The following is a 55,710-nucleotide window of genomic DNA, read 5'->3' as shown; positions in this document are numbered from 1 at the left end:
GCCTGATACGGTCTGAGTTGTTAGAGTGTGTGGCCTGGCTGGTGAGGTTTGAGTTGTAAGAGTGTGTGGCCTGACTGGTGAGGTTTGAGTTGTAAGAGTGTGTGGCCTGACTGGTGAGGTCTGAGTTGTTAGAGTGTGTGGTGTGACTGGTGAGGTTTGAGTTGTTAGAGTGTGTGGCCTGGCTGGTGAGGTGTGAGTTGTTAGAGTGTGTGGCCTGGCTGGTGAGGTCTGAGTTGTTAGAGTGTGTGGCGTGACTGGTGAGGTCTGAGTTGTTAGAGTGTGTGGCCTGGCTGGTGAGGTCTGAGTTGTTAGAGTGTGTGGCCTGACTGGTGAGGTCTGAGTTGTTAGAGTGTGTGGCCTGACTGATGAGGTCTGAGTTGTTAGAGTGTGTGGCCTGACTGGTGAAGTCTGAGTTGTTAGAGTGTGGGGCCTGACTGGTGAGGTCTGAGTTGTTAGAGTGTGTGGCCTGACTGGTGAGGTCTGAGTTGTTAGAGTGTGTGGCCTGACTGGTGAGGTTTGAGTTGTTAGAGTGTGTGGCCTGGCTGGTGAAGTCTGAGTTGTTAGAGTGTGTGGTGTGACTGGTGAGGTCTGAGTTGTTAGAGTGTGGCCTGACTGGTGAGGTCTGAGTTGTTAGAGTGTGTGGCCTGGCTGGTGAGGTCTGAGTTGTTAGAGTGTGTGGCCTGACTGGTGAAGTCTGAGTTGTTAGAGAGTGTGGCGTGACTGGTGAAGTCTGAGTTGTTAGAGTGTGTGGCCTGACTGGTGAGGTCTGAGTTGTTAGAGTGTGTGGCGTGACTGGTGAGGTCTGAGTTGTTAGAGTGTGTGGCCTGACTGGTGAGGTCTGAGTTGTTAGAGTGTGTGGCCTGACTGGTGAGGTCTGAGTTGTTAGAGTGTGTCGCTTTACCTGTGAGGTCTGAGTTGTTAGAGTGTGTGGCCTGGCTGGTGAGGTCTGAGTTGTTAGAGTGTGTGGCTTTACCTGTGAGGTCTGAGTTGTTAGAGTGTGTGGCCTGTCTGGTGAGGTCTGAGTTGTTAGAGTGTGTGGCCTGACTGGTGATGTCTGAGTTGTAAGAGTGTGTGGTCTGACTGGTGAGGTCTGAGTTGTAAGAGTGTGTGGCCTGACTGGTGAGGTCTGAGTTGTTAGAGTGTGTGGCCTGACTGGTGAGGTCTGAGTTGTTAGAGTGTGTGGCCTGGCTGGTGAGGTCTGAGTTGTGAGAGTGTGTGGCCTGACTGGTGATGTCTGAGTTGTAAGAGTGTGTGGTCTGACTGGTGAGGTCTGAGTTGTAAGAGTGTGTGGCCTGACTGGTGAGGTCTGAGTTGTTAGAGTGTGTGACCTGGCTGGTGATGTCTGAGTTGTTAGAGTGTGTGGCTTGGCTGGTGAGGTCTGAGTTGTTAGAGTGTGTGGCCTGACTGGTGAGGTTTGAGTTGTTAGAGTGTGTGGCCTGGCTGGTGAGGTCTGAGTTGTTAGAGTGTGTGGCCTGACTGGTGAGGTCTGAGTTGTTAGTGTGTGTGGCCTGACTGGTGAGGTCTGAGTTGTTAGAGTGTGTGGCCTGACTGATGAGGTGTGAGTTGTTAGAGTGTGTGGCCTGGCTGGTGAGGTCTGAGTTATTAGAGTGTGTGCCCTGACTGGTGAGGTCTGAGTTGTTAGAGTGTGTGGCCTGACTGATGAGGTGTGAGTTGTTAGAGTGTGTGGCCTGACTGGTGAGGTCTGAGTTCTTAGAGTGTGTGGCCTGGCTGGTGAGGTCTGAGTTGTTAGAGTGTGTGGCCTGGCTGGTGAGGTCTGAGTTGTTAGAGTGTGTGGCCTGACTGGTGAGGTCTGAGTTGTTAGAGTGTGTGGCCTGACTGGTGAGGTCTGAGTTGTTAGAGTGTGTGGCCTGACTGGTGAGGTCTGAGTTGTTAGTGTGTGTGGCTTGGCTGGTGAGGTCTGAGTTGTTAGAGTGTGTGGCCTGACTGGTGAGGTCTGAGTTGTTAGAGTGTGTGGCCTGGCTGGTGAGGTCTGAGTTGTTAGAGTGTGTGGCCTGACTGGTGAGGTCTGAGTTGTTAGAGAGTGTGGCGTGACTGGTGAAGTCTGAGTTGTTAGAGTGTGTGGCCTGACTGGTGAGGTCTGAGTTGTTAGAGTGTGTGGCGTGACTGGTGAGGTCTGAGTTGTTAGAGTGTGTGGCCTGACTGGTGAGGTCTGAGTTGTTAGAGTGTGTGGCGTGACTGGTGAGGTCTGAGTTGTTAGAGTGTGTTGTCTGACTGGTGAGGTCTGAGTTGTTAGAGTGTGTGGCCTGACTGGTGAGGTTTGAGTTGTTAGAGTGTGTGGTGTGACTGGTGAGGTCTGAGTTGTTAGAGTGTGTGGCCTGACTGGTGAGGTCTGAATTGTTAGAGTGTGTGGCCTGGCTGGAGAGGTCTGAGTTGTTAGAGTGTGTGGCCTGACTGGTGAGGTCTGAGTTGTTAGAGTGTGTGGCCTGACTGGTGAGGTTTGAGTTCTTAGAGTGTGTGGTGTGACTGGTGAGGTCTGAGTTGTTAGAGTGTGTGGCCTGACTGGTGAGGTTTGAGTTGTTAGAGTGTGTGGCCTGACTGGTGAGGTCTGAGTTGTTAGAGTGTGTGGTCTGGCTGGTGAGGTGTGAGTTGTTAGAGTGTGTGGCCTGACTGGTGAGGTGTGAGTTGTTAGAGTGTGTGGCCTGGCTGGTGAGGTTTGAGTTGTTAGAGTGTGTGGTGTGACTGGTGAGGTCTGAGTTGTTAGAGTGTGTGGCCTGCCTGGTGAGGTCTGAGTTGTTAGAGTGTGTGGCCTGCCTGGTGAGGTCTGAGTTGTTAGAGTGTGTGGCCTGACCTGTGAAGTGTGAGTTGTTAGAGTGTGTGGCCTGACTGGTGAGGTCTGAGTTGTTAGAGTGTGTGGCCTGACTGGTGAGGTCTGAGTTGTTAGATTGTGTGGCCTGGCTGGTGAAGTCTGAGTTGTTAGAATGTGTGGCTTTACCTGTGAGGTCTGAGTTGTTAGAGTGTGTCGCTTTACCTGTGAGGTCTGAGTTGTTAGAGTGTGTGGCCTGGCTGGTGAGGTTTGAGTTGTTAGAGTGTGTGGCCTGGCTGGTGAGGTCTGAGTTGTTAGAATGTGTGGCTTTACCTGTGAGGTCTGAGTTGTTAGAGTGTGTCGCTTTACCTGTGAGGTCTGAGTTGTTAGAGTGTGTGGCCTGGCTGGTGAGGTCTGAGTTGTTAGAGTGTGTGGCTTTACCTGTGAGGTCTGAGTTGTTAGAGTGTGTGGCCTGTCTGGTGAGGTCTGAGTTGTTAGAGTGTGTGGCCTGACTGGTGAGGTCTGAGTTGTTAGAGTGTGTGGCCTGACTGGTGAGGTCTGAGTTGTTAGAGTGTGTGGCCTGACTGGTGAGGTCTGAGTTGTTAGAGTGTGTGGCCTGACTGGTGATGTCTGAGTTGTAAGAGTGTGTGGTCTGACTGGTGAGGTCTGAGTTGTAAGAGTGTGTGGCCTGACTGGTGAGGTCTGAGTTGTTAGAGTGTGTGGCCTGACTGGTGAGGTATGAGTTGTTAGAGTGTGTGGCCTGGCTGGTGAGGTCTGAGTTGTTAGAGTGTGTGGCCTGACTGGTGATGTCTGAGTTGTAAGAGTGTGTGGTCTGACTGGTGAGGTCTGAGTTGTAAGAGTGTGTGGCCTGACTGGTGAGGTCTGAGTTGTTAGAGTGTGTGGCCTGACTGGTGAGGTCTGAGTTGTTAGAGTGTGTGGCCTGGCTGGTGAGGTCTGAGTTGTTAGAGTGTGTGGCGTGACTGGTGAGGTCTGAGTTGTTAGAGTGTGTGACCTGGCTGGTGAGGTCTGAGTTGTTAGAGTGTGTGGCCTGGCTGGTGAGGTCTGAGTTGTTAAAGTGAGTGGCCTGACTGGTAAAGTCTGAGTTGTTAGAGTGTGGGGCCTGACTGGTGAGGTCTGAGTTGTTAGTGTGTGTGGCCTGACTGACGAGGTATGAGTTATTAGAGTGTGTGGCCTGGCTGGTGAGGTCTGAGTTGTTAGAGTGTGTGGCCTGACTGGTGAAGTCTGAGTTGTTAGTGTGTGTGGCCTGACTGGTGAGGTCTGAGTTGTTAGAGTGTGTGGCCTGACTGGTGAGGTCTGAGTTGTTAGAGTGTGTGTCCTGGCTGGTGAGGTCTGAGTTATTAGAGTGTGTGCCCTGACTGGTGAGGTCTGAGTTGTTAGAGTGTGTGGCCTGACTGGTGAGGTCTGAGTTGTTAGAGTGTGTGGCCTGGCTGGTGAGGTCTGAGTTATTAGAGTGTGTGCCCTGACTGGTGAGGTCTGAGTTGTTAGAGTGTGTGGCCTGACTGATGAGGTGTGAGTTGTTAGAGTGTGTGGCCTGACTGGTGAGGTCTGAGTTGTTAGAGTGTGTGGCCTGGCTGGTGAGGTCTGAGTTGTTAGAGTGTGTGGCCTGGCTGGTGAGGTCTGAGTTGTTAGAGTGTGTGGCCTGACTGGTGAGGTCTGAGTTGTTAGAGTGTGTGGCCTGACTGGTGAGGTCTGAGTTGTTAGAGTGTGTGGCCTGGCTGGTGAGGTCTGAGTTGTTAGAGTGTGTGGCCTGGCTGGTGAGGTCTGAGTTGTTAGTGTGTGTGGCCTGACTGACGAGGTGTGAGTTGTTAGTGTGTGTGGCTTGGCTGGTGAGGTCTGAGTTGTTAGTGTGTGTGGCCTGACTGACGAGGTGTGAGTTGTTAGAGTGTGTGGCCTGACTGGTGAGGTCTGAGTTGTAAGAGTGTGTGGCGTGACTGGTGAAGTCTGAGTTGTTAGAGTGTGTGGCCTGACTGGTGAGGTCTGAGTTGTTAGAGTGTGTGGCCTGACTGGTGAGGTCTGAGTTGTTAGAGTGTGTGGCCTGTCTGGTGAGGTCTGAGTTGTTAGAGTGTGTGGCCTGACTAGTGAGGTCTGAGTTGTTAGAGTGTGTGGCCTGGCTGGTGAGGTCTGAGTTCTTAGCGTGTGTGGCCTGACTGGTGAGGTCTGAGTTGTTAGAGAGTGTGGCCTGACTGGTGAGGTCTGAGTTGTTAGAGAGTGTGGCCTGACTGATGAGGTGTGAGTTGTTAGAGTGTGTGGCCTGACTGGTGAGGTCTGAGTTCTTAGAGTGTGTGGCCTGGCTGGTGAGGTCTGAGTTGTTAGAGTGTGTGGCCTGGCTGGTGAGGTCTTAGTTGTTAGAGTGTGTGGCCTGACTGGTGAAGTCTGAGTTGTTAGTGTGTGTGGCCTGACTGGTGAGGTCTGAGTTGTTAGAGTGTGTGGCCTGACTGGTGAGGTCTGAGTTGTTAGAGTGTGTGGCCTGGCTGGTGAGGTCTGAGTTATTAGAGTGTGTGCCCTGACTGGTGAGGTCTGAGTTGTTAGAGTGTGTGGCCTGACTGATGAGGTGTGAGTTGTTAGAGTGTGTGGCCTGACTGGTGAGGTCTGAGTTGTTAGAGTGTGTGGCCTGGCTGGTGAGGTCTGAGTTGTTAGAGTGTGTGGCCTGACTGGTGAGGTCTGAGTTGTTAGAGTGTGTGGCGTGACTGGTGAGGTCTGAGTTGTTAGAGTGTGTTGTCTGACTGGTGAGGTCTGAGTTGTTAGAGTGTGTGGCCTGACTGGTGAGGTTTGAGTTGTTAGAGTGTGTGGTGTGACTGGTGAGGTCTGAGTTGTTAGAGTGTGTGGCCTGACTGGTGAGGTCTGAATTGTTAGAGTGTGTGGCCTGGCTGGAGAGGTCTGAGTTGTTAGAGTGTGTGGCCTGACTGGTGAGGTCTGAGTTGTTAGAGTGTGTGGCCTGACTGGTGAGGTTTGAGTTCTTAGAGTGTGTGGTGTGACTGGTGAGGTCTGAGTTGTTAGGGTGTGTGGCCTGACTGGTGAGGTTTGAGTTGTTAGAGTGTGTGGCCTGACTGGTGAGGTCTGAGTTGTTAGAGTGTGTGGTCTGGCTGGTGAGGTGTGAGTTGTTAGAGTGTGTGGCCTGACTGGTGAGGTGTGAGTTGTTAGAGTGTGTGGCCTGGCTGGTGAGGTTTGAGTTGTTAGAGTGTGTGGTGTGACTGGTGAGGTCTGAGTTGTTAGAGTGTGTGGCCTGCCTGGTGAGGTCTGAGTTGTTAGAGTGTGTGGCCTGCCTGGTGAGGTCTGAGTTGTTAGAGTGTGTGGCCTGACCTGTGAAGTGTGAGTTGTTAGAGTGTGTGGCCTGACTGGTGAGGTCTGAGTTGTTAGAGTGTGTGGCCTGACTGGTGAGGTCTGAGTTGTTAGATTGTGTGGCCTGGCTGGTGAAGTCTGAGTTGTTAGAATGTGTGGCTTTACCTGTGAGGTCTGAGTTGTTAGAGTGTGTCGCTTTACCTGTGAGGTCTGAGTTGTTAGAGTGTGTGGCCTGGCTGGTGAGGTTTGAGTTGTTAGAGTGTGTGGCCTGGCTGGTGAGGTCTGAGTTGTTAGAATGTGTGGCTTTACCTGTGAGGTCTGAGTTGTTAGAGTGTGTCGCTTTACCTGTGAGGTCTGAGTTGTTAGAGTGTGTGGCCTGGCTGGTGAGGTCTGAGTTGTTAGAGTGTGTGGCTTTACCTGTGAGGTCTGAGTTGTTAGAGTGTGTGGCCTGTCTGGTGAGGTCTGAGTTGTTAGAGTGTGTGGCCTGACTGGTGAGGTCTGAGTTGTTAGAGTGTGTGGCCTGACTGGTGAGGTCTGAGTTGTTAGAGTGTGTGGCCTGACTGGTGAGGTCTGAGTTGTTAGAGTGTGTGGCCTGACTGGTGATGTCTGAGTTGTAAGAGTGTGTGGTCTGACTGGTGAGGTCTGAGTTGTAAGAGTGTGTGGCCTGACTGGTGAGGTCTGAGTTGTTAGAGTGTGTGGCCTGACTGGTGAGGTATGAGTTGTTAGAGTGTGTGGCCTGGCTGGTGAGGTCTGAGTTGTTAGAGTGTGTGGCCTGACTGGTGATGTCTGAGTTGTAAGAGTGTGTGGTCTGACTGGTGAGGTCTGAGTTGTAAGAGTGTGTGGCCTGACTGGTGAGGTCTGAGTTGTTAGAGTGTGTGGCCTGACTGGTGAGGTCTGAGTTGTTAGAGTGTGTGGCCTGGCTGGTGAGGTCTGAGTTGTTAGAGTGTGTGGCGTGACTGGTGAGGTCTGAGTTGTTAGAGTGTGTGACCTGGCTGGTGAGGTCTGAGTTGTTAGAGTGTGTGGCCTGGCTGGTGAGGTCTGAGTTGTTAAAGTGAGTGGCCTGACTGGTAAAGTCTGAGTTGTTAGAGTGTGGGGCCTGACTGGTGAGGTCTGAGTTGTTAGTGTGTGTGGCCTGACTGACGAGGTATGAGTTATTAGAGTGTGTGGCCTGGCTGGTGAGGTCTGAGTTGTTAGAGTGTGTGGCCTGACTGGTGAAGTCTGAGTTGTTAGTGTGTGTGGCCTGACTGGTGAGGTCTGAGTTGTTAGAGTGTGTGGCCTGACTGGTGAGGTCTGAGTTGTTAGAGTGTGTGTCCTGGCTGGTGAGGTCTGAGTTATTAGAGTGTGTGCCCTGACTGGTGAGGTCTGAGTTGTTAGAGTGTGTGGCCTGACTGGTGAGGTCTGAGTTGTTAGAGTGTGTGGCCTGGCTGGTGAGGTCTGAGTTATTAGAGTGTGTGCCCTGACTGGTGAGGTCTGAGTTGTTAGAGTGTGTGGCCTGACTGATGAGGTGTGAGTTGTTAGAGTGTGTGGCCTGACTGGTGAGGTCTGAGTTGTTAGAGTGTGTGGCCTGGCTGGTGAGGTCTGAGTTGTTAGAGTGTGTGGCCTGGCTGGTGAGGTCTGAGTTGTTAGAGTGTGTGGCCTGACTGGTGAGGTCTGAGTTGTTAGAGTGTGTGGCCTGACTGGTGAGGTCTGAGTTGTTAGAGTGTGTGGCCTGGCTGGTGAGGTCTGAGTTGTTAGAGTGTGTGGCCTGGCTGGTGAGGTCTGAGTTGTTAGTGTGTGTGGCCTGACTGACGAGGTGTGAGTTGTTAGTGTGTGTGGCTTGGCTGGTGAGGTCTGTGTTGTTAGTGTGTGTGGCCTGACTGACGAGGTGTGAGTTGTTAGAGTGTGTGGCCTGACTGGTGAGGTCTGAGTTGTAAGAGTGTGTGGCGTGACTGGTGAAGTCTGAGTTGTTAGAGTGTGTGGCCTGACTGGTGAGGTCTGAGTTGTTAGAGTGTGTGGCCTGACTGGTGAGGTCTGAGTTGTTAGAGTGTGTGGCCTGTCTGGTGAGGTCTGAGTTGTTAGAGTGTGTGGCCTGACTAGTGAGGTCTGAGTTGTTAGAGTGTGTGGCCTGGCTGGTGAGGTCTGAGTTCTTAGCGTGTGTGGCCTGACTGGTGAGGTCTGAGTTGTTAGAGAGTGTGGCCTGACTGGTGAGGTCTGAGTTGTTAGAGAGTGTGGCCTGACTGATGAGGTGTGAGTTGTTAGAGTGTGTGGCCTGACTGGTGAGGTCTGAGTTCTTAGAGTGTGTGGCCTGGCTGGTGAGGTCTGAGTTGTTAGAGTGTGTGGCCTGGCTGGTGAGGTCTTAGTTGTTAGAGTGTGTGGCCTGACTGGTGAAGTCTGAGTTGTTAGTGTGTGTGGCCTGACTGGTGAGGTCTGAGTTGTTAGAGTGTGTGGCCTGACTGGTGAGGTCTGAGTTGTTAGAGTGTGTGGCCTGGCTGGTGAGGTCTGAGTTATTAGAGTGTGTGCCCTGACTGGTGAGGTCTGAGTTGTTAGAGTGTGTGGCCTGACTGATGAGGTGTGAGTTGTTAGAGTGTGTGGCCTGACTGGTGAGGTCTGAGTTGTTAGAGTGTGTGGCCTGGCTGGTGAGGTCTGAGTTGTTAGAGTGTGTGGCCTGGCTGGTGAGGTCTGAGTTGTTAGAGTGTGTGGCCTGACTGGTGAGGTCTGAGTTGTTAGAGTGTGTGGCCTGGCTGGTGAGGTCTGAGTTGTTAGAGTGTGTGGCCTGGCTGGTGAGGTCTGAGTTGTTAGTGTGTGTGGCCTGACTGACGAGGTGTGAGTTGTTAGTGTGTGTGGCTTGGCTGGTGAGGTCTGAGTTGTTAGTGTGTGTGGCCTGACTGACGAGGTGTGAGTTGTTAGAGTGTGTGGCCTGACTGGTGAGGTCTGAGTTGTAAGAGTGTGTGGCGTGACTGGTGAAGTCTGAGTTGTTAGAGTGTGTGGCCTGACTGGTGAGGTCTGAGTTGTTAGAGTGTGTGGCCTGACTGGTGAGGTCTGAGTTGTTAGAGTGTGTGGCCTGTCTGGTGAGGTCTGAGTTGTTAGAGTGTGTGGCCTGACTAGTGAGGTCTGAGTTGTAAGAGTGTGTGGCCTGGCTGGTGAGGTCTGAGTTGTTAGCGTGTGTGGCCTGACTGGTGAGGTCTGAGTTGTTAGAGTGTGTGGCCTGACTGGTGAGGTCTGAGTTGTTAGAGAGTGTGGCCTGACTGGTGAGGTCTGAGTTGTTAGAGAGTGTGGCCTGACTGGTGAGGTCTGAGTTGTTAGAGTGTGTGGCCTGACTGGTGAGGTCTGAGTTCTTAGAGTGTGTGACCTGGCTGGTGAGGTCTGAGTTGTTAGAGTGTGTGGCCTGACTGGTGAGGTCTGAGTTGTTAGAGTGTGTGGCCTGACTGGTGAAGTATGAGTTGTTAGAGTGTGTGGCCTGACTGACGAGGTATGAGTTGTTAGAGTGTGTGGCCTGGCTGGTGAGGTCTGAGTTGTTAGAGTGTGTGGCCTGACTGGTGAAGTCTGAGTTGTTAGTGTGTGTGGCCTGACTGGTGAGGTCTGAGTTGTTAGAGTGTGTGGCCTGACTGGTGAGGTCTGAGTTGTTAGTGTGTGTGGCTTGGCTGGTGAGGTCTGAGTTGTTAGAGAGTGTGGCCTGACTGGTGAGGTCTGAGTTGTTAGTGTGTGTGGCCTGACTGGTGAGGTCTGAGTTGTTAGAGTGTGTGGCCTGACTGGTGAGGTCTGAGTTGTTAGAGTGTGTGGCCTGACTGGTGAGGTCTGAGTTGTTAGAGTGTGTGTCCTGGCTGGTGAGGTCTGAGTTCTTAGAGTGTGTGGCCTGGCTGGTGAGGTCTGAGTTGTTAGAGTGTGTGGCCTGGCTGGTGAGGTCTGAGTTGTTAGAGTGTGTGGCCTGACTGGTGAAGTCTGAGTTGTTAGTGTGTGTGGCCTGACTGGTGAGGTCTGAGTTGTTAGAGTGTGTGGCCTGACTGGTGAGGTCTGAGTTGTTAGAGTGTGTGGCCTGGCTGGTGAGGTCTGAGTTATTAGAGTGTGTGCCCTGACTGGTGAGGTCTGAGTTGTTAGAGTGTGTGGCCTGACTGATGAGGTGTGAGTTGTTAGAGTGTGTGGCCTGACTGGTGAGGTCTGAGTTCTTAGAGTGTGTGGCCTGGCTGGTGAGGTCTGAGTTGTTAGAGTGTGTGGCCTGGCTGGTGAGGTCTGAGTTGTTAGAGTGTGTGGCCTGACTGGTGAGGTCTGAGTTGTTAGAGTGTGTGGCCTGACTGGTGAGGTCTGAGTTGTTAGAGTGTGTGGCCTGGCTGGTGAGGTCTGAGTTGTTAGAGTGTGTGGCCTGGCTGGTGAGGTCTGAGTTGTTAGTGTGTGTGGCCTGACTGACGAGGTGTGAGTTGTTAGTGTGTGTGGCTTGGCTGGTGAGGTCTGAGTTGTTAGTGTGTGTGGCCTGACTGACGAGGTGTGAGTTGTTAGAGTGTGTGGCCTGACTGGTGAGGTCTGAGTTGTAAGAGTGTGTGGCGTGACTGGTGAAGTCTGAGTTGTTAGAGTGTGTGGCCTGACTGGTGAGGTCTGAGTTGTTAGAGTGTGTGGCCTGACTGGTGAGGTCTGAGTTGTTAGAGTGTGTTGCCTGTCTGGTGAGGTCTGAGTTGTTAGAGTGTGTGGCCTGACTAGTGAGGTCTGAGTTGTTAGAGTGTGTGGCCTGGCTGGTGAGGTCTGAGTTGTTAGCGTGTGTGGCCTGACTGGTGAGGTCTGAGTTGTTAGAGAGTGTGGCCTGACTGGTGAGGTCTGAGTTGTTAGAGAGTGTGGCCTGACTGATGAGGTGTGAGTTGTTAGAGTGTGTGGCCTGACTGGTGAGGTCTGAGTTCTTAGAGTGTGTGGCCTGGCTGGTGAGGTCTGAGTTGTTAGAGTGTGTGGCCTGGCTGGTGAGGTCTGAGTTGTTAGAGTGTGTGGCCTGACTGGTGAGGTCTGAGTTGTTAGAGTGTGTGGCCTGACTGGTGAGGTCTGAGTTGTTAGAGTGTGTGGCCTGGCTGGTGAGGTCTGAGTTGTTAGAGTGTGTGGCCTGGCTGGTGAGGTCTGAGTTGTTAGTGTGTGTGGCCTGACTGACGAGGTGTGAGTTGTTAGTGTGTGTGGCTTGGCTGGTGAGGTCTGAGTTGTTAGTGTGTGTGGCCTGACTGACGAGGTGTGAGTTGTTAGAGTGTGTGGCCTGACTGGTGAGGTCTGAGTTGTAAGAGTGTGTGGCGTGACTGGTGAAGTCTGAGTTGTTAGAGTGTGTGGCCTGACTGGTGAGGTCTGAGTTGTTAGAGTGTGTGGCCTGACTGGTGAGGTCTGAGTTGTTAGAGTGTGTGGCCTGTCTGGTGAGGTCTGAGTTGTTAGAGTGTGTGGCCTGACTAGTGAGGTCTGAGTTGTTAGAGTGTGTGGCCTGGCTGGTGAGGTCTGAGTTGTTAGCGTGTGTGGCATGACTGGTGAGGTCTGAGTTGTTAGAGAGTGTGGCCTGACTGGTGAGGTCTGAGTTGTTAGAGAGTGTGGCCTGACTGGTGAGGTGTGAGTTGTTAGAGTGTGTGGCCTGACTGGTGAGGTCTGAGTTCTTAGAGTGTGTGGCCTGGCTGGTGAGGTCTGAGTTGTTAGAGTGTGTGGCCTGGCTGGTGAAGTCTGAGTTGTTAGAGTGTGTGGCCTGACTGGTGAAGTCTGAGTTGTTAGAGTGTGTGGCCTGACTGGCGAGGTCTGAGTTGTTAGAGTGTGTGGCCTGACTGGTGAGGTCTGAGTTGTTAGAGTGTGTGGCCTGGCTGGTGAGGTCTGAGTTATTAGAGTGTGTGCCCTGACTGGTGAGGTCTGAGTTGTTAGAGTGTGTGGCCTGACTGATGAGGTGTGAGTTGTTAGAGTGTGTGGCCTGACTGGTGAGGTCTGAGTTCTTAGAGTGTGTGGCCTGGCTGGTGAGGTCTGAGTTGTTAGAGTGTGTGGCCTGGCTGGTGAGGTCTGAGTTGTTAGAGTGTGTGGCCTGACTGGTGAGGTCTGAGTTGTTAGAGTGTGTGGCCTGACTGGTGAGGCCTGAGTTGTTAGAGTGTGTGGCCTGGCTGGTGAGGTCTGAGTTGTTAGAGTGTGTGGCCTGGCTGGTGAGGTCTGAGTTGTTAGTGTGTGTGGCCTGACTGACGAGGTGTGAGTTGTTAGTGTGTGTGGCTTGGCTGGTGAGGTCTGAGTTGTTAGTGTGTGTGGCCTGACTGACGAGGTGTGAGTTGTTAGAGTGTGTGGCCTGACTGGTGAGGTCTGAGTTGTAAGAGTGTGTGGCGTGACTGGTGAAGTCTGAGTTGTTAGAGTGTGTGGCCTGACTGGTGAGGTCTGAGTTGTTAGAGTGTGTGGCCTGACTGGTGAGGTCTGAGTTGTTAGAGTGTGTGGCCTGTCTGGTGAGGTCTGAGTTGTTAGAGTGTGTGGCCTGGCTGGTGAGGTCTGAGTTGTTAGAGTGTGTGGCCTGACTGGTGAGGTCTGAGTTGTTAGAGTGTGTGGCCTGGCTGGTGAGGTCTGAGTTGTTAGAGTGTGTGGCGTGACTGGTGAGGTCTGAGTTGTTAGAGTGTGTGACCTGGCTGGTGAGGTCTGAGTTCTTAGAGTGTGTGGCCTGGCTGGTGAGGTCTGAGTTGTTAAAGTGAGTGGCCTGACTGGTAAAGTCTGAGTTGTTAGAGTGTGGGGCCTGACTGGTGAGGTCTGAGTTGTTAGTGTGTGTGGCCTGACTGACGAGGTATGAGTTATTAGAGTGTGTGGCCTGGCTGGTGAGGTCTGAGTTGTTAGAGTGTGTGGCCTGACTGGTGAAGTCTGAGTTGTTAGTGTGTGTGGCCTGACTGGTGAGGTCTGAGTTGTTAGAGTGTGTGTCCTGGCTGGTGAGGTCTGAGTTCTTAGAGTGTGTGGCCTGACTGGTGAGGTCTGAGTTGTTAGAGTGTGTGTCCTGGCTGGTGAGGTCTGAGTTCTTAGAGTGTGTGGCCTGGCTGGTGAGGTCTGAGTTGTTAGAGTGTGTGGCCTGGCTGGTGAGGTCTGAGTTGTTAGAGTGTGTGGCCTGACTGGTGAAGTCTGAGTTGTTAGTGTGTGTGGCCTGACTGGTGAGGTCTGAGTTGTTAGAGTGTGTGGCCTGACTGGTGAGGTCTGAGTTGTTAGAGTGTGTGGCCTGGCTGGTGAGGTCTGAGTTATTAGAGTGTGTGCCCTGACTGGTGAGGTCTGAGTTGTTAGAGTGTGTGGCCTGACTGATGAGGTGTGAGTTGTTAGAGTGTGTGGCCTGACTGGTGAGGTCTGAGTTCTTAGAGTGTGTGGCCTGGCTGGTGAGGTCTGAGTTGTTAGACTGTGTGGCCTGGCTGGTGAGGTCTGAGTTGTTAGAGTGTGTGGCCTGACTGGTGAGGTCTGAGTTGTTAGAGTGTGTGGCCTGACTGGTGAGGTCTGAGTTGTTAGAGTGTGTGGCCTGGCTGGTGAGGTCTGAGTTGTTAGAGTGTGTGGCCTGGCTGGTGAGGTCTGAGTTGTTAGTGTGTGTGGCCTGACTGACGAGGTGTGAGTTGTTAGTGTGTGTGGCTTGGCTGGTGAGGTCTGAGTTGTTAGTGTGTGTGGCCTGACTGACGAGGTGTGAGTTGTTAGAGTGTGTGGCCTGACTGGTGAGGTCTGAGTTGTAAGAGTGTGTGGCGTGACTGGTGAAGTCTGAGTTGTTAGAGTGTGTGGCCTGACTGGTGAGGTCTGAGTTGTTAGAGTGTGTGGCCTGACTGGTGAGGTCTGAGTTGTTAGAGTGTGTTGCCTGTCTGGTGAGGTCTGAGTTGTTAGAGTGTGTGGCCTGACTAGTGAGGTCTGAGTTGTTAGAGTGTGTGGCCTGGCTGGTGAGGTCTGAGTTGTTAGCGTGTGTGGCCTGACTGGTGAGGTCTGAGTTGTTAGAGAGTGTGGCCTGACTGGTGAGGTCTGAGTTGTTAGAGAGTGTGGCCTGACTGATGAGGTGTGAGTTGTTAGAGTGTGTGGCCTGACTGGTGAGGTCTGAGTTCTTAGAGTGTGTGGCCTGGCTGGTGAGGTCTGAGTTGTTAGAGTGTGTGGCCTGGCTGGTGAGGTCTGAGTTGTTAGAGTGTGTGGCCTGACTGGTGAGGTCTGAGTTGTTAGTGTGTGTGGCCTGACTGACGAGGTGTGAGTTGTTAGTGTGTGTGGCTTGGCTGGTGAGGTCTGAGTTGTTAGTGTGTGTGGCCTGACTGACGAGGTGTGAGTTGTTAGAGTGTGTGGCCTGACTGGTGAGGTCTGAGTTGTAAGAGTGTGTGGCGTGACTGGTGAAGTCTGAGTTGTTAGAGTGTGTGGCCTGACTGGTGAGGTCTGAGTTGTTAGAGTGTGTGGCCTGACTGGTGAGGTCTGAGTTGTTAGAGTGTGTGGCCTGTCTGGTGAGGTCTGAGTTGTTAGAGTGTGTGGCCTGACTAGTGAGGTCTGAGTTGTTAGAGTGTGTGGCCTGACTGGTGAGGTCTGAGTTGTTAGAGTGTGTGGCCTGACTGGTGAGGTCTGAGTTGTTAGAGTGTGTGGCCTGGCTGGTGAGGTCTGAGTTGTTAGAGTGTGTGGCCTGGCTGGTGAGGTCTGAGTTGTTAGTGTGTGTGGCCTGACTGACGAGGTGTGAGTTGTTAGTGTGTGTGGCTTGGCTGGTGAGGTCTGAGTTGTTAGTGTGTGTGGCCTGACTGACGAGGTGTGAGTTGTTAGAGTGTGTGGCCTGACTGGTGAGGTCTGAGTTGTAAGAGTGTGTGGCGTGACTGGTGAAGTCTGAGTTGTTAGAGTGTGTGGCCTGACTGGTGAGGTCTGAGTTGTTAGAGTGTGTGGCCTGACTGGTGAGGTCTGAGTTGTTAGAGTGTGTGGCCTGTCTGGTGAGGTCTGAGTTGTTAGAGTGTGTGGCCTGGCTGGTGAGGTCTGAGTTGTTAGAGTGTGTGGCCTGACTGGTGAGGTCTGAGTTGTTAGAGTGTGTGGCCTGACTGGTGAGGTCTGAGTTGTTAGAGTGTGTGGCCTGGCTGGTGAGGTCTGAGTTGTTAGAGAGTGTGGCCTGACTGGTGAGGTCTGAGTTGTTAGAGTGTGTGGCCTGACTGGTGAGGTCTGAGTTGTTAGAGTGTGTGGCCTGGCTGGTGAGGTCTGAGTTGTTAGAGTGTGTGGCCTGGCTGGTGAAGTCTGAGTTGTTAGAGTGTGTGGCCTGACTGATCATCACCATAACCATGTTGCCTTGCCTGGCTGATGTGACACTGCGAGAATATTGCTGCCTGCAGCATTATTCAGTTCTCACTATGGCATGTTCAGTGCACACCCTTGGGCTGATATCGCCATGTCAACAGAATCGACTGAATAGATAGGAGGATGTTTGTTTGTTTATAGTTTAACAATATTGCATTTAGCAAAATTCCAGCTATTAGACGGCAGTCAGTAAATAATTGAGTTTGGACCAGACAATCCAGTGATTGACATACGATACAAAGACATACATCAACCAAGATCCGGGTTAGAATAGGTCTTCAGTAACCTATGCTTATCGTAGAAGGTGATTATGCTTGTGGTAAGAGGAGACTAACGGGATCGGGTGGTCTGGCTCGCTGACTTGGTTGATGCATGTCATCATATCCCAATTGCGTGGATCGATGCTCATGATGTGAATCACTGGATTGTCTGGTCCAATCTCGATTATTTACAGACCATATAGCTGGAGTATTGCACATGTGCACAGTTTTAATTCAGTGCTGAAATGTTATCAAAATGCCCCTCGTTCCAAACATTCAAGGCTGCAGGGTTATAAAATAATCACTCGTTCTACTTCAAGGCTGAGAGTTTATACAGTTGCTCTTCGCCTAAAGGAGGCACTTAGATGGACCGGGCGTCAGTTGACTTGGTTGAACATTTCTTTTCTATTTTTTGCAACTTTTTTGTTCCGGCATCCGGCGTGTCGACTGAACAATTTTCTTTTGATAAAAATATTTTATACATATTTTTGTTAAGTCCAAGTCAAACTGAGGACTTTTTAACTTACACTCACACTTCTAATTTCTCCCGTGTGTTTTAAGCCAGGGAGGATTTCATATATGCGTTGTTGACACATAAGTGTGTTGTTGGGACAATCATGTGACAGATGCACGAGCTACACGAACTATCACGTGCCACGTGTCCTACCCGGCCACCTTAACCCGGCGTCGATCTTCCTGTTGGTAGAGATGTGTAAAATATGGCAGTTCTTTGAACTAAACATGTACCCAATTTAAATCTTATCACATTTTCCTTGTCCGTTTTCCGTTCTTATCAGTTGAGCGTGGCACGCGTTGAGCCAGACATTAAACACGGTTGAGATGACACGGGCAGTAGGTGTTTTGTGGGTCCTCTTGATTGCAGGTAGGTTATATGGAAACTTAGGGAAAATTTGAGCATGTTGTATTTTTTTTGCATCAGCTAAACACCTCTACAAGTAGCTCAGTTTCAGTAATGTTGCGAAATAGTGCAGATGTCTGTGCGTTCTGTTTGACAAGATGTCAAGGATTAAAAGTCAGGCATGGATTGCTTTGTGCATTAATGTCGTTTTAAGCCGCAATCAGCAAATCCAGGTTAAACAGCTGGAACAGCGGTTAGTACTGCGTAAAACAATATAAGTTCTCGCGGTATGAGTCAGCCACAGGTGATGTCACGATCGCTCCAAGGAACACAGAACTCTTGAACTGCTTACGTCATACGTAATACAGTCGCTCTTTGTGCACGCAACACAGGCCTTCTATGGTTGAAGTCAGGTGAAATTGGGTTTAACGTCGCGTCCAAGATTGTTGCACTTATATAGCTACCTGCATGCACGTGTGTGTGTGTGTGGCTGCTTGTACTAGACCGGACTGATGCCGATTTATAGTGCTAGCCCACTTAGATACCATGCCGCAGTTTAACATGAATACCCCACTCAGACGCAGTATACTGACTCCGAGCCGACCAGTCCTTGCTTAAACCCCTAAATGCCGAGCGCCAGACAGGGTAACAACAAGTACCATCTTTTAACGTCTTTTGGTATGACGCGGCCGGGTTCGAACCCCGGACCTTCCGCTCTCCGGGCGGACGCTCTACCACTAGACCATGGAGGCGGTCCTGCTATGGTTGAAGTGGGAATGAAACTATATTCGTGAAGACGGGCCAGGTGACATGTTACTCGTTGCTTGTTGTAGGAAAAGGGCTGCACGGGGCCATCACACGTGAGTTCCTGGTCATCGCGTGTGTGGCCTTCATGTGTGTGTTCTCCCCGTGTGCGTTCTACGTGTGTGGCCTTCATGTGTGTGTTCTCCCTGTGTGCGTTCTACGTGTGTGGCCTTCATGTGTGTGTTCTCCCTGTGTGCGTTCTACGTGTCTGGCCTTCATGTGTGTGTTCTCCCTGTGTGCGTTCTACGTGTGTGGCCTTCATGTGTGTGTCCTCCCTGTGTGCATTCACGTGTGTGTCCTCCCTGTGTGCATTCTACGTGTTTGCCCTTCATGTGTGTGTTCTCCCTGTGTGCATTCTACGTGTGTGGCCTTCATGTGTGTGTTCTCCCTGAGTGCATTCTACGTGTGTGGCCTTCGTGTGTGTGTCCTCCCTGTGTGCGTTCTACGTGTGTGGCCTTCATGTGTGTGTTCTCCCTGTGTGCGTTCTACGTGTGTGGCCTTCATGTGTGTGTTCTCCCTGTGTGCATTCTACGTCTGTGGCCTTCATGTGTGTGTCCTCCCTGTGTGCATTCTACGTGTGTGACCTTCATGTGTGTGTTCCCCCTGTGTGCATTCTACGTGTGTGGCCTTCATGTGTGTGTTCTCTCTGTGTGCATTCTACGTGTGTGGCCTTCGTGTGTGTTCTCCTTGTGTGCGTTCTACGTGTGTGGCCTTCATGTGTGTGTTCTCCCTGTGTGCGTTCTACGTGTGTGTCCTCCATGTGTGCGTTCTACGTGTGTGGCCTTCATGTGTGTGTTCACCTTGTGTGCGTTCTACGTGTGTGTCCTCCCTGTGTGCGTTCTACGTGTCTGGCCTTCATGTGTGTGTTCTCCCTGTGTGCGTTCTACGTGTGTGGCCTTCATGTGTGTGTTCTCCCTGTGTGCGTTCTACGTGTGTGGCCTTCATGTGTGTGTTCTCCCTGTGTAGCCTTCATGTGTGTGTTCTCCCTGTGTGCGTTCTACGTGTGTGGCCTTCATGTGTGTGTTCTCTCTGTGTGCGTTCTTCTTGTGTGGCCTTCATGTGTGTGTTCTCCTTGTGTGCGTTCTACGTGTGTGGCCTTCATGTGTGTGTTCTCCCTGTGTGCGTTCTACGTGTGTGGCCTTCATGTGTGTGTTCTCCCTGTGTGCGTTCTACGTGTGTGGCCTTCATGTGTGTGTCCTCCCTGTGTGCATTCACGTGTGTGTCCTCCCTGTGTGCATTCTACGTGTTTGCCCTTCATGTGTGTGTTCTCCCTGTGTGCATTCTACGTGTGTGGCCTTCATGTGTGTGTTCTCCCTGAGTGCATTCTACGTGTGTGGCCTTCGTGTGTGTGTCCTCCCTGTGTGCGTTCTACGTGTGTGGCCTTCATGTGTGTGTTCTCCCTGTGTGCGTTCTACGTGTGTGGCCTTCATGTGTGTGTTCTCCCTGTGTGCATTCTACGTGTGTGGCCTTCATGTGTGTGTCCTCCCTGTGTGCGTTCTACGTGTGTGACCTTCATGTGTGTGTTCCCCCTGTGTGCGTTCTACGTGTGTGGCCTTCATGTGTGTGTTCTCTCTGTGTGCATTCTACGTGTGTGGCCTTCGTGTGTGTTCTCCTTGTGTGCGTTCTACGTGTGTGGCCTTCATGTTTGTGTTCTCCCTGTGTGCGTTCTACGTGTGTGTCCTCCATGTGTGCGTTCTACGTGTGTGGCCTTCATGTGTGTGTTCTCCTTGTGTGCATTCTACGTGTGTGTCCTCCCTGTGTGCGTTCTACGTGTGTGGCATTCATGTGTGTGTTCTCCCTGTGTGCGTTCTACGTGTGTGTCCTCCCTGTGTGCGTTCTACGTGTGTGGCCTTCATGTGTGTGTTCTCCCTGTGTGCGTTCTACGTGTGTGTCCTCCCTGTGTGCGTTCTACGTGTGTGGCCTTCATGTGTGTGTTCTCCCTGTGTGCATTCTACGTGTGTGTCCTCCCTGTGTGCGTTCTACGTGTGTGGCCTTCATGTGTGTGTTCTCCCTGTGTGCGTTCTACGTGTGTGTCCTCCCTGTGTGCGTTCTACGTGTGTGGCCTTCATGTGTGTGTTCTCCTTGTATGCGTTCTACGTGTGTGGCCTTCATGTGTGTGTTCTCCCTGTGTGCATTCTACGTGTGTGTCCTCCCTGTGTGCGTTCTACGTGTGTGGCCTTCATGTGTGTGCTCTCCCTCTGTGCATTCTACGTGTGTGTCCTCCCTGTGTGCGTTCTACGTGTGTGGCCTTCATGTGTGTGTCCTCCCTGTGTGCGTTCTACGTGTGTGGCCTTCATGTGTGTGTCCTCCCTGTGTGCGTTCTACATGTGTGGCCTTCATATGTGTGTTCTCCCTGTGTGCGTTCTACGTGTGTGGCCTTCATGTGTGTGTTCTCCCTGTGTGCGTTCTACGTGTGTGGCCTTCATGTGTGTGTCCTCCCTGGGTGCGTTCTACGTGTGTGGCCTTCATGTGTGTGTTCTCCCTGTGTGCGTTCTACGTGTGTGGCCTTCATGTGTGTGTTCTCCCTGTGTGCGTTCTACGTGTGTGGCCTTCATGTGTGTGTCCTCCCTGTGTGCGTTCTACGTGTGTGGCCTTCATGTGTGTGTTCTACGTGTGTGGCCTTCATGTGTGTTTCCTCCCTGTGTGCGTTCTATGTGTGTGACCTTATATGTGTGTTCTCCCAGTGTGCGTTCTACGTGTGTGTCCTCCCTGTGTGCGTTCTACGTGTGTGGCCTTCATGTGTGTGTTCTCCTTGTGTGCATTCTACGTGTGTGTCCTCCCTGTGTGCGTTCTACGTGTGTGGCCTTCATGTGTGTGTTCTCCCTGTGTGCGTTCTACGTGTGTGTCCTCCCTGTGTGCGTTCTACGTGTGTGGCCTTCATGTGTGTGTTCTCCCTGTGTGCATTCTACGTGTGTGTCCTCCCTGTGTGCGTTCTTTGTGTGTGGCCTTCATGTGTGTGTTCTCCCTGTGTGCATTCTACGTGTGTGTCCTCCCTGTGTGCGATCTACGTGTGTGTCCTCCCTGTGTGCGTTCTACGTGTGTGGCCTTCATGTGTGTGTTCTCCCTGTGTGCGTTCTACGTGTGTGGCCTTCATGTGTGTGTCCTCTCCCTGTGTGCGTTCTACATGTGTGGCCTTCATGTGTGTGTTCTCCCTGTGTGCGTTCTACGTGTGTGGCCTTCATGTGTGTGTTCTCCCTGTGTGCGTTCTACGTGTGTGGCCTTCATGTGTGTGTTCTCTCTGTGTGCGTTCTACGTGTGTGGCCTTCATGTGTGTGTCCTCCCTGTGTGCATTCTACGTGTGTGGCCTTCATGTGTGTGTTCTACGTGTGTGGCCTTCATGTGTGTGTCCTCCCTGTGTGCGTTCTATGTGTGTGACCTTATATGTGTGTTCTCCCTGCGTGCGTTCTACGTGTGTGGCCTTCATGTGTGTGTTCTCCCAGTGTGCGTTCTACGTGTGTGGCCTTCATGTGTGTGTCCTCCCTGTGTGCGTTGTACGTGTGTGACCTTATATGTGTGTTCTCCCTGTGTGCGTTCTACGTGTGTGTCCTTCATGTGTGTGTCCTCCCTGTGTGCGTTCTACGTGTGTGGCCTTCATGTGTGTGTTCTCCCTGTGTGCGTTCTACGTGTGTGGCCTTCATGTGTGCATTCTCCCTGTGTGCGTTCTACGTGTGTGGCCTTCATGTGTGTGTTCTCCTTGTATGCGTTCTACGTGTGTGGCCTTCATGTGTGTGTTCTACGTGTGTGGCCTTCATGTGTGTGTCCTCCCTGTGTGCGTTCTTTGTGTGTGACCTTATATGTGTGTTCTCCCTGTGTGCGTTCTATGTGTGTGGCCTTCATGTGTGTGTTCTCCCAGTGTGCGTTCTACGTGTGTGTCCTCCCTTTGTGCGTTCTACGTGTGTGGCCTTCATGTGTGTGTTCTCCTTGTGTGCATTCTACGTGTGTGTCCTCCCTGTGTGCGTTCTACGTGTGTGGCCTTCATGTGTGTGTTCTCCCTGTGTGCGTTCTACGTGTGTGTCCTCCCTGTGTGCGTTCTACGTGTGTGGCCCTCATGTGTGTGTTCTCCCTGTGTGCATTCTACGTGTGTGGCCTCCCTGTGTGCATTCTACGTGTGTGGCCTTCATGTGTGTGTTCTCCCTGTGTGCATTCTACGTGTGTGTCCTCCCTGTGTGCGTTCTACGTGTGTGGCCTTCATGTGTGTGTTCTCCCAGTGTGCGTTCTACGTGTGTGGCCTTCATGTGTGTGTCCTCCCTGTGTGCGTTCTACGTGTGTGACCTTATATGTGTGTTCTCCCTGTGTGCGTTCTACGTGTGTGTCCTTCATGTGTGTGTCCTCCCTGTGTGCGTTCTACGTGTGTCGCCTTCATGTGTGTGTTCTCCCTGTGTGCGTTCTACGTGTGTGGCCTTCATGTGTGCATTCTCCCTGTGTGCGTTCTACGTGTGTGGCCTTCATGTGTGTGTTCTCCTTGTATGCGTTCTACGTGTGTGGCCTTCATGTGTGTGTTCTACGTGTGTGGCCTTCATGTGTGTGTCCTCCCTGTGTGCGTTCTTTGTGTGTGACCTTATATGTGTGTTCTCCCTGTGTGCGTTCTACGTGTGTGGCCTTCATGTGTGTGTTCTCCCAGTGTGCGTTCTACGTGTGTGTCCTCCCTTTGTGCGTTCTACGTGTGTGGCCTTCATGTGTGTGTTCTCCTTGTGTGCATTCTACGTGTGTGTCCTCCCTGTGTGCGTTCTACGTGTGTGGCCTTCATGTGTGTGTTCTCCCTGTGTGCGTTCTACGTGTGTGTCCTCCCTGTGTGCGTTCTACGTGTGTGGCCCTCATGTGTGTGTTCTCCCTGTGTGCATTCTATGTGTGTGTCCTCCCTGTGTGCATTCTACGTGTGTGGCCTTCATGTGTGTGTTCTCCCTGTGTGCATTCTACGTGTGTGTCCTCCCTGTGTGCGTTCTACGTGTGTGGCCTTCATGTGTGTTTTCTCCCAGTGTGCGTTCTACGTGTGTGGCCTTCATGTGTGTGTCCTCCCTGTGTGCGTTCTACGTGTGTGACCTTATATGTGTGTTCTCCCTGTGTGCGTTCTACGTGTGTGTCCTTCATGTGTGTGTCCTCCCTGTGTGCGTTCTACGTGTGTGGCCTTCATGTGTGTGTTCTCCCTGTGTGCGTTCTACGTGTGTGTCCTCCCTGTGTGCGTTCTACGTGTGTGGCCTTCAGGTGTGTGTTCTCCCTGTGTGCATTCTACGTGTGTGTCCTCCCTGTGTGCATTCTACGTGTGTGGCCTTCATGTGTGTGTTCTCCTTGTGTGCATTCTACGTGTGTGTCCTCCCTGTGTGCGTTCTACGTGTGTGGCCTTCATGTGTGTGTTCTCCCAGTGTGCGTTCTACGTGTGTGGCCTTCATGTGTGTGTCCTCCCTGTGTGCGTTCTACGTGTGTGACCTTATATGTGTGTTCTCCCTGTGTGCGTTCTACGTGTGTTTCCTTCATGTGTGTGTCCTCCCTGTGTGCGTTCTACGTGTGTGGCCTTCATGTGTGTGTTCTCCCTGTGTGCGTTCTACGTGTGTGTCCTCCCTGTGTGCGTTCTACGTGTGTGGCCTTCATGTGTGCATTCTCCCTGTGTGCGTTCTACGTGTGTGTTCTCCCTGTGTGCGTTCTACGTGTGTGACCTTATATGTGTGTTCTCCCTGTGTGCGTTCTACGTGTGTGTCCTTCATGTGTGTGTCCTCCCTGTGTGCGTTCTACGTGTGTGGCCTTCATGTGTGTGTTCTCCCTGTGTGCGTTCTACGTGTGTGGCCTTCATGTGTGCATTCTCCCTGTGTGCGTTCTACGTAAGTGGCCTTCATGTGTGTGTCCTCCCTGTGTGCGTTCTACGTGTGTGGCCTTCATGTGTGTGTTCTCCCTGTGTGCGTTCTACGTGTGTGGCCTTCATGTGTGCATTCTCCCTGTGTGCGTTCTACGTGTGTGGCCTTCATGTGTGTGTTCTCCCTGTGTGCGTTCTACGTGTTTGGCCTTCATGTGTGTGTTCTCCCTGTGTGCGTTCTACGTGTGTGGCCTTCATGTGTGTGTTCTACCTATGTGCGTTCTACGTGTGTGGCCCTCATGTGTGTGTTCTCCCTGTGTGCGTTCTACGTGTGTGGCCTTCATGTGTGTGTTCTCCCTGTGTGCGTTCTACGTGTGTGAGTCGTGCGTGTGTGTGTTCTACATATATGATCCACAACCCGGTCGTGTGAGTCCAATGTCTTGTCAGTTTATGTTTCATCTGGACCTTTTGAAACTCTTATTATTCTTACACCAGACACTCTGCGTTCACCTTAAGGTTCACTTTAGCGGCCTGGTGTTTGAGAAAAGAGAACAAATATAACAGATTTAAGATATTTTAAGACACATCTAATCTGGGACATCGCGGTTATATCGTGTCATCGTGCCCCGGGGGCATCAAGTTGCCGGAATCAAGCAGGACTATAGCCGACTGCGGCGTAAAACAACATCTACTCGAAGGACGGAAGAAACAGGATTCACTCACTCACTTCACTCTCAGTATTGCCACGTTTTCAGCAACAATACGTTCTTACCAACCTTACCGATTTACAGTCATGTGTGTGAAGGTCGAATGTGGTTGTGTGTGTGTGTGTGTGTGTGTGCGCGCGTGCGCGCGCGTGTGTATGTGCGTGTGCGTGTGGTGTTAAATAATAGACAAACATTGCTTGGACACTTCCTTTCTAGATGACACTCTATATCTCAGCAAAGTAATTTAAGTTATTAATACTAATTTTCCTAATTCAATTCCAATGGTAAAACATATTTACAACTAACAAATAATAATTCTTGCCCCATATCGTTTTCCTGGATTAAACTATAACCACTCATTCACCTTTCCTGGATATGGAATTTAATCAATGCAACAAGGGGTCTTAGGAACAAGATTGCCAATTTGAAAAAGGTATATAATTTTAGAAAATAACAGAACAAACATGTATGTGCTTCTTCCAGGGTCAAGCGCAAACGACGCCCCCGACCCTTGCCTTTCCTACATGTCGTTGGATGGAAGTAGCAGGGAGAAGGGTGTGGTCACCAACCCGTCCCAGTCATCACTGTGTGACAAGTCGCTGATCCCAGGCTGGTACAGGTTCACCGGTGCCGAGATCGCCATGGCCAAGGTCGACAAGTTCCACTGCGGGGCCGAGTCAACAGTCTGGATGGATGACAAAATCCCGCCAGTCGGGCCTTCCGTCGACCGGAAGTTCTGCTTCAACCATCTTGGTCTCTCGCCAACAGGATGCCTGTGGTCGGAACAAGTCCCTGTGAAGAACTGCGGAACTTACCTGGTGTATCAGTTCCCCCTCAAGACCATCATGTGCCCCATGGTTGTCTGTAGCGGTAATTTACGAACCTCCCTTGAGGAATCTGGGTTAGAATAGTTCCGTGAAGATCTTGGGTAGAATAGGTCTTCAGCAACCGATGCCTGCCGTAAAAGGCGACTATGCTTGTCGTAAGAGGCGACTAACGGGATCGACTGGTCAGGCTCGCTGAATCGATGCTCATGATGTCAATCACTGGATTGTCTGGGCCAGGCTCGATTATTTACAGACCGCCGTCATATAGCTGGAATATTGCTGAGTGCGGCGTTTAACAACAAATAAACAAACAAACAAACGTAAGAGGCGACCTAATGAATCGGGTGGTTAGGCTCAATGGCTTGGTCGATTGCTTGTCATCATACTCGACGGCGAGGATCGATGCTCACAATATCGACCATTGGATTGTCTGATCGAGACTCGATTATTTACGGGCCGCCGTCATACAGCGTTAAACATCAAACATTTATTTTTTTCAAAACTACACCGTCTACGTTTCCCGTGGTATCATGATTTTCGTAATAAAATAGCTGATCAAAGTTGTAAAACACATAAAAAGAAAGGAAAAGTTAAATGCATTGCATGTTCCGTTACTCTGGAAATATAATTGTAGATAATAGTGTGTCATTAATATATAAAAAGCCTCGAATTTGAATTCTGACATGGCTGTGCACAATGTAAATTAATAATTCTGGCATGATCCTAATCACACCATTATGTCAGGTGGGCTGAAGCATCAGCTATTTCAATGTAGTTGGTTTGTCCCATGCATACACTATCAATATACAGTACAACCTTGTTATAATGCCACCTCTTGTACATTAGAAGATATGGCATTGAAACCAGGTTGGCATTAAAACCAGGTAGGTGAAACATACATTCAATTGACACATTATAGAAAAGTTATGAGAGCAAAAACACATCCATCTTGTATGTAGGGTTATAGCTGGTATTCAGCAACCCATGCCTGTCGTAAGAGACGACTAACGGGATCGGGTGGTCAGGCTGGCTGACCTGGTTGGTGCATGTCATCGTCTCCCAGTTGCGCTGTTCGATGCTCATGATGTCAGTCACTGGATTGTGTGGTCCAGACTCGATTATTCAAAAGCCTCGAATATAGCCGAGTGCGGGGTTAAACAACAAACAAACAAACAACCAACCCTGTTTTTACTAAGGGATACAACTCTGTCTTACATAGACCACTGGACAACCCATGCTCCCTGTGTCCTTGAGGGTTAGAGTGCGAATCTGGGATTCGAACTCATGATTAGTTGATGCTGGCTCGGCTAAGGGACGCAACTCTGTATGACAGAAGACTGGGCCAACTGTGCTTCCCGTATCCTACAACGTTTAGGTGTTGTGTGTTCCAGATTCTTCCATCAAACCATGTCCAACATGGCAGGTGTCCCCGACTGGATTCACGCCATGCACAAGCAAGTATTCATTTAAGTTCTCATAAAATCTCGAGCGTTTGTTTCACGTAAATCAATCAAGTTTATTTCGTAATTCAGGCCACATATACAACCTTACAGATCTAACTTGTAGCTAACCAGATCTAACTTGTAGCTAACCAGATCTAACTTGTAGCTTACCAGATCTTACTTGTAGCTAACCAGATCTAACTTGTAGCTAACCAGATCTAATTTGTAGCTAACCAGATCTAACTTGTAGCTAACCAGATCTAATTTGTAGCTTACCAGATCTAACTTGTAGCTAACCAGATCTAACTTGTAGCTAACCAGATCTAACTTGTAGCTAACTTGTAGCTAACCAGATTTAACTTGTAGCTAACCATAACTAATTTGTAGCTTACCAGACCTAATTTGTAGCTAACCAGATCTAACTTGTAGCTAACCAGATCTAACTTGTAGCTTACCAGACCTAAAGTGAATTGAGGTCGTGTCATTTAGTGGTTTAGATCGTCTCTTTACATGCGAATGCACATCAGAAAGCACTGGACCACTGAAGCTGGATCTCTACAGTCATGCTTGTCCAACCAACGATGACAAATTTCAAACAATGATCACCGAATAATTGTCTTATCACATTAAATAAGAAAAACGTACAACTTTATGGATATCAACTTCTGTTTTCTTTGGATGTAGCGACGTTTCAATGAAGATTCTTACACCGTTATCAAGCTGGAGTGAGACCAACCAAGTGATGAGGGGGATACATGCATGATATGTTGTGAAGCCACCATATATATACCTTCTGTGGGCTACCACTAGGCTACCCCCTACCCCCTACCCCCCCCCCCCCCCCCCCCCCCCAACCCCCGCGCGGGATGAAGGTGGCAACATGGATACTCGGAGGCCCCAGTGTGTGCGTTGATGCCACTTGTCCAAGCTCAGATGTTGTCTGTTTTGTGCCAGTGTCTCAAAATACGCTGACGGCAAAAAGCGACGTCGCGCTATCTGCAAGTGGTCTCACCTTGACCTCGTTGTGACAGGCGTGAACCTTCATTTATTAGTTTCATCTATTAGAATTCTGGAAATGCTCAACCAATCTTGTATTTCCTGAATCTGATTACAGAAATACCCTGTCCGGCTGGCCAAGTGTCTCCGTCTGGGTTCGAACCCTGCAGAGGTAATGTATGGTCGTGCTGAAGACGGGGATAACACAGGGACAAATGTCTACATAATTAAGAAGTCCCGCGAATGTTTTTGAAATTCAATGAAGAAAATGTATTGCGTTTATAGCGGTGTATACGTTTAAAAACGGGTGCACACTGTGTAAATCCGCGTTTACGCCTGAGTCAATGTCTCCATCAGCTTTAAACGTAAATCACTGCTGGGGAATCTCACTAATTTCGATTAGCTCCAATCTGAATCTGATTATCCTACCTAGTAACATATATGTTCTGTTGTGACCTCCATATTTACTTCAGCCCCTTACCCGAAAGTCGCGGACAACGTGACCTTGTCCGGCCCTGAACTCTCCCAGGGCAGCGGGTACAGACAAGCGTGCAGCTTCACGTCACCTGACGTGTCCCCGGACGCTCTGTTCCACGTCACGTGGTCTATGGACGGACTCCCCGTGGGTAGCACGACGTTGACTGGGGATGAGAGAACGGCGTACTTTACCCTGAGTCAGTGGAAGGGACATATTAATCACAAGGTCAGCATGGAGACTGTTACGAAGAATGTCTTCCTTTCCGATCTTGTGATCTCTGTTAATGAACTATTTTAACATCCGGCCACCATCTACGACTTGGTCAAACTGACTCCGCTAATAAGTCGTATCCGCCGTAGCAGTTATAGGGTGACGGGTGTAATGTCACCGCGGACAACTGGTCAATAAAGACACACAAGCTCACGTCACAATATGGAAATGATTTGAACCATTTAACGTAGCACCACGTCATCCAGTCTACACATATCGGGACCGCCCCCGGAGAGCGTCTTCCCGGAGAGCGGTAGGTCGTGGGTTCGACCCCGGACGCGTCATACCAAAATACGTTAAACATGGTACTTGTTGTTACCCTGCCTGGCGCTCGGCATAAGGAGCTAAACAAGGACTGGTCGGCTTGGAGTCAGTATACTGTGTCTGAATGGGGTATTCATTTTAAACTGCGACATGGTATCTCAGTGGGCTAGCATTATAAAATCGGCATTAGTCCTGACTAGTACAAGCACGCACGTCGCTTTATAAGTGCGACCATGAACGCGACGTTGAACCCCATTTCACCTCACCTCACCTCACCTCACATATATCGGTCTGGGTATCTCGAAGCGAAGGTCTTACAACGTATCTCGTTACATATGCTACTCCGGCTATCGGTTTATCTTTTCAGGAGCTCATGCATGGCCGCTGTGCAGAGTTGCGTCCCTTAGTCGTGTCAGAAACCTACAATCTTGGATTCGAATCACAGACTAGAATATGATTCTAGGTTTGTCAGCACCGAATCAATACTCGTGGGTTTCACCGAAGTGGTAAACGTCTGAGACCTGCATCACTTCTGGCTTTCTTCCCACATTAAGCTGCCGCGCCGTGATTTGACAGATATAACAGTACACAGAGGTGGTAAAACCAAGACACTCACTCAACGTGTAACGTACATAATTCATGGCGTCCGCTTTCAGCTGACCTGTAGCGTACAGACCTCCTACACCAACTCTCAGAACAACACCAGCCCCGTCTACACCAGCAACAGCTACTACGGCGGCATCAAGGTATTTCTATACGTGCTCATTAGGGACCGAACATTTGCTGGGATTTTATCGAAAAAGATAATTTGTCCAATACAATTAAAAAATACGCACACAGACACAGCGAGATTATCAAATGGTTGGCCCCTTGACGCCTCGAGCTCCAACCGTCCATCATATCCTCAATCTTCGGGTTTATTTTGTGTGTTCTGAATGCAGTGGTATCTCGCCAACCCGAACATCTCATTCACGACAATATATCTTTGTTGACTCGATATCATGATCTACAAGTATAGACTTTATCTGGGGTCAACCTGTGGGTTATTTTGGACCAGAACATAAGCAGTATCGTGCGAGAGCGTTATTACATTTTGAGTACATAGAAACAGGCATTAACCACATTAAGTCTAGCATGTAGATTATTATATAATGTAAAGACTTCCACCATATACATTGTCCGAGAAGCCACACTCAGGCCTGAAAATGTACTAGAATATTGGTGAGAGCGGCGTTAATCAACATTTTCTCATCCTCATTTAGCCATTCAGACAACTTGCTTCTTATTCTAGGTCGAGCCTCAACCTTTGCACATTGTAGAAGGAACTGACACGAAGGTCGAGGTCATCTCCACCCTGCCCATTGAGTGTCACGTGTCGGGAACACAGACCCCCTGCGGCCTGAAGGTCCACGTCATCTCACCAAGTACGTCAGCTAAAGACGGGCTAGACTCACTTTCATTTAGGTCATTCAAGACCCCCATACTTTGTCTGCGAATGTAACCTTTACTGTTCAATCCAGTATTTACGACCACCTTAATTACACGGAATTAATGTCTGAATTAACACTGGTCACCGGTTTGTTTGTGGTTGTTTGTTTGTTGTTTTACGCCGCACAGCAATATTTCAGCTATATGACGGTGGTCTGTAAATAACCGAGTCTGGACCAGATAATCCAATGATCCACATCATGAGCATCGATCCACGCAATTGGGATACGATGACCACCTGATCCCGTTGGTCGCCTCTTACGGCAAGCCTAGTCACATGGGTTGTTGAAGGCCTATTCTGACCCTGATACTCCCGGGTCGGTCACTGGCTAGACTCAGTTGTACAACAGGTGTCGGGAGGTAATGTTATCGTTCATCGGGGTTAAGAGCATGTCAGAGAGAGAGACAGGTGCTGATAAGGACAGCTAATCTGGACTGAGCGATCATATCTGGAACTGTATAATATGCAAATGTGCTAAAAGTGCAGCCGTACGGTTCAAGACATTAGGTCAATTGTGAACTTTGTGCTGAGCATGAAACTTGGCACAGTTGTAGGTAATGACATTCCAAATAGTTTCCGATATGGGGCCACACAAAACAAAAATTAATATGGCAGCCATGGAGGAATGAAATTTAGTATTGGTTGGCAAGGGACAATTAAATGTGATAGCAGTCGCCACCACATTTGCAAATCTCATTGATGATGTTGCAACCGAACAGGATGAGAAGAACCTGATGCCAGTCATTCAGCGGTTTGGGGTCTTAATGAATAGTCGGGACAGAATATTACGGGCGCCAAGAAGGCACGCAAAGACTTTTTTCACAAAGAAAGGTAGAACAATTGATTCCATTCCTCCCACATCAGCTGCTTTGTACCAACATGTCAAAAGACCTGGCCACTGTCGGGGACGAGGCCTGGAGGCCGGACCAACACTTCCCACACCAACTGAGGGAGGATGGGTAATATCAGTAGCACATGGCTATGAGCCTGTGTGGACTACACTGCCACAAGGTTCTAAGTCATGGCACGAGCTTCTGGGATGTAGTTGTTAGAGTAGGCGGAGAGGAGTCGGGTGTAACTGTGTTGTGGCACATTTATTCAGGTCACCACTTTGCAAACGTGATCAAATTATATTGTCACTAGCCAAACAAACATTAGCAACGTACAAGCATATTTCAATAAATACACATTTTGTTAATAAATGTTCTGTTAGTGACCATATGAGAAATGCTCATTTTTTTCACAATTTAGATTACCTAAATCAAAACAAATAGTCTACTAAACTATAGTTATTTACTGACCAAATGTAGTGTTTGATAAATACATTCCAAAATGTTCATTTTTCCTAATATGTTTAGGTTGCGGGCCCTGTTTATACTTCATGTACTAGAATGTCATTCCTGGATGGCGGCCATATTGGATTTGGCTAAAACTATTTTTCCCAATATGCCTGCCTACTTAGTTATAAACGCTAGATAAATCCCTGTTAATCAAACACAGGTGGATGTTACTTCGTGAAAATGATGAACACTTTCTTGGCTTGTTGCCATGTATCCCCAAAGCATTACTGAACTTTGACACGATATAGTTGAACATACATCATAAATGATCATGACAATTTTGTGTTTCAGAAAATCCGTAAACCAAATTGAAAATAGAGGAAATCTTGTCTTAGTACACGTGCTCTAATTATACTACTCGTGAAGATCCGGGTAGCAAACCATGCTTGTCGTGAGGGGCGACTAACGGGATAATGCATGTCATCATATCCCAATTGCGTGGACCTCTTCTCATAATGTCAGTCACTGGATTGTCTGGTACAGATTGGATTATTTACAGACCGCCGTCATATAGTTGGAATATTGCTGTGCGGCGTTAAACAACAAACAAACAACCAAAAAACAAACCAGTGACCAGTGTCAATTCAGACATTAATTCCGTGTGATTAAGGTGGTCGAGTACGGCGTTAAATAACAAGCAAACAAATCTTGTTATTCGCAAATGCCCGCGTTCAAGGGCTACACAAATACGCGTATACGCCCTTTTCATACTTTGGTTTATATGTACTGTTTTTTATTTCAAAAATACATTTCATATCCGAGCTTATACTATGAAATGCAGTACTGTATGCCTCCTCCGTACAGATCTGTTTACGGTGGGTGGATGTGACCTGACCTTCACCCCCACCGATTGGAACCCTAGCACCCACGAGGCGAGGCTGCCACTAGAATTAGCTGCAAAGCTCGACCCCGCCATTAAGGCGAATTCACAGACAACCTTGTCATTTGTGACAATAACGGATTTACTCTCAGGCCTTGACTTGTGGACGAACGTGACAGTGCCACCAATACAGGTTTGTTGTATACCGTTTGTAGTCATCTCCCGATATATGACGAACTGTCAACTACTGATGTGACGAACTGTCAACTCCTGAGATGACGAACTATCAACTACTGATGTAACGAACTGTGCACTGCTGATATGACGAACCATCGACTACTGATGTGAAGAACTGTAAACTCATGAGATTACGAACTATCAACTACTGAGATGACCAACTATCAACTACTGATGTGATGAACTGTGAACTGCTGATATGACGAACCATCAACTTCCGAAATCACGAACTATCAACTCATTGTATGACGAACTGTCAGCTAAGTGTATGACTAACTATCAACTCATTGTATGACGAACTGTCAGCTAAGTGTATGACTAACTATCAACTCATTGTATGACAAACTGTCAGCTAATTGTATGACCAACTGTCAACTGCAGATATGATGAACTATCAACTCCCGAAATCACTATCAACTCCTTGTGTTACAAAATGGGTGCTCCTCATATGCATGACGAACTGTCAACTACTAATATGACGAAATGTCAACTCCTGATATAACAAACTGCCAACCAACGACAAGATGAACTGTCAACTCCCGATGTGACGAATTGTTCCAGACTCGATTATTTACAGACCACCGTCATATAGCTGGAATATTGTTGAGTGCGGTGCTAGCAACAAACAAACAAACAAACAAACACAACGATTACTACACCGGGTTAGAAGAAGTCCCCAGGAAGCTTTGGTTTGTCTGGCCCTGCCTCGATTATATGCATGCCGCCGCCATATTGATGGACTATTACTGAATGTTGAGTTCACAAACCGTTATTACCACGACATAATGACCCGGAGTGTTTGTCAGTATGATAGCCATGCTCGTGTTTGCAATTACCTCCTCATACAGATAGACTCCAATATACTGACTAGCATTTTCACATGCACCTGCTAATGTGTCTGTCTCAAAACAAGTTAAAGATCTCCAAAAGTGGAAGTCTTTGTGTTGCCATACGCACCAGCACTGGCAGGGCAGCTGTCGCCATAGGAACAATTCCGGCGTCCTTGATCTTCTCTTGAGTCGTACATATATATATCCAGGACGGTTTCAGGAAGATGTTCTCATACCACACAGTTTTACTTATACACTTATAATATGACACCGTGCACGGCAACTCAGGACACCATAACGAATGTATTATGCCGAACAGGTTACACGATCTGGTATCTTTACCGCGCATGTCATGTCAACATGAAGACTTGACACTTACAACCGGTAGAAATGACAGGACCAGTACATATGTTTCCGATACAACGCTTAAATGTAAACACAGACGTTGACAATGGAACATAGAATGCACTAAATGTGAACGTATATACGCCTCGCCCAATATCTTTCTGATAACCTAATATGACACTGTGTACGGCAACTAAAGACGCCATAACTAATAATACAACTTCCGCCAGGTTTCTGTCACCGATACGGCGTTTAAGATTTGCTACTCTTGTGGCGACCCCCACTTCGTTCAGTCGCTCAACCCTGCAATGCACTGGTATGTATTCTATTGCCACAAACTCTGCAAATTTATTAGTTACACAGAATGTACACAAAATTATATAAACCTACATTTCAAAGTAACATACAATGCGTTCTTCGCCTCGTCACACAATCGTAATGACATGAAGTGACGTCACTTCTATATCTGAAGTGACGTCACTTCTATATCCATCTATTCAATTATACATACTATGAGTTTATTATGTAGCAGATCATATACTACTCAAGCGAACTTAAGGAGCACCCCCTTCTACCATACTACTGTAATTGGTCTGTCATGCCATATAACAATATAAAAGGATCAGTGGTTCTTAACTTCTTTTGAGTAGTATCAATGGAAACTATAATGTGTTTTAGGAAGTACAACCTTTACCATCTTGGGCATTTCAACTTGGCCGGCGACCGCAGAGCACCGATAGCGGTAAACATTCCAAGCATTTTAACTTTAAACCATGGGACGTTTTTGAAAAGTTATCTTAAATAGATAGATTATTTTGTCCTCAGCCCTCAGTTCCCCGTCCCCTTTCCCCTTTGGACTTGTTCGATGAACACGCTGGATGGTCTGAAAAAAATTGTTGTGAATTATTTTTTCAGCACCTCCTTTCAGAGAAAAAAAGTTGCGTGTTTGCAAGCAGAGACCAAAAACATGTCCTGTCTCGAGAAATACTTGGGTCTTTCTCCCGATGTCTGACACGCCGTGACTGAATTAATATATTGTTACACTGACTCAATCCTGAACAGTTTGTGTGTGAGCAAGTTAATGTTCAATCTCCGAAAATATGGACAAGTTGTTGTTATAGGTTCAGATTGAGACAAACGTCTGGCACCCGTCTCACCTCCCCGTCATCACAGCCCTGGCCGTGCAGATAGGCCCTGAAACCGTCATCATCGACACCAGCGGCGGCAGCAGTAATCCCACCGTCGTGGCCAACACGCGCCCAACGTCATACACAGTCCAGCTTTGTGGGACCAATGAGTACCAGGTACTCGCCATCCTATACCCCATCCTCGGCAGTCAGGGGAATTATGTCTTCACATTGCCCACAGCTCATAATCCAATTTCCGTTGGATGATCGCGAGAACTATCGCTCGTGTTCCTCTCTGCTAAGACAGATATACACTTCTGACATGTAATTGGGAAAATATATTAGCTGAGGGTGAGTGATCAATGCGTATGCGATATTGCAGAAAACACTTAGAATGAAAAATAGTTTCGGAAACGAACTTCTATCGTCACTCTGACGAGCGAATGCTTTAACCACAGGCCTACCCTGCTGTCTCTTGTTTTACTGTATCCGACATACTGTCCCTAGTGGCGTGGGGCGGTAGGGTAGCCTAGAGGTCAAAGCGTTCGCCCGTCACGTCGAAAGTCTGGGTTCGAGTCCCCACATGGGTACAATATGTGAAACCCGACGTCATATTGCTAAAAGCGGCGTAGAACCATACTCACTCGTAAATCAACGATTCAGTCATGGCCGTAATTGTGTTCCACCAACACAATTGTAGATCTACACCTCCATGGGACATAGGATCAACATCCATCACCAGAGCTACGGCCACTATCTGGACGTGAAGCTCACCTTCCCCTCCGGCATTGTCTCCCTCACTGACATCGTCAACGGCACCGACCTCTACCATGAAACATGTTACATAGACACGACTACCAACCGCCTGAAGACTCTAGGGAGCAGAGGAGAAATTAGCGGCCAGGTTATTGATCTATTTAGGTGAATGGGTATTTTTTTCGACTGCATAAACACCGATTACGGAGTGTATTCGAAGCTGGACCAGACAAAACAGGGATTGCCAGTGAGCATAGGTGGCCCAGCCATCTAGGACGCCACTATTAGCTGTGCAGAGTTGCGTCCCTTACACTTAACAGAAGCCTGTGATCATAGGTTCGAATCCCTGATTCTCCCGGATTATGTTACCATGTTTGTCAGCACCATACCCGTGTTCGGTGGTTTCACCAAAGTGGTAAACGTCTGAGACCTGCATCACTTCGGGCTTTCCTCCCACATTAAGCTGACACGCCGTGATATAACTGAAGAACTGTTCAAAGCGGCGTTAGACCAAACTCACTCACTAATACATCACGTATGTTGATCACCAAGAGCATGTAAATCCCATATTCTGAATATGTTCTAGGGTGAACCCCAGGAGCAACTTGTTCCATGGCAAGGATGTACACACGACGAAGGTTCCGCCCAAAGTCTACTGCTCTTGTCCACCCCGTAAGCCGGGTCACGTGATGGAGGTCACGTGTAAACGAGGCTTAAAAGTCAGCGACCCTTTCATTAATGTAAGTCGTCATATATTTCCGTATGAAAAGGATTGGTTCCGCTGTGTGATTTAATCAATTTGTTTAGCTGCATACAGGCATGTTTCATGAAGTTTTCAGTGTGAGCGATTCATATATATATAGTCCAGTTATATGACGGCGGTTTGTAAATAATTGAGTAGGAGCCAGACAATGCAGTGATTGACATCATCGATATGTGCAATCGGAATACGATGGCATACATCAACCAAGACAGCGAGCCTGACCACCGGATCCCGTTAGTCGCCTCTTTGGGGCTAGTTTGTAACTTGCATTCTAACTGATAAATTAGACTCGATAGTGTAGCCAGATGTAGGGAATGGGGATACACCGGTATCACCCAAGTGCCACGTACATAGCAGTAGACGTGACCGTCGGCGGTATTGTTTCAGAGACCAACGTGCAAGGAGTTCCAGCCAAAGATAATAATGGCTCCTCCGGCAAAGAATCCTCCAGCTGAAACCATTTTTAAAGGTAATTGGTAATGAAGTAAAAAAGTGAAAAAGCATTCTGGAATCCGGTAACACGAAACACTCAGCAGATTCTGCCTTTGTCCTCATCTGTCCATTGCCGTCTAGGATTCGGACTGACGAGGTTTCACTATATCGGAGGTAGTCAGCGAGCGCTCACACCAAGCGCTGCTTAATCCTAAAGCGAGGCTTACATGACAGTTATATTTTAGCGTATATTTTCACGGGTTCTTTCTAAACGTCAACTATTAAAAAAAACGAGTCACTGCAATATCATTAAAAATAGATCTTGCACTTCTACACTGCGTGAAGGTCTGAGGACAGCTCTGTGGGAGGTGGCATGAGTGGAACCCTGAGCGACCTGTGACAGCCCACTCTCATGAAGGATGCGTGGCTTCTTGAGCTTTCAGAAGTCAGCTTTCGAAAACGAAGCTTTCTTTACCGCTTCCATCTAAGCAGAACAAAACCGCAACAGAACACAAATGATCGCTCAGAGTGAGTGAGTTGGGTTTAACGCCACTTTTAACATTATTCCAGTTATATCGTGGAGTGTCAGCTTAATGTGGGAGGAAAGCCCGAAGTGATGCAGGTCTCAGACGTTTACCACTTTGGTGAAATCCACGAGCACGGATATGGTGCTGACAAACCTAGATACATAATTGGGGCGAACCGGGATTCGGGATTCGAACCCACAATCATAAGTTTCTGGTGTGTCCATGGGACGCAACTCTGCACAGCGAATCGCGGCGCCTTAGATGACTGGGCCACCCATGCCCCCTGATCGCTCAGGGTTGCTGACCCGACCAAGTGTCCAAAATGGCTGCTAGTCTGGAAGTTAAATGCAAGTGACTTTTAAATTGGAAAGCTGTCAAGATTGTCTAGTTGAAAACTGTAGTCAATGCTATATTTATAATATTTAGTTGTACGAATCATCAAGTCAGCTAAGGTGTCATGAATGTCAAAGCTTGTTGGCATTTTGTTTTCATTTCGTAGTTTATCGCAAGGGTTTTGGCAAATGAAACTATTAAACTATAATGAGAACTTGGAACATTTTTGGGGCAACAAGGCAACAAGCCTTTGCCAGTGAACTTTGGCAACTAATTCCTACACTGACCCGATCTTCTATGGAAGTGGCCTGAGACCTAGAGCAGAGAGATATCGGATTGATTGAAAACATCTGATTTAAGAAGAAATATCTCACATTCACAGTCCTGCAGGGATGGAAACATATTTTCCCCTGTGTGCTACAAGGTACTCATAAAGATATCATGACGCTCCAACTTATGTTGCAGAAATCTTTGCTCGTGCTATACAGAGTCGTGCTGCTCTACCTCTGTTACAGAATACCAGCCTTTGCCTCATCCCTGGCCCACCATGAATGGAATCACAGAGGTCATGGCCAGGGCAACGTGCCGTGAGGCCATCCTCAACTTCACCTCATCACAGTGCGGCTCCCGCACAGAAATCAACATCAACGACTTCATCGGCAACTGTGTGGACGACGTGCAGGTATGGCGGTACTGCTACTTACAGCCAGTGGGGAACAGGGTTACAATGCGTCCCAGTGGGCCTTGCTTCTGTGACGACCTGGCTGGTTTGTGCCGTCGTACCTCAGAGACGTGAACCCCAGAGGCGTGGACGTAAGAGGTGACTAACGGGGGCGGGGGGTCATACTCGCTGACCTTCATGTCATCGTATCCAAATTGTGTAGATCGATGCTCATGATGTCAATCTCTAGATTGTCTGATCCAGACTCGATTATATACAGACCATCGTCATATACCGTATTCGACGTAATAAGCGCCCAGGGCGCTCTCAAAATTAGAAATAGGGGGATTCTATTAGAATACTATTTTGGTGAAAAAAAACAGTCGAAAGATAAATTTCGTGGTTTATACTGACAGCCTGAAATGTTTATATACGAGAGAGTCATTTTTTCGGAATTTAATTGCCCATAATTAAGGGTGCATATAACAAACGAGTGCGTATTATATGCGAATAAATAAGTGTTGTGTACATTGATCAATCAGAAGGGGTGCTAATTGGGATTGTTCACTAGCCAATATATTAGCAAATATCGCTGTGGGCGCTTATTAGAGCGGGGCGCTTATTACGTCGTTAAACAACGCAGACACAAAAAAACCTCCGTGGTCTTGTGCTAGAGCGTCTACTCGGAAAGCGGAACGTCGGTGTTTGATCCCCTGATCATGAAGACTTCAAAAGATTATACTTCCTGTTACCGTGCCTGCAGGTGATGAAACAAGAATTGGTCGGCTCTGAGTCAGTATACTGTGTCGGAATGGGGTATATCAATTGTCTCATGAGTTGAACTGTGTTTGAAAGTTGAATAAACCTGATCCAGAGAACCACATCGTTTCCAGGCTTCCGCTGGGCTCGGGTACGTGTCGTCTGCGGTTCAGGCGTTCCAGTCTCAATGTGAGACCGACATCCTCAGCGACATACACAGCTACAACACGACCCCGACCGGAGAGCTGCGGGTACCGGAAGTCCTTTCACAGTGCCCCAACTTGTGTAGTATGCGCGGCGCATGCGTGAAAAGTGTCTGTCAGTGCGAGGCAGGATGGGAATGGACCGACTGTTCGGTTAGAACGGGGGAACCTTTCACTGTCTCCGGTATAACGGGGTGAGTAGAACGTCCTTGGTATGTTTTGGTGTTATGTCATTCTGGATCCTCTACGAACAATACTTAAGTTAAGGCGGTATTATCAGTACACTTTACGGACTGTCGTAGTGTGGTTAAATATGCTAAAGCAACCAAATATTCTTACCATACATGGTAGCGTAGTGACCTTAGTCGCTGTTACCCGTTGTGCAGTGTTGTCTTTCTTAGGCGTGCCAGGATCAGCAGAATCCGGTTTAAAGTTTTAAATTCTTACCAATTATGATACTTTATTTGTTTAGCATTTCCATTCTCGTTAGTTCCACCTTAATTATAAACTTGAATGACTTGCATCCCACCGACAATCCTCCAACTGAAACCACGTCAGTAACGGACATATTGTTCAAAGGGGCGCGACACTCACCCACTCCGTGATCACTTAGTGGGTCGGATTAGCCTAACGGTTTAAACGTCGGGCTCGATTCCCCAGTGGGTACAAGTGCGAATGTCATCATTTAATCGCTGGAATACTGCCAAAAGCTACTCCAAAACATACTCACTGGCTGTGTGAAAAATGGCAAATGTCTTTATTATTCTATTATTCTACTCGCTCTCTGTGAATACATTCTTGTGATATTCTCAATATGGGAACAATAATCGAACGCCATGTCGGTGTTCTCCGTGGGGAGTGCCTGATATCAACAGTATATCAATTAAATCAAGGCGTGTGGCAACTGTGTACAGCGTTTGTTTGTTTGTTTGTTTGTTTGTTGTCCAACGCCGCACTAAAAAATATTCCATCTATATGACGGCGGTCTGAAATTAATCGAATCTGATAATCCAGTGATTGATATCATCAGCATCGATCCACGCTACTGGGATACGATGACACCCAATTCTATTAGCCGCCTCCTAAGACAAGCATGGGTTACTGAAGACCTATTCTAACCCTGACCTCCACGGGTCCTGTGTAAAGCGAATTTCTGCGCCCAGGATGACTGGTCCAGCCGTGCCCTCCCATCTTAATAATGGCTAAATATGATAGAAAAAGACCTGAAACCCTAGTCCGTTTATACACTACTGGGTTCCTCCCGTCCAGGGCCTGTGGGGTGGCCGGGTAGGAACATGAGTCGTCAGGTGTGTGTACTTGTTGTAAAAGGAGACTAACGGGATCGGGTGGTCAGGCTCGCTGACTTGGTTCATGCATGTCATGTTATCCCAATGGCGTGAATCGATGCTCATGTCAATCACTGTATTGTCTGGTCCAGACTCGATGTTTTTACCCGCCGCCGTCATATGGCTAGACTATTGCTGCGTGCGGCGTTAAACAACATATGATGATGCTGATCATCATCATCATTATCATCAACATCATCATCGTATTCCTTCCAGCGGTGTTCTGTGTGACATGTCGGTGTCCAGCGACTGTTTCAGCCCCCTCCTGACTGTTGGTAACCTTGGTTACATGACCTCCTGTACCGTGACACCTGCGTCTGTAAGTAGCAAGTATCAGTTTTTCGTTGTGGTCTCTTCATAAAGGGCGGTTAAATAACCTTGTGGTTGAAGCTTTTGCTTGTCACGCCGAAGGCCGGCGTTGGATTTCCCTCGTATGAATACAATGTGTGAAGCCCATCTGTGCAGTTCCCGGTCGTGAGAATGCTGGGATACTGCTTAAAGCGCCGTAAAATCACATTAACTCGCTCTTTCTCTATCTTCAAAGTATATCAGTAAAGGCAATATAAAAAGTATAAAGACGCCTTTGCACTGTTGTAATAATTAAAAGCAACCACCACAAGCCGACTATGAATTTTAAAAACAAACAAACAATTAATGAGTTATTTCTTTTGCTGAACAAACGCAGTTCGTTTCCGAAATAATTTCATTTCTATTCCAAGATTTCAATTTTTAAGCGCGCCCTCTCTCATTTTAAAACAATCAAACTGTATTTGAGCTATCAGTCAGTTACGGATCGTTGAGCATTTTCAACTCTTCTCCGTCACTCAGAGAAATAACTTGTGATTATCAGGCGCAAGTAATAAATGCTCAAAACTGGAACTCTATTTGTGTCCATTATTTCTTATTTGTAAGGTCGGAGCAGGCGTCAACCAAACAATAAAAACTATAAGATTCGTGGAGATCCGGGTGAGTATCGGTCTTCAGGAACCTATGCTCGTCGTAAGAGGCGGCCAACAGGATCGGGTGGTCAGGAACGCTGACTTGGTTAATGCATGTCATCGTATCCCAATTGCGTGAATCGAAGCTAATGATATCAATCACTGGATTGTCTTGTCCAGACTCGATTATGTACACACCGCCGTCATATAGCGGCATGAAACAACAAACATAAAACCAATAAGCCTGTAATGCATGTTTCAGTATGAACAAGGCCGGCCGAGTCTGCCCCAGGCACCGTACACAGTCAGTTACAGTCGGGAAAACGCCTTCAGCCTGTCGTGTGACATTAAATCCACACCGCAACTGACTGGTACGTAGCGCCAGTGATATTGTAGTCTTCATAATTCCTCCTTAGTTCTTCCAGGATCCGATGAACGTGGATTCGAATCCAATATTCGCCCTGATCATGAGCCTCCGTTTGGCGCATCAACTCCTGGTTTCGCAAAGCGATACACGTTTGGAAGAGTCACACCTCCGGCTTTCCAACCATATTTCTGACACGTTGTAGCATAACTGGAATTATGTTCATATTGGCGTTAAATCCATCTTATTCAGTAGATCCGTGAAGATGCGGGGAAGAATAGGTCTTCAGCAACCCATTCTTGCCGTAAAGGGCGACTATGTTTGTGGTCAGAGGCGACTAACGGAATAAGGAGGTCACGACATGCTCGCTGACTTGGTTGATGTATGTCATCGTATTCCAATTGCGTGGATCGATGACCGTGATGTCAGTAACTGGATTGTCTGGTCCAGACTCGATTATTTACAGACCGCCGTCATAAAGCTGGAATATTGCTGCGTTAAACAACAAATAAAGAAAGAAACAAACTATTCTTTCTGTCAGAACCAATTAGAATCAATCAGTGCGAAGTTGCATACCCATAACTGTAAAGGTAAGAAACACAGCAATGGATGTATATAGTTTGAAATTGGCGAGGAATCCCCCTGAGTGTGTGGTTGAGTGGCGATGATGCGGATCATCTTGTACATAGATATCACATCATTATGTCACAGGCATCCGGCGCAGGAATTGTATTAATTGTAAGAAAAATGTATTGAAAATAATACGCCTATAAGGGAGAGAATATCTGGATGTCAACTTCTTTATTATGAGTGAGTGAGTGAGTTGGATGTGACGCCGCTTTTAACAGTATTCCAGTTATATCACTGCGTGACAGCTTAATGTGGGAGGAAGCCCGAAGTGATGCAGGTCTCGGACGTTTACCACTTCGGTGAAACCCACGAGCACGGGTATGGTGCTGACAAACCTAGAAACATAATTGGGGAGAACCGGGATTCGAACGCACAATCATAGGTTTCTGGCGTGCCCAAGGGACGCAACTCTGCACAGCGAATCGGGCGCCTTAGACGACTGGGCCAACCGTGCCCCCTCTTTATTATGAGGAACACACCGTTTCGGAGTATATGCTTACTCCTTCATCAGGTGAATATGTGTATCACTTCTAAATGCCTTTCAAAGACCTAACACGCCTATAGATGAAAAGTCTCGAGTCGACTACAGTGAGGATCGGGTGGTTACAATGGTTGATCTGGCTGCTGGTGTGCCATCGTACCCGTACCGTTGAGCATGGTTTCAACTACTGCTTCGATTGTGGGTACGCCCCCTCGTTATAACGATCATAGTGCTGCCTGGGGCGTAAGACAACATTGTCTCACATATAAAGAGAAAGTCGTACAGCATTTTCAATATTGACCATGTTTCAATTTGTTAACTGGTTGGCCCACTTCGGCTGGGTAGTGGTGGTCCAATCGCCTTAGGCGACGAAATTCGCCGTCCCATGTAGTCCAAAGATCATGGGTTCGTACTGATTATGATTCTTGCGATGTGAGGACCATATGCGTGGCTTAATATTAAGCCGACACGCCATGATATAACTGAAATACTGCGTAACAAATGTTATATTTGTGATAACACTTTCTTAGTAAAGTACAGATGCTCGTACTTTCGGGGGTTTATAACCCACACTCCCATCTGTTACAATTGACCACTTTCTACATGGCATTGTGTGTTCATAGCTTTCGGCCATTTGAGCCGTGCCAATTTACACTTGTCACAGGGCTACACAAAGTACGCGATCCAGACTACCAGTTGTCGGACTTTCATTTTTTGTGAAGGCCTCAGTGGCTGAGTGGGTTAGATCGCTGACTTTGTGTGCTGGCGATTAGGTGCCTCACTCTGGCGATGTGATTTCGAATCCTGGATGGGAGGCAACCCCAAAAAGTACGAGAATCTGTACTTTACTAAAAAAGTGTTATCCCAAACATAACATTTGTTACATTTGACCCCTTCTAAATGTCATCGTGTATTCATGAAATACTGTTCCAAGCGGCGGTCTATCCAACTCTCTCGGCGTTATACAAACCTGTCCCATTTAGTCTTTGATAGACATTTGGAAGTTGGGAGAACATGAACATATGCAACTCGTTTAATGGTTACACTAAAAGAAAACTAACAGAAGCAGTCCACATTCGCCGGCACAACCCATCAATCAACAGAGAACAAGGCTATTTCATCCCATCCGCCTACTATGAACTCATCAAGCAATAATCACGTATCCTGTTTAATGGCTTCATGTCCCTATCGGCTTCCACCTATGTGTTCTCTGTCCAGCGTGTTGTGACAGCATTATCCCTTTGTTGTCAACACCTACCAATGTTATCCCACTCATGTATGCAATTGTTGTTACTGTTAATCCTCTACTGTTAATCCTCTACTGTTAATCCTCCACCTACTTTATATATTCTGTACTCGGTCCCTCATTCAGTCTTGCTTGACAACGGTATAAGGATCTATACCGAAACGTCGCTTTTCACAGTATTAAAGAAGTTGTTATCCATAAAATTGTGTCTATCTAGTAATGCCTATCAAACGATTTAAGGTCACAATGTATCTCCCTACCCAGTGTGTACTCCACTGTGCTATAATCACATTATCAGCCAGAACGGAAATCTTGATTGCATTATTGCTTGTGTCAGATCCTTGTCATCACTTCACCTTCAGTGTACTGAATTAACCCTCTCCTATTTATCTCATTGGCGTCGTCATTATAATTTTTGTTATCGTTGTACATTAATCGTATGCCATGGGCTTTGTCATTATATTTTTTTTGTGTGTTGTTGTCTTTGTACATCCATCCCATCTACATGTATGTAGTGAAAACATATCATATTACGTCAAGACAATAGAATAAATAAAAGCTGTCAGATTTGATTTCAACTTAATGACAATCATAGATCATAAATTGCGTAAATTAATGTCGTGATGTACGTTGTAGACTTCCTCGCCCAATCCTACACGATCACTCTGCAGCCTCAGTCTAAAGTCAGCGGAAATTCCATCACCTACGTCGTCTACAACGGTGTGTGTCAGATGTGTGACGAGCACTTCACCTGCTACCGGAGGGTAGGGCTATCTCACTCTACACTATCCCGCGGAATGCGGCATCAACATTCTCATAACACCACAGACACACCACACTCACACCAACACACACCACTCACACCACACTCACACCACTCACACCATGCACACACCACACTCACACCATACACACTTACACCATACACACACCACACTCACACCGTACACACACCACACTTACACCATACACACACCACACTCACACCATACACCATACACACACCACACTCACACCGTACACACACCACTCACACCATGCATACACCACTCACACCGTACACACACCACACTCACACCATACACACACCACACTTACACCATACACACACCACACTCACACCATACACACTACAAACCCACACCATACACACTACACACACCACACTCACACCGTACACACACCACTCACACTGTACACACATCACACTCACACCGTACACACACCACACTCACACTGTACACACACCATTCACACCATACACACACCACACTCACACCGTACACACACCACTCACACCGTACACACACCACACTCACACCGTACACACACCACTCTCACCATAGACACACCACTCTTACACCATACACACACCACACTTACACCATACACACACCACACTCACACCGTACACACACCATAGACACACCACACTCACACCGTAGACACACCACACTCACACCGTACACACACCACTCACACCGTACACACCACACTCACACCGTACACACACCACTCATACCATAGACACACCACACTCACACCGTACACACTACACTCACACTATACTCACACCACACTCACACCGTACACACCACATACACACCTCACACCACGCACACACTACATACACACCATGCACACACTACATACACACCATAAACACACACCATACATGCATCACAAGCACATCATACACTCACACCATACACTCAGCACTTACACACCATACACACATCACATACACACATAACATACACACAGACACACCATACGCACTACATACGCACTACATACACACACCATCCACACACACCATACACTCACCACACACACACCACCCACATCACATACACACACACCATACACAATACATACACACCAAATACACACCACATACACTACATACACACCAGATATACACCATACACAACACATACACATCATACACACACGCCACATAACACCACACAGACACACACCACATACACACTACACACACCACACTTACACCATACACACACCACACTCACACCGTACACACACCACACTCACACCGTACACACCACACTCACACCATACACACACCACACTCACACCATACACACACCACACGCACACCGTACACACACCATGCACACACCACACACACACCGCAAACACACCATATACACACCACACACACCAGACACAACACACACCAGACACACTGTACACACACCACACACCAGAAACACACAACCATACACAACACATGCACACCATATACACACCACATACACTACAGACACAAAGTACACACACCACACACCAGACACTCACCACATACACACCACACACACACCACATAACACGACACACCCCACTCGGTTTGTCAGTATCATATCCCCGCCCCTCGGTTAGTCCTACCACACGAACTGGTACCCATCCGAGACCCGCATCACTTCGCTGAGTGAGTGAGTGAGTGAGTATGGTTTTACGCCACTTTTAGAAATATTCCAGTAATATCACGGCGGAGAAACCAGAAATGCGCTTCGCATAGCGTACCCATGTGGGGAATCGAACCCCGGTCTTCGGTGTGAAGAGCGAACCCTTTAATCATTAGGCTACCTCCATGGCAACCCCATCAAGCTTACACGCCATGACATGACTGGAATACTGTTCAAAGTAGCGTTAAACCATGCTCGCCTACACTCACTCACCTCTACTCGTATGGCGGGTGGGAATTACAGGTGATGGTTATAAGCAAATAACGGTGAAGAGGTGCTCTGAGAAATTGAGAAATTGCCCCCTACCTGAAACTTTAAATCATTCTGGATTGAGTGGATTCATCTCCGAACACTAAACGGATTTAGACACGTAAACCATATTCTTGTAATCTGTTTTGGTGTCTGTTATTGTTAAAATTATAAGAACACGTTACATTCTACACTCACCAATGTCATCTTGAAAGAATCCTTCTGTTCACAGGCTGACGCGTGTCTCATCAATGGGCGTTGTTACAAAGCTGGTTCTACCCTTATGATTGGCCAGGAGAAGTATGCGTGCGACCCCAAGTCTAATCTAGACGGGTTCACGCTCGTGTCTACGGGTGCGACGACACACCAAAACAGCTCCTGTGTCTGTCTGCCGTCTACATAGGGGATCTTGCTGGATTTTGCAGATATTTATATTTTCCTTGCAATAAACGATAAATACGCATGATCTGTCGTGTGGAAATAGGTCTGGGGTATATTTAACTACACAATTTTAGTGCATCGTCAATGGCGTGAAAACTCCTACACACATGGTAAAATGTGTCTCTCTTTTTTGTTTGTTTGTTTGTTGTTTAACGCCACACTCAACAATATTTCAGCGATATGACGGCGGTCTGTCAATAATCGACTATGTTCCAGACAATCCAGTTATTGACACCATGAGCATTGGGATATGGTGACATGCATCAACCATATATGACGGTGGTCTGTATATAATCGAGTCTGGATCATACAATCCAGAGATTGACATCATGAGCATCGATGTACACAATTGGGATATGATGACATGAAAGTCAGCGAGCCCGCCCCCGTTAGTCACCTCTTACGTCTCTTTTCTGCTTGATGAGACTTTCAAACAAACTTGCAAAGCAGGTCAATATTCAGTTGTCAATGCTCTGGTTGGAACGTGGGCCTCGAGTAGTTTGCACATGTATTATGGTGTCGTATTTCAGCGGCACTGGTGGGTAAAACAAAACACTTTGAAGCGGATTCTTTGTTTTACCAGGTAGCGATGAGGTTCATCAAGGACGTGCTGGTATATTCAAGTCTCGCTTTGTGTGACAAGCTGCTATGTTTTGTGGAAACTCTGGCTCAGAAGTTGTTTGATCAGGGTTACAACATTCAAGGCCTCAGTAAAGCTTTCAAAACGGTTTTATGGTAGACATGTGGAGGACAATTCAAAATTTGACGCATCAGTGACAAAAATGAAGTAAGTCCCTATTCAGACGTGTACCATATGTTTCCATGTTTCTTCAGGTGAACAGGGGGCACGGGTGGCCCAGTCGTCTAAGGCGCCGCGATTCGCTGTGCAGAGTTGCGTCCCTTGGGCACGCCAGAAATCTATGATTGTGGGTTCGAATCCCGGTTCGCCCCGATTATGTATCTAGGTTTGTCAGCACCATACCCGTGCTCGTGGGTTTCACCGAAGTGTTAAACGTCTGAGACCTGCATCACTTCGGGCTTTCCTCCCCCATTAAGCTGATACGCCGCGATATAACTGGAATTCTGTTAAAAGCGGCGTTAAACCAAACTCACTCACTCAGGTGAACAATTGACTTGCCTTTGCATGTGTTTGTGACGGGGAGGGTTCTGTATACGCTCACTATATAGTCGGAATCGGACACTGGACCCTTCTTTCGGCAGACATGTCTTATAATAATGGAAAGGAATTTGTCGATATTTTTGATGCCTTGATGTCTGTCTAGAAGAGTGTTGGGGGAACTTGTGACTGGGCTGGTACATGAGTAAATCCGTGATACGACGAGACAGAAACAATCATGTTCCTATAGTCAAGTGCTTTCTTGAGAGGCGATGTTTACAGAACCTATAATACATTTGGAGGGAATTTCAGAGCATTGTCAAAGCGCAGAGGTAAAATCAAGGCCTCAATTTAAAGTATCGTGAAAAACATGGCCTATAGTCCCGCTACTTAGTAAAAATATATCAACTTTCATTACATCTGAACAACATTGGGGACCACGCTTGGCCCGGTCGTCTAACGCGCCGCAATTCGCTGTTCAGTGTTGCGTCATTTTCGCACGCCAGAAATATATGATTGTGGGGTCGAATCCCGATTCGCCCCGATTATGTTTCTAGGTTTGTCTGCACCATATTCTTGCTTGTGGGTTTCACCGAAGTGGTAAACGTCTGAGACCTGCACCACTTCGGGCTTTCCTCCCACATTAAGATGACACGCCATTCATATAACTTGAATACTGTTCAAAGCGGCGTTAGCCCAACTCACTCACTCACTATGAATAACAGCCGAGCAATGGTCATGAATAGGTTTCACAAATTGAATACAAATTTGGTCTTCGGTGAACAAGCATGTTTAATTTGAGCCTGGTCCAGCGGTTTCTGACACGATGCTGACAATGTTTACATTGGATGTTAAACTGGATAGGAACAGCTACCCAGATGACCTTCCCCCAAAAGATCGAAATTATATATATCTCCCTTCAGTGATGTTAACACTTTCACATTCTTAAAATGAAGTTAATTCCTGTCAACGTAATTACTGAAAACCAAACGGCACCTAAGGTTATTGTTATTGCTGCCGTAACTCATATGTCACTGTATGTATGGTATGGATGAGTGTAGAATAATAAAAACTAGCATCTGATTTGAGAAATGTTTCTCTTTAAAAAGCCGGATATTTTTATGGATGAACAACGTTTTTTAGTTTATTTCTTAAAGAATACTTATAATAGAAATCCGGTAACAGTTGTCTTCTTAGATGGCCATAAAACGAACAATAAAAAAGCGGACTCGATTTCTTGAACTCGAATAATACAAATTTTCCACAATTCATTTTCTCTATCTGCATCTTTCTTCCTGTCTCTGGAAGTAAACACCTAAAAATACAATCTCATTAAAATCAGATCTAAACAAAGATCTGAGGACATCTCATTACGGGTCACGTTAGACCGACCTTTCGCGAACTTTGACCGACTAATGGGATGACTAACAAGACGTCGACAACAGCCAATCAGAAGGCAGCTTAATCGAGCTTTACGGCACGAGTTTCAAACTGGCAACTACGCTTCGAAACATTAATTATTTGGACATATACTTGATTAAAAAGAACATTATGGAATGGCTAATAGACGGTCTAGATTGTATGAACACACCCATAAAACCCATAATTGTCGTGTGGAATACCCTGTGTGTATCTTTCGAGGTTGCACGATCCAGCATCACATTCCAACTGTCACTTTCATGATCTGATAAGCGATGCTCTGATTGGTCAGATGAAAGGTCGTTCTGACATGACCCCTCAATGGGATGTCCTCAGATCTTTGTTTGGCGGTAGCAAGAACTAAGGTATGATTTTACCGAGATTGCCAAATTAACAAAGTGTTAAACATTTTTTCTAGCAAATGATCTATTTTATACTCCTATAGATTTCGAATTTCAAGAAATCTTTCTGTCCACTTTTGATTCTCTATACCATTACTCTGTGTAAACATACTAAGAACCCCATTAACGCCCCAAAGTGTATTGTATCTTGTAATATCTGGTGTATGCATGTAAAATGGGCCTGAGAAATATACTCCCTCTCTGAACACCTTGTGGCGCCGGGGTAGCCTAGTGGTTAAAGCGTTCCCTCGTCACGCCGAAGACTCGAGTTCCACTTCCCACGCGGGTACAATGTGTGAAGCCCATTTCTGGTGTCCCCTGTCGCGATATTGCTGGAATATTGCTAAAAGCGGCGTAAAACCGCACTCACTCACTCACTCTGGACACCTAAAATGTCGGACGGTTTTGAGTTCACCTTATATCTTAATTTGTCCGTCAGATTCAGAACTCGGGAAGTAAACAGGCTGTTTGATACATGACCCTTTATCTCATCATCGACCTTCAACTTGGTGTGTTATCAACTGACCTAGACCTTCGTCGAACTAAACCCAGTTATCAATAACAACAATCTTCTTCATCTGCAAACTATGCCCCGATACGTGTCGGGACCAGAGTGACCATTGATTAATATTTGACCTAAAGACATATATAAATTCTTGTTTAAAATAGTTTGTATTTACTTAAAGTATATACACGGATCTATATTACCAGTCCGTGGTATATATGAACATCCGTGAATAGGTAATGAATAAATTGCTATATCCGTAATTTTTAAGCAGTATGTTTGAAGAAGATCGAATATACATTCATTTGTATGACCGTTTGATAATCCTTGCGCTTGACTTACATTGACTTACATTGTACAGACGCGTCAATACAGACACAGCTGCCATGTGGAGTATTCAAGACCACAGGTATCTTTTTCAATAGTAATGGCTGTATAAACATATGTTTACATGTATTGTCCATGTACCCAATATGTATCACTAACAAGACTCGTAGTGCACGCCCGTCGTTGGTTTGTTTGTTTGTTGTTTCACGCCACACTCAGCAATATTATTCAACCGCAAGGCCGCCCCTGTTAATAATGAAGTCAACCAGACAATCCAGTGCTTGGCATCACGAGCATCGATCTACACAATTAAAAAACTATGACATGCAGCAACAAGTCAGCAAGCCTGACCACCCGATCCTGCGTTAGTCGCCTCTTACCACAACGATAGGTTGCTGTAGATCCATCCTGTGTAGTTAGACAGATCTACATGCAGATACTTAGATTAACATTTGGTCCCAGGAATAAAGCTATCGTATTTACAAATATATATCTACAAAATAAACATATAAATCCAAATAGAGCAATGCTTAAAGTTTCAAGCCCAGAGTTGAGGAAATCTAGACTCGCCAAATCATTCTCGGCTTGAGCTGGATTATTTAAAAAAAAATATTCTCAAGGGTCTGGGAGTAAGTGAGCGAGTGTGTTTTGTTCAACGATGCATTGAACAGTATTTATACCACGGCGTGTCAGTTTAATGTGAGAGGAAAGCAGGTCTCAGACGTTTACCACTTTGGCGAAACCCACTATGACAACCTAGAAACGTAATCGCGGGGAACCGGAATTGGAACCCACGATCATAGATTTCTGGCGCAACTCTGCTCAGCGATTTCGGGCTCCTTAGACGATCTGTGTCCCCTCTAGGGTCTCTGCACAGACTAGCAGATACGAAGGCTGGTCAAAAAGTCTTAAGCCTAACAAACAAAACCAACAATTGTGAAAGTGTTTCTAATGATATTTTTCAACATAATCTCCCTGCTTTGAAATACACTTCCCATATCGATAGCGAAACTTTTCAATTCCAGTCAGGCAGTAATTTTCTGAAGCCTCTCTGAAAAACCCAAGCTTTGAGGCCATCGTTGTCGCCGTAGCGCTTTCCACGAAGGTGTTCTTTCAGTTTAGGAAACAGGTGAAAATCACTTGGTGCCAGGTCTGGCGAGTATTGAGGTAGAGTGAACTCCTCGAATCCACATCGTCACAGTAAAGGCTTTTCAAGTCGAAAGGTGTGAGAAGTGGCATTGTCATGAAATAGTAGAACTCCAGCAGTCAGGATTCTTTTCCTTGATAGGATCTCTAAGGCGATGAAGCAAATCAGCATACTAGGCACTGGTAATCGTCTTTTGACTTTCTAAGTAATCAACAAGGATCACACCCTTTGCATCCTCTAATACAGTGGCCATGACTCGGGATCATAGTGGTAGACCTATGTTTCATCTCCCGTTACTAATGTTGTTTTTTTTCAATTTGACGAAATCCTCCTCAATAAGCTCTAAATTTTCTCTTGAATTGTCAGTTCTGTTTTCCTTAAGATCCGAATTTAGAAACTGTGGCACCCAACGGGCAGATAAATTAATAATCTGCAAATGTTCATTAATAATAGTTTCAATGGATCCATGGCTTAGACTTGTGTCTTATTCAAGGATAACAATGGTAATAAACCTATCTGACAGCCGACGTTTTTGATTGAATCATCATTGATGGAAGTTGAGGGACGTCCAGACCTTGGGTCATCATCAAGGCTTGTACTCACAATCTTAAACATAGCTGCCCAACATTTAACAGTGGAATAGCTAGGGCACTTATCCCCAAACACTTGTGACATGCGGTCATGAATTTCTTTGGGAGTACTTTTCTCTAACGTAAAAATCTTGATGACTGCTCGGTACTCGTTCTTTTCTATTTCTGTGTCTATTCTGACCCCTATCACGTTCAACTGGCTGTCACAAATATACAAACGGTCCCAACATACCACATACACTTGCAATGAACTACTCAAACAATGTACTGCATTGAGTTGTTCATTTTGTTATGACCCATAGTCGAAATTTAGTTAGGCTTAGAATTTTTTGATCAGCATTCGTACATGTGGACCTCCTAATTTAGTTTTCAGAATAAAATATTTGACATAACTACTTACTGAATTACGTGTGGGATATACACATTTCCGGATACATATGAAATTGTTATTTATTTATTTCAATGCATTGCCCAATAATCTATAACATTTGGAAATATATGCATGGTAGGATAATTTCCGTTATCGCTGTGGTGATACTAGCTTGGTGGGAGTTGTCAAAACATGTGCCACATTCATAATGTTTTAAAAACAGAAGGTTGAGTAGTCCTCATTATCTGAGAAACCTTCAATGAAGAACATTTTGATAACCCCTGTAAAATATTTGCCATTGTTGGTTCCAATTGTAAGAAATATAAGCTGACGTCAGCGTCTATCTATCTTCACACTGACGTAACCCCGATTCTTATATTAACAGCAATGTTATGTGTGTTTGTGGGCGTGTGACATTCACAGCGGAGGCTTATTCCCTTCAGAATTCGTGACAAGTTTTGGCGAATATTTACGCCTGCAGCATCCAAGTCTTTATACCAGCAGTTGATGTTTGATGTTAAATAATGTCGGAAATCGAATATACAGGTGAGTGCACTTCTTTTCTTGTCTGTTACAGCTTCTTCTGGGTTTTTTTGGTATCAGAGTGTAATACGGACGATGCACAGATATATGATCAGTTGTGTAATTGATCAATGGTTTGTTGGAGAAATCAATTAAAAATATTTAACGATTCTATTCAAGCCATTATATATGTATTCAAGTCGAAACAAAAGTGACCATTATCAGAAATGTAAGATATATAATTATATCCAAGTTATGTTTTATGCAACAAATATGACAAAGTACCTAATTAATTGTGATGAATTTCCATAGCCTATTGCGGTCGGGTAGCCTAGTGGTTAAAGCGTTCGCTCGTCACGCCGAATCCCGGGTTCGATTCCCATGTCTGGTGTCCCCCGCCGTGATATTGCTGGAATATTGCTGGAATATTGCTGGAATATTGCTAAAAGTGGCGTAAAGCCATACTGACGCACTCACTCTTACTGATATGATGCAACTTTGAGGTTTTCATTTTTATGCTTAACTCGACCCGCTGTAGTTTGAGATTTAACGAGAGATCGATCAAATGAGGATCGGGTGGTCAAGTTTGTCTGCCTGTGTATACTTGAACCCCGGCGGCGTGAGTCATTGCGTGTACTACCAGTCGCTGGTTTATTTGATTGAATACATTTAGAATGCCGTGAATCTGCATCACTGATAACTCAGGTGCCGCTCCCTATCAATAACACCTCTATGGTCTAGTGGATAGAGCCTCTGCCCGGAAAGCGGAACATCGGGGTTCGAACCCCATCTGCGTCATACCAAAATATGTTAAAAGATGCTACTTGTTGTTACCTTGCCTGGTGCTCGGCAGTAAGGGTCTAAAACAAGGACTGGTCGACTCGAAGTCTGTATACTGTGTCTGAGTGGGGTATTCATGTGGGTTCCCGAGGATAGGATCTCAGTAGGCAAACGCTATTAAACCGGCATAAGTCCGTGGATTCCGGGGTAGATTTGGTCCCCAGAAATGATTGTCTTTAGAGCCTGCTGAAACAGACCAGTGGTCAGGCTCGGTGACTTGAATGAAGGGTACAGAAAACACATTCTTGCCCGGAATCCGCAGAGTGAGTGAGTGACTTGTGTTTTAAGCCGCTTTCAGCAGCATGTTACTTATCACACGGTGTGTCAGCTTGATGTAGGGGAACACCCTAAGTGATGCAGGTCACTTTGGAAAAAACAAATTTAGAAACATCATGAACACGAACCGGGATTCGAATCCGCGATAACTGTGGCGTTTTAATCGACAAGGACTCGTGTGCCCCCAGTCACGGAAGTGTTGTAACAAGATACATATCTGATAACAAAGAAAAAAAGGTAGAACCGATATCAAATCATTGCAGAGTCGAGTTAACAACTTATCAGAGAAGTTTTGCATTCCAACATAAACTGCCGGGCTAGAAGAAGTAAACATCCATGTTCGATGGTGGCTAAAAATGAAACAAGAAGAAATAGTTATTCGATGTTGATGTATTTGATACGGGTATCATAATCAATATCTCACAGCAGGTCACGTGGTCAGGTCGTCTCAAGGAGCATGGGATAACAGTACACACTAATGAGCGGCCTTTCATTCGCCTGGAAATATATTTGAGTCCCTAACACGACAGGCATACACCCCCATAGCCTTTCTCACAGTCCCCAGAGAATATATCAAAATTGAACGCAATCAAATCTAGATTGCCTCAGTATTGACCTGGGCTCGAGTTTGATTTTACTATTTATTTTGTTAATATATATCTTTAAATATTTATATGACTAAATAGGAGTCTTTGTTTCTAGTTTACCGCTGCACTCATCAATAGTGGCGGCAGACGTTAGTCAAACATCCTCGCTATGAGAACCCCGTGCTCAGGGTGGTGTGTGCGGTGCACACGATCTCTCTATCTCCTAGTGTCCACTGGGAGACGGATCTGCGTTCTATGTCTGTGTTAATGGTTATCGTGATCGTTCTGATTAATTAGACACGTTCACTAAGTTTATACATATTCACCTTTGTAACAGATAAGTGGTGATGACTGCACACACTAGACCAGAATGTAAACGTCGACAGTGATGGATCGGGATGTCGGTCACTACAGAAACAACGCTCCGCCATTAGCGGGCCATTGCTCTCTGTTCGGCTTATTGACGGATTTCTTCTCTCAAAACATTCGATCTTCTCCTCTATCTGATTGCTGGAGATTTAACGAGCGCTTCTAGTTCATAATGATTTTCCATTATTTTAGAATGTATTATAATTTGGAGTGAGTGGGTTTTTTTAAATAATATTTTTTTATAATATCAGTACTGTGTATGTGATAGTGTGTGACACTGTGGGTGTATGTGAGTGTGTGTGACACTGTGGGTGTATGTGAGTGTGTGTGACACTGTGGGTGTATGTGAGTGTGTGTGACACTGTGAGTGTGTGTGACACTGGGTGTATGTGAGTGTGTGTGACACTGGGTGTATGTGAGTGTGTGTGACACTGTGGGTGTATGTGAGTGTGTGTGACACTGTGGGTGTATGTGAGTGTG

General features: G+C 47.1%; 1 protein-coding gene across 3 annotated transcripts; it reads left to right on the top strand.

Annotated features, from left to right (window-relative positions):
• Positions 1-16,283: 16,283 nt before the first annotated feature.
• On the top strand, positions 16,284-46,782 carry LOC124124158. Of its 3 annotated transcripts, XM_046487250.2 has the most exons (21): positions 16,320-16,405; positions 17,215-17,241; positions 24,161-24,547; positions 25,896-25,958; positions 27,061-27,114; positions 27,416-27,645; positions 28,611-28,700; positions 29,246-29,378; positions 31,588-31,796; positions 33,246-33,331; positions 33,694-33,757; positions 34,137-34,319; positions 34,843-35,063; positions 35,485-35,638; positions 36,049-36,130; positions 37,469-37,635; positions 38,508-38,770; positions 40,139-40,241; positions 41,123-41,231; positions 44,218-44,345; positions 46,552-46,782. In XM_046487250.2, the coding sequence occupies exons 1-21, from the start codon at positions 16,363-16,365 to the stop codon at positions 46,720-46,722; spliced, it is 2,967 nt and encodes a 988-aa protein (XP_046343206.2). In that variant the 5' UTR covers positions 16,320-16,362; the 3' UTR covers positions 46,723-46,782. The 3 variants fall into 3 exon arrangements, with proteins under 3 accessions (XP_046343207.2, XP_046343208.2, XP_046343206.2); XM_046487251.2 differs by lacking the exon at positions 17,215-17,241 and having other exon boundaries at positions 16,284-16,405; XM_046487252.2 differs by lacking the exons at positions 40,139-40,241; positions 46,552-46,782 and having other exon boundaries at positions 16,319-16,405; positions 44,218-44,346.
• The last annotated feature ends 8,928 nt before the right edge of the window (positions 46,783-55,710 follow it).

The sequence above is a fragment of the Haliotis rufescens genome, unplaced genomic scaffold, assembly GCF_023055435.1.
Source record: "Haliotis rufescens isolate VD_foot unplaced genomic scaffold, xgHalRufe1.0.p SCAF_39, whole genome shotgun sequence".
Classification (NCBI taxonomy): domain Eukaryota; kingdom Metazoa; phylum Mollusca; class Gastropoda; order Lepetellida; family Haliotidae; genus Haliotis; species Haliotis rufescens.
The sequence above is the reverse complement of the archived record's forward strand: the minus strand, read 5'-3'. Positions and strand labels throughout refer to the sequence as shown.

Excerpts from the sequence above, each read along its gene's own strand:
- LOC124124158 (XM_046487250.2), top strand. The coding sequence starts at position 16,363 with ATGACACGGGCAGTAGGTGTTTTGTGGGTCCTCTTGATTGCAG. Across the intron at positions 16,406-17,214 it reads GTGGGTCCTCTTGATTGCAG|GAAAAGGGCTGCACGGGGCC; the intron begins GTAGGTTATATG and ends TGCTTGTTGTAG. Across the intron at positions 17,242-24,160 it reads GCTGCACGGGGCCATCACAC|GGTCAAGCGCAAACGACGCC; the intron begins GTGAGTTCCTGG and ends TGCTTCTTCCAG.